This window comes from Solanum stenotomum, chromosome 10 (assembly GCF_019186545.1).
Source record: "Solanum stenotomum isolate F172 chromosome 10, ASM1918654v1, whole genome shotgun sequence".
Lineage (NCBI taxonomy): Eukaryota > Viridiplantae > Streptophyta > Magnoliopsida > Solanales > Solanaceae > Solanum > Solanum stenotomum.
Genome location: NC_064291.1, coordinates 31349929 through 31422017, shown reverse-complemented (window position 1 = coordinate 31422017; position 72089 = coordinate 31349929). Strand labels below are relative to the sequence as shown.

The following is a 72089-nucleotide window of genomic DNA, read 5'->3' as shown; positions in this document are numbered from 1 at the left end:
AACACATACTGAAGGCTTTTATGATCTGTGAACACATCTACATGAACACCATACAATTAGTGTCTCCAAATTTTGAGTACAAACACCACTGTTACAAGCTCGAGGACATGAGTTGGATAGTTCTTCTCACACACCTTAAGTTGTCTAGAAGCATAGGCTATAACCTTACCTCGCTGCATTAACACATAGCCTCGCCCGACCCTGGATGCATCACAATAAACCATATATCCATCTGAACCCTCTGGTAGAGTCAAAACAGGAGCTGTAGTCAACCTAGTTTTCAACTCTGTGAAGCTTTTCTCACAATTATCTAACCACTGAAATTTGACCATCTTTTGAGTCAACCTAGTCAATGGTGAGGTTATGGATGAAAATCCTTCCACGAACCTTCTGTAATAACCCGCTAGACCTAAGAAACTTCTAATATTTGTAGAAGAGGTAGGTCTGCGCCATTGTTTCACTACCTCTATTTTGTGGGAATCCACCTGCATTTCTTTGTTGGATACTATATGCCCATGGAAAGCAACTGATTGTAACTAAAACTTGCACTTGTTAAATTTTGCGAATAACTGGCGATCTTTGAGAGTTTGCAGAACAACACTCAAATGACTCGCATGTTCTTCCACATTCCTAGAGTAAATGAGGATATCATCAACAAAGACAATAACGAATAAGTCCAACTACTGTTTGAACACGCTGTTCATCAAATCCATGAAAGCTGCAGGAGCATTGGTTAGTCCAAATGACATAACTACAAATTCATAATGACTATACCGAGTTCTAAAGGCTGTCTTCGAAATGTCACTATCTTTGACCTTAAGCTGATGATAACTTGATCTGAGGTCTATCTTTGAGAAATGACTAGCACCCTGAAGTTGGTCAAACAAGTCATCAATCCTGAGGATGGGATACTTATTCTTGATTGTGACCTTGTTCAACTTCCTATAGTCAATGCATATCCTGAGTGAACCATCTTTCTTCATCACAAACAACACTGGTGCACCCTATGGCGAAATACTAGGTCTGATGAAGCCTTTCTCTAGAAGGTCTTTCAACTGCTCTTTCAATTCCTTAAGATCAGCTGGAGCCATTCAGTAAGGAGAGATAAATATAGGCTGGGTATCTAGATGGAGATCAATCCCAAAGTTGATTTTCTTTTCGAGAGGAACTCTGGGAAGATTTTCTGGAAACACTTGTGGAAACTCATTAACCACTGGAACTGACTTAAGAGTTGGGGTTTCAGAGCTTGAATCCTTAACCCAAACTAGATGATAGAGACAACCCTTAGAGATCATTTTTCTGTCCTTAAGGTAAGAAATGAATCGACCCATAGGCGCTAAGCTACTACCCTTCCATTCTAAGATTGGTTCGTCTGGAAACTGAAAACGAACAATCCTAGTTCTACAATCGACTGAGGCATAACAAGAATGTAACCAATCCATGTCTAGAATTACATCAAAGTCTACCATTTCTAAATCTACAAGATCTGTTGAAGTGACTTTTTGAGAGACTGTGACAGGGCAATTTATGTATATTCATCTAGCCATAACTGGGTCACCGACTGGAGTAGAGACTGAGAAAGGTTCTGAGAGAGGTTCTGGACTAACATCAAACTTAACTGTTATAAAAGGAGTTACAAAGGAAAGAGTAGCCCCAGGATCTAACAAAGCATAAATATAGAGATCAAAGACTCGTAACGTACCAGTGACTGCATCAGGAGAATCTTTCTGATCCTGGCGAGCATAGAGCCTGTTTTGGCATTATCCACTACCTGTACCAAAAGAGGTACCCTGCTGAGTCGGGCAACCTGTTGATGCTGCTAAAGTTGTTGACTGAGCTCTACCATTATTACCTCTTTGACCCTGTTTAGAAGGACAATCCCTCAACCTGTGACCAGACTAACCACACCCGAAACATCATTCCTTCCTTAGAAGGCACTCACCCGGATGGTTCTTACCACACTTAGGGCAAGTCGAGTAGGTTTTGGTACCTAAACACTTCCCTTAGACTTAGAGACCGATGCCCTACTTTTCTGATCTTGTCTGAACTTGGAGGATGGAACACTAGCTGATGAAGGTGCTAGAGTTGAAAATTTTTGCTAACCCTGCGAGCGATTTCCACCACCAGATTTCTGTTGAGTATAGTCATAGTTTCTGGTCCTAGCCTTCTTGTTCTCCTTGGTCTGTTCCCTAAGCTTATCACCCTCAACCTGCTGAGCGTGAGTCATAAGCCTAGAGAGGCTCATATCTCCCAGCAACATAGCATTCCTACATTTTTTCTTCATCAAGTCTGACACTCCATATAGAAACTTATTCATCTGGGCCCTAGAATCAGCAAGCATGTGAAGAGCATACCTAGAGTGTTGGGTAAACTTAAGCCCATACTCTTGGGAATGTCATGCTACCTTGCCTTAAGATCATAATTTCCTAAGCTTTTGCCTCCTTTAGCTCTCTTGCGAAAAACCTGTCCAGAAAGGTCTCTCTAAAGTAATCCCAAGAGATAGGAGTTGCATATGTACCCCTACTCTCCTTCCACTGAGTATACCAGATATAAGCTATATCCTTAAGCTGGTAAGATGCTAACTCAACCCGATCATTCCCAGTTACCTGCATCACTTCTAAGGTCTTTTTGACCTCATCGATGAAGTTTTGGGGATCTTCTCCAACCTGCGATCCTAAGAACTCTGGCAGATTCATCCTAACAAAGTCTCGCACTCTGGCTGCAGCTGACCCAACATTAGCATTTACCAGAACTGGAGCCCGCTGATTATTCTAGTTGGCCACACTCAGAGCCAACATCTGAATGGCGTTCCAGAATTCTACATTCGAAACTTATTGATATGGGACTGGAGGAACTGCGTTTGAGTTCCTGGCATTCGCATTCCTGGCGTTAGCTCTACGATGAGGCATGATTACTAAAACATAGAACGTCGAGTTAGAATGGAATTAGATCATACCTTACGCACGATAAGAGTAACAAGAAAATGAAGAATTTGCTAATACTCTTCGTAGCCTCTCTCTCATTAGATGTGGTGCACTTCACACCCATGAAAAGGACTCTACTTAGTGCAGCCTTTTAGACATCCTAGGACACTTAAACCTAGTGCTCTGATACCAAGTTTGTCACACCTCGAGCAACCCTCGAGAAGCGGACACGGGACCTAGGATCACAAGTGACCCCAAGCTAACTCTGCTGGCATAATCATGAGCATACTAAAGATAAACTGAGAAATAAAACTATTGCGGAAGCTAATAATAGGTAAATCTGAAATGATGGGGAATACCCATATACTAAAACTGAATATCAAATCTAAGAGATTAATACAAAAGAAACATCAAACTCAAATACTAAGTTGAATCTGACTATGTCTGAATATAGCCTCTAACAGACTAGAAGTGTTGGGACATGCCCTAACTAAGTCTAGCAAAACTGAAACAAAACTATGAAAACTGAAAGATAACATGACTATTGTCCTCGAAAAATGAGGACTTACCACTGATGCTGCTAAAAGGGAGATCAGGAACCGATCTAAGCATGATCTTGATGTTGAGAACCTGAACTTACATCACGAGAAGATGTATCGTAGAGTATGCATCAATACTTGAAAGGTACTGAGAATGCAGGATAGAGTAAAACTGAAATAAGCACATAACTGAACAAGCAATAAAGCAAGAGCATAATCTGAACATGATATAGATACTGAATACTGAGCTAAATGATCGTCGTGACCAAATTTATAACATGCTGAGACTGAATACTGATTGTACTGAAATATGGTCAATGCAATGGAGTCTGACTTGACTGTGGGAGCTACTAATAATCGATAATAAAACCACATGAGCTAAATGTGGAGTCCGATGTATACTCCCCATCGAGAGGACCAAATACACCCGGCCAAAGGTGTAGAGGCATGCTAGCGTGATCACTAAAATGATGCCCACAAAGGGAACTTACAACCTACGTGGCTCGTAGTTCTGGGACTATATGGATGACTGACCCTAATCCAACTCGGTATTATGCTACTCCCAATAGATTAAATGATTAACACATTATGACTGAATTTCTGTAATATAGTAGATAGCTCAAAATTGACATGCAAACTGAGAATTCACAATAATAGACTGATAATGACACATTCAAGACTAAGGCATGTATATATGAAATACTTAAATATCTGACCTAGTATATGTAATTCAAGAACTAAAGAACTACCAAGCTAGGGTTCTGAAATTCATGCAAGAAACAAAGTAATAACATGATAATCTGATTTGGAACATATAAATAACTAATTCATTATAATCTGCTGAAGTTCTAGAAACCCTAGGTTAAGTTAATAATAGGGAATCAAGAATCTGACTGAATTCTAGGGACCTAATGGGTGAATGGAACCCACTAGTAAAATCCCACATACCTGGTGACGAATTCCACGGAGAAAGCTCTCAATTTCGGGGATGGAACTGATGGAACCTTGATGCATTCTTGAACTAAGGTTGCTCGGCCTTTTCTCCTCTTTTGCTTCTAATTTTCTAAGTTTTGATGAAAGATCTGACTTGGGTAAGTTTTAGTTATGTTTCTAGGCTAAAACTAATCAAACCCACATAGTTTAGGGCTAAAACGACTTAGTTTAGAGGTCCAACTAAATAGGAAAAGACTAAAAGACCCCCTGACTTAAAGCTACAGACGGGCTGACCACGGCCCCTTTCACAGACCGTTTAAGGGACTATGGACCGTGAAGGCACTCATGGTCTTCACTTGGTCCTATGGTTTGGAAGGCTTGGTTCACAAGCCACTACCAAGCCCGTGTGGAGTACCACAGACCGTGAAGGTCCCCGTGGTCCTCACTTGGGCTGAGGTCTGAGAGGCCTACTGCTTAGGCCTCACAGACGCCCCCACAACCCATGTGAAGGACCACGGACCGTGAAGGTCCCCGTGGTCTTCACTTAGGCGTAGGGGTCTAAGGGACTGGCTAGGGAGGCTACTGGTTCTGTACGACGGACACCACCACGGTCCGTGAAGGCGTCTGTGGTCTGACATCTGGGTTTGGTGTAGTTTAACTCCAGACCACGGGCAGGTCTATGGACCGTGGACCCTATCACGGTCCGTGAACCCTGTTGTGGTTCACTTCTTCGAGGTGTTACACAAACAAAAACTAAAAGAAAATAGATTCAACTATGACTAACAAGAACAAAATTCAAATTCACCAAAAGAATCTTAAACAACACCACTCCCCGGCAGTGGCGCCATTTTGATTAATAACGTTTCAAAAACACTTCATCCAATTTTAAGCGTCAACAATCGTTAATCAGTATATAACCCAACTAAATGAATTGGGGTTGAATCCCACAGGGAGCGGTACGTGTTTAAGATTCAATAGGGAACTACGAACATGTTCAAATCAATCATAGGAATAAAAATGTACGAATAAAAACATCATTCAAATCAGAGGGTAACGCGAATGTCAAATGGGGGGTTTTAGTTTGAAATTATCAACTATAAACAACAATAAACAATACGAAATAACAATAATGAGACAGATTCTTGGGATGTGATTCGATTATTGGCTAATATAGACAAATGAGTAATTGCAACTATTGGAAAATAGCTAAATATTAGTGAGTAAGCTAGACTATAGAGGAGGTAAACGTTCTCTCGAATAGTTTACCACGAATCAAGTCGATTTCTCTCGAACATCAACAAGCATACAAAATAAGAACAACCTACACTATAGTCCATTCACTCTCTCAAGATGAATGTGTCGAAAAGGGTTTATGATTCACTCTCTTGAGTTGAACCCATGACAACCCAATACCCACAGACCATTAATCAATAATCTTAGTTTTAAAACCTCTCTCTCGAGCAAACCAAAAACACAAGGGTAAAACTGCATTTGCAACTACCATTCTTAAATTAAACCACAATTAGTGATTGAACTCCCTTCTAAATAGCATTTAAACTAACAATTAGCAATACCCATAAACTAAATCAGCCCATAATCACACCCCAAGAAATAGGGTTTTAGCTAGCATTATTAAAAGATAAAAATTGTTACCAAATTGAGTTTCCATCAACTAGGTAAGATTGATTTCGTCTTTACAATGGTCCAAGTTGAAGAATCTCAAAGTGAAAAACTTTAATTCTTCAAATCTAAGGAAAACTAGAGAAAACTTGTCTCGCAGTTCCAAAGTTGATAAAATTTGTTCTAAAGAGTAATTGATCCTAAAATAAATGTTCAAAAATGTGTTTATAGTCGCCAAAAATGTGCAGCGAAGAGTCTCTCAGTGAAGTTAGTTGGGCTCGCCGAATCACTCGGCGATCTACCCTTTGGTCAGTTCTATCACCTCTCTACTTTTGCCTTCAGCATCCTCAAGGTCTGTAACTTTGGGCGATCCAACACTGCATCGCGGAACCACTCGGCGATCCGCCGATTGCTCCTTTCTCTCGCCAACTTGGTTCTTTTCTTAGGGCTTGGCACACTGGAACTTTAGGCGGTCAAGTAGCCATTCGACAACTCGCCAATTGGACTTGGCGATCACCAAACTTGCTTTTCTTCATTCTTTTAGCTTGCTTCGTTCCTTTTTGCAAATCAGTGTCCTTGCTTTGTTCCTCAATCCATATACCTGTCAAGGGATTTACATTAGTTATTGGCACAAAATAAGCATTTGAGGACACTAAATCTATATAAATAAAGCTCTAAATGAGTCCAAATCTCGGACTCATCATACTTGAAAACATTAGTCAAGGCTTTAGGAACTCATTGGGAAAAATCATTTCAAAAAAAAGGCTTAAAAGTAATTAAAATCTCTAATTTCGTTAAGAACTTGATTTCCTGAAAACCCTCATCATTCACCAATCAAAATCTCATATTTTGATGTTAAAACCCATAAATAACCAAAGGAAAATGAAGATTTAGGATTATAGAAGCTTACCCAAATGATTTTGTACAAGTAAACGTTTCGAAAATTGTCACCAAGGGTTCCCCAAGCTCAAAAATGGAAAATGGGGCTTAAACCCCAAAAATCGCACGTCAAAACCCCCTCTAATGTCGCTTAAGTAACCATAGATTCGCTTAAGTGAACCCTTCAAAAAGTGCGGCTCGCACAAAAGTGTAGCCCTCTATGATTTTGCGAAACTAACTTAAGCGAATAGGCTCTCGCTTCTGTGCAGGTTGAAAAAGTGACCGGCCTTCACAAAAGCGAGGTCTGCAAACACAACTAACTCTCAAACATCGAAAGGACCCTCGAGATTTGTTTGGAATTCCATGCACACAAACCACATATTCAAATCAATTATACTCAATGTTTAGAACCCAATGGAACCGTCAAAATGTGAATTTGAGGTCTCCTTGACCAGACATCTGTGAAAACCACAAGAAACTAATTCAATGCCTAAAGAGGCTAAATTAAACTTAGGACCTCTCAAAAATCAACTAAGACTTTACCTAGGCATAAAATCATCCCCCAAATCCAACGGAACTCTCAAAATTTTGATCTGAGCATCCAAAATCTGAACGTTGACTAAAGTAAATCCATAGGCTAAAATTCCACAATTTCACAACTCAAGAACTTTAATCATAAAAAAGACTTGGAATCTGAAACCAATAATTCTCACTACTTAGATTTTACATTCTGAGACAGATGGAACTAACGGAATTCCATTATGACACTCGAAACTCCAAAAAATGTCTAGAACCTCTTTCTTAACAACTTTCCCTTTCAAACTCAAAACTTACCAAATTTGCAGCTTTTTAACTCAAAGTTCAATACTAAATTTTCAAAATTCAATCATAGAAGACTTGGGGTAAATATCGGGAGGCCAAAAATGGTAAATTCACAAACATTCCAAAAATGACAAATTGGGTCATTTAATTATCCACCACTAAAAACAATGTTCATCCTCGAACATAAAGAAAAGGAAAGTACCTAGAGCTTCGAAAATCTGAGGATATCTGGCACACATATTAGACTCTTTTTCCCAAGTCACCTAACCGACTGAACAATGCTTCCACTACACCTTCAGTAAATCAATCTCTTTGGTCCTAAACTTCTAAACCAGCCCTCCTCAAATTATAAGTCTGGACCCAACTCAACTGAATCAAGGGAAAGTACATGGGACTCATCCGATTTGTACTTCCAAAGCATGGAAACATGAAACACGGGATGCACAACTAACAAGCTAGGTGGAAAGGCCAACTTATAGGCCACCTCTCTCATACGACTAAAAATCTTAAAGGGTTCAATGAATCTAATACAAAGCTTTCCCTTCTTTCCAAACCTCATCACACCCTTCATAAATAACACTAAAAGTCAAACATGATCTCCCTCCATAAACACTACAGCTCGAACTGTCCAATCTACATAACTTTTTTTCTGACTCTGGGTTGTCAACAATATACTCTTGGTCATATGAACCTGCTCAATAGCATCTCTAAGAAAGTTTGTATCTAATGAATCCAACTCAGCTGAATCGAACCATTCGATAGGAGATCTATATCGTCAGCCAAACAACGTCTCAACCATCTGCATACTAGAATGATAATTGTTGTTGTAGGCAAACTGTACTAAGGGTAAATATTGATCCTATCTAGACCCAAAATCGATCACACAAGCTCAGAGCATGTCCTCCAACACCTTATCATCTGCTTGGACTGACCATTTGTCTGAGGGTGAAAATTTGTACTCATATCTAACCAAGTACCCAAACCATGTTGCAATACCTTCCAGAAATGGGAAGTCAAATAGGAACTTCAGTCAGAGACAATAGAAATCGGGACTCTATGTACTCACATAATCGATATAAAGCTCGGCTAACTTCTTTGTCATATACTTCACCTAAACTGGGATGAAATAGGTTGACTTGGTCAACATATCAAAAACTACCCAAATGTAATGATAACCACCCACAGTGGTAGGTAGTCCACAATAAAGTCCATAGTGATCTGCCTCTACTTCCAAGTAGCAATAGGCATCCTCTGAGATATACCTCCAGGATGTTGGTGCTCACACTTGACTTGTGGGCAAGTCAGACACCTAAAAAAAAATTTGTAACATCCCTCTTCATACCACACCACCAATAGTGTTGTCTCATATCATGATACATCTTTATCGCATCCGTATGGATGGAATATTGGGAAAAATGGACCTCCTCAAGAATTAGACTAATCAACTCACCCACCTTGTGCACGCAATTTCTGCCTCCAATCTGCAAGACATCATCAGAATCAAGGATATTCTCCTTGGCTTCCCCTCTAATCATGTTGTCTCTAATGAGACATAGCTTCTCTTCATCAAACGGACGCTCACAAATCTGCTCAACTAAGGAAGAACGAGCCTCAATAAAAGCAATCAAACCACCTGTCTTCTACGAAATCTATAATCGAACGAGACTACTGGCTAACCTCTAAACATATATAGTCAATGGTCTATCCTCCACAGTAATAGCAACAAGACTTCCCAAGCTAGAAGTCTTCATATTCAGAGTTTCGGCCACCACATTGGTCTTATCTGAATGATACAAGATAATTATGTCATATTCCTTCAGTAGCTCAAGCCATCTACGCTGCCTCAAATTAATATACCTCTGACTGAAGATATACTAAAGACTCTGATGGTCCATGAAAACCTCAAAATGAACCATATACAGATAATATCACCATAGCTTAAGCATAAATACTATTGTTGCCAACTTTAAGTCATGGGTATGGTAATTCCTCTCATGGGTCTTCAATTGTCTAAAGGCATAATCAATCACCTTGCATTTCTGCATAATAACACCACCTAGTCTGACTCCAGAAGAATCATAGTACATGGTGAAGTCCACACCATTCTCAGTGAAGTCAAAACAAGAGTTGATGTCAACAAGGTCTTGAGCTTTTGAAAGCTCCCTCACACTCATCAGACCACTGGAAACTCACACTCTGCCGAGTCACTCTAGTCAAAGGAGATGCAATGGTAGAGAAGCTCTGAACAATTCATCAGTAATAGCCCGCAAGTTCCACAAAATTCTCGATCTTAGTAACCGATGTAGGTCTGGTCCAACCCCTCATTGCCTCAATCTTGGCTGGATCTACCCAAATACCCTACTTGGACACCACGTGTCCCGAAAATGCCACAAAATCAAGCCAAAACTCATACTTGAGAACTTGGCATAAAGTTTCTTTTCCCTCAATCTCTCTAGTACAATCCTCAAATGATGATCGTGATCCTCCTCAGTCTTGGAGTGTAACGCCTCAAAGAAAATCAAAACTAAGATTGAACAAGAGAGAAGGGAAAACCACGGAAGGGTCCACGTTCTATGAAGAGGACCACGACCCGTCACCTTGCTCGTAGTTGTGCACCCAGCAAAAGGTGAAAGACCACGGACCACTAAACGGTCCGTAGAGCTCCACGCGGGCCGTGAAGTGGCCCGTGAGAGGGACACAGAACCACCATGGCTACTGTGAAGTACCACGGACCACTAGACGGTCCATAGAGCTTAACACGATCCATGAAGTGGCTCGTGAAAGAGGCTTGATAGACTTTAAGGTTTGGGTCAACTTCAAATGATCATATCTTTCACCACAAAAAGATTTAGGTGGCCCACAACCTATCAAATTAAAGGTCTTTGGGTCCTGTTTTCAATGCCACCAAGTTTGCCTAATTTCGAGGCCAGAGTAAGAATTTATGCTCGTTTTAGTGAAGCTCTATCAGGCAGAGCATCTTCACGACCCACTTGACGGGCCATGGTGCTCATGACGGACCGTGAAGCCTGTCTTGAAGTCAATTCGTCACCTTTAAGTGAGGTTTCACCCCCAAAGTCACTGGTTAAGAACCATAGACGTCTAAACGGTCCGTGGAGCTCCACACGGACTGTAAAGTTGTCCGTGAAGGAGACCTGACAGACTTAGAGTTTAGGTAAACTTCAAACGGCCATATCTTTTAGTACAAATTGATTTAGGTGGCCCACAACCTATCAAATTAAAGATCTCTGAGTCCTTTTTCAAACATCACCGAGTTCTTCTAATTCCAAGCTACGAGTAAAAAGTTATGCTCATTTTAGTAAAGCCCAATCGGGCAAGGCATCTTCACGAGCTGCTAGAACGGGCCATCATGATCATGACGGCCCGTGAAGCCCCTCTTGAAGTCAGTTCTGCAGCATTTAAGTCAGGGTCGCATCGGTCTTTTCCCCGATGTGTTTGGTACTTAACCTACATCGTTTGATGCTTAAACTACGTCGTTTTACTCAGTCTAAGCTTAGAAAACTAGTCACAAACTACTTAAAACTCTCATTCTCCTAAAATCACCTAACTTAGAACGAAAAGAAGAGAAAAGAGGTGATAGTTTTCCAAGAACATGCAGAGGTCTTCTTCAAGTTCAACCCCAAAATCCAAAGGATTTCTCCGTATATTTCGTCACCATGTATATGGGATTTCACTAGTGGATTTCTTTCATCCACTAGGTCCCTATAATTTAGTCAGTTCCTTGATTCCACATAACTTGTTTAGGCCTAGGGTTTGTAAAATCTTAGGAATTGTGGTGATTTGAGCTGCTATAGTATCCATAGTCTAAATAACATGTTTTCTTAGAAACGTTGCTTAATTCCTTGTATAAAACTCAGAACCCTAGTTTGTGTAAATTCTCTTAGTTCATGAATTATACTTTCTAGATCAGTTAAATAGAAAATCATGCTCCAGATTTCAAATGTCACATTCTCAGTATATAAATGTTGCATTCTCAGTTAGCATGTCAGTATGTTGAGCTATTTAGTATTTAGTGCATTTTAACTTTATATGTATTTAGTTGGGAGGAGACTTAGCATCGAGTTGGACTAGGGTTTAGCGTACCCTCATAGTCCCAGAACTACGTGTCCGCGTGGGATTATAAGTCCTCTTTGTTAGGCATCAGTATTAGTGATCACGCCACAGTCATGCCTTTATACCCCTAGCAAGGTATATTGGGTCCTCTTAGTGGGGCGTATACATCGGACTCCACGTTTAGCTCACGTGATTTATGTCAGTTAATAGTAGCTCCCACAGTCAAACTCTCATTGCATTGACCATGTTTTCAGCATTCACATCAGTATACAGTTGAGCATATTGGTTACATGATTAGTACTTGGTCATTGCATTTAGTTTAGCTTTTAGTTATATTTCAGTGCAGTCTTTTTCTAAATTCAAAATTATATTATTCAGTTATATCATTGTTTAGCTTAGCATATTTATATCATGCATGCTCAGTACTTAGAAAGTATTGATGCATACTTTGCACTACATCGTTTCATGATATAGGTTCAGGCACTCGGCATCTAAATCACGCTTAGATCGATTCTCGATTCGACTTCAGCAGCTTCAGTGGTGAGTCCTTATACTTCGAGGACAATAGACATGCTTTCCATTTTAGTCTTTATATTAAGTTTTCAGTTTTTGTTTGAGTTAGTTAGGGGCATATCCTAGCAACTAAACTCAATTAGAGGCTTTTTAGACATAGTATAGTAGATTCAAGTTGAGTTGTTAAGTGGTTGTTTCAGTTATCATTAAACTACTATTATTTATATATATTCAAACTAGTTTGGTTCTTTCCCCTTTTCAAATATCTACCATTTTTAGCTTCCACGTAGTACATTTCTAACTTAGTTATTTTCAGTATGATTTATATATGCTAGACTCAGGGTTATCTTGGGGTCACTCGTGATCCTAGGTCATGTGTTACGTCTAAGGGGTAGCCTCGGGGTGTGACATGGAGTACATCAAGATACCATTAATGAACATTATCACAAAGGAATCTAGATAAGGTCAGAAACTCTATAAATGTTGCAGGGGTGCTAGTCAAACTAAAAGACATTACAAGAAACTCATAGTGCCCATAAGGGGTCTTGAAGGCTATCTTAGGGATATCTGAAGCCCTAATCTTCAGATGATGATCATAAGCAGACCTTAAATCAATCTTAGTAAACAAAGATGCACCCTAAAACTGATCAAACAAGTTATAAACAGGAGGAAGAGGATGTTTATTCTTAACAGTCACTTTGTTCAACTATTGATAATCAATACATGTCCTCATGGATCCATCTTTTTTCCTCACAAACAACACATGAGCACCCCATGGAGATACACTAGGGTGAATAAACCCCTCACTCAACAAATCTTGGAAATGGTCCTTCAATTCATTCAATTCCGTTGGAGTTATACGATAAGAAGTAATAGAGATAGACTTTGTGCCCGACTCCAAGTAAATGACAAAATCAATATCCCCATCGAGATGAACACCTGGAAGATCCGTAGAAAAGACATCTACAAACTCTTGAACCACAAGCACAGAATCCATGGGAGATAGCTCAACGCTAGTATCCTGAATGAAAGTCAAGTAGGACAAACACCCTCTATCAATCAATCTCTGGGCTCTAATGAAGGATATAACTTTTTTAGGGTAATAACCACTAGCACCCGTCCACTCAATTCTCAAGACACCAAACATCGCTAAGGTCACAGTCTTAGCATAACAATCAAGAATAGCATGATAAAGAGAGAGTCAATCCATACCCAAGAAAATGTCAAAGTCTACCATCCACAAAAGGACAAAGTCTACCCAAGTATCAAACCCGGCCAAAGAAACAAGACGGATTGATACACTCGACCCACCACTAAGGATTCACCCACTGGTCTAGAAACATGAATAGGCACAGGCATACAATCAAACAGCATATCAAACCCAACGGCATAATAGGTAGACACATATGACAAAGTAGATCTCAAATCAAACAATACAAATGCATGTCGACAGCAAACAGGGATGATACATGTGATCACAACATCAGAAGTCTCAGCCTCAAGCCTTTTTGGGAAATCATAACACTGGCCCTCACGGCTTCCTGCAGTCTGAGTAGAACCTCTACCTCCATCCTACATAGCTGGATCACCTCTACCAGAAGTCATGTCAACTCTTCCTCGACCCCTGGTCGGAGGCACTGAATCTCTAGCTCGAGCAGCTGAATAAGAACGCTAAGGTTCTAAATGAGTCTAAAGAGGAAACTGTCGCATCAGATTACCTAAATCCCCACAAGTAAAGAAACATCTCGGCACCAATAATTATTGCTCTAAACCAGACGAACTATTATGGCCACCTCAGCCAGAACCATAAGACTCTCAAGTTGACTGCCCAGTCTCAACTGTTGGCATAGAAACATGAACCGATCCATGGGGCAGAAAAGAACTACTACCTCTATGTGAACCTCTGCCTCTAGATAAAGGACCAGAACCACATAACTTACCAGAAGAATAGGCTCTCTTGGGCTCCCCAAACTCCTCTAAAACCATCAACTTTACCTCCTTAGCAGTGCTCACAATAGACTGTAAGGAAGCCTCTCTATCTGGCTGCTCTGAACACATAAGATCTTACAGAGAAAGTCAACCTTCTCATAAACCTGTGAACTATATCTGCCTCATTCGGAACAATAGTCATAGCATGCCTAGAAAGCTCACAGAAACGGGCTTCATTCTCGGTTACAGATAAACTACCCTAAGTCAAGCTCTCAAACCTTAATCGACTCTCCTCAGTCACGCTCCAAGGAATGAAGCGATTATGGAAGGCACTAAAGAACATATCTCACTCTATCGGAGGAGATCCAAGTGGTCCAGACCTCACAAAAGTCCTCCACCACTCTCTGGTGCGACTAGAAAGCTAGAGTGCAACAAACTGAACACCATGAGTGTTCGCCATACTCACTGCCTCAAGTATCTCTCATGGCACAAAAGTCAAGAACTCATGAGCATCCTCTCTCTTACCACACTAAAACTCGATGGTTTCATCTTCTGAAACCTTTCATAACACTGTTGACCAACCACTTTCAAAATAACCTCAGGAGTAATCAGTGCACCAATAGCTGGTGCAGGAACCATTGGTGGTTGGCCACCTAAATGTGAATACTCTGAGTCTGTTGTTGACCTAGCATTTACGCCTTGCCTTCGTCTAGCAACCCTGTGTCATACCTCTCGCACCACCTTGAGAGAAGTTCTCCAATACACCTAACATCCTCAACAAAGTCTCCTGAAACAAAGAAGCTCCAAACTTGGGAGGAATCTGGTCCTCAACAAATTCAACGTGTGGCTCAGAAAAAGCCTTTCTAGCCCTACATGTGGATGGTACTGGTCCACGGGCATGACCTCTAACCGGTACTACTCCACGAACAAGACCTCTAGCTCGGGACCTACCTCTACCCGTTTCTAGGGTCTCAACAACAGTCTATGGGACTGCCTCCATTCTACCACAGGAAACAGAAGCTCTGGTCCTCGGCATTTGCCAAAACAACATGTGGAAACTCAGTACTAGCGAAAGTAAGCATGGAGGATAAGGAAGGATGAATAAAACAAAGTTCCCTAACAATTTTTGTAGCCTCTTGAAGATAAGTATACCCGTCTCCATACATATCCTCAAGAATCTACTTAGACTTGGCTCGTACACACGCGAGACATATAAACCTGGGGTTTTGATACCATTTGTCACAACCCAAAAATGGGTGTGATGGCACTTGTCTATTCCCATCAAGACAAGTCAGCCTCAACTAAACGAGAATGAAAGAAATATGTAAATATAGAGAACAAGACAAAGGCAGGAAACTTATTCGTTCTAAACAATATCCCAAAACCTAGTTGTCACGTGTACAAGCTACTAATGAAAAATACAGAATTCGAAAGAAAAATACAAGTCTTAAATGTCTTTGCTTTTAAAATAGAACAAAGAATAATAATAAGAAAATGGGACCTGCCGGGATGAGAAATAGCTACCTCTCAAATCCTTCAATGAGCCTCGAATGTCAAGAGAAAAAGAAGAAGATCACACGAGTCCGGGCTTAGAACCTACACAAGTGTAGAAGCAAGGGGTGAGTACAAAGAACACGGTACCCAGTAAGCAACCTAATAAACAAGGCATCTATATAGAAACTGAATACCCCTTACACTCCAACCGAACCTCCTCAAACTACAACTTACGTAGAAATCAGCCCAACTTAGAAATTCAACAATACACAGCTCATAAGGCCTAATATCCGCAGTTCAATAGTCGCAAATCATCAGTCAAACAAATCAAGTAAGTCAATCTCAAAGTCAAGTATTTCAGCCATACACAACAAGTATATCAATCACAATTAACAAGCAAATCATGCAAACACATTCAAGGCATCAAGTCAAAATAATCAATTTCTTATCAGAACTATTTCTCATCAGCACAATATCACTAGCCAGAACCATTTTCCAACGGCTTTATATCAAATCACTAGCCATAATCATTTCACATCAGTCTTACAAACACTTTCTAGAAATGACCTCAGCGTAATCACACTCGCCGACAAAGACCTCGCCATCATAATTCATCATATGTCTCATCACGGGGTTCCACAATCAATGCACACAAGTAATATCACACCACACGGAAGAGACAATGAATCATACATTTCAAGTCCACATTCATTCTTTCAAGCATTTCATCAATCAATCAACAAGGGTCATGATAACGCTCAAATCACTCTCCAAAACTAATTAAAAGAGTGAGCAATCATTGTCAATAAAAACCCAACAAAGAGTTGGGGTCGAATCCCACCGGGAATGATGTGTTGTTAAGAATCTATTAAATAATTAACAAGTAATTCATTCGCTTTAAGTTGAAATAAAAAAATAGGTTGAGAAGTACACCGACATCAATAACAACAATTCTAAAACTCAATTATCAAAATGGAAATAATTGATGATTCACAAAACTAAAGGTTTCTTGGGATGTGGGGATTAGTTATTGATTTTGCTTGGGGTATTTTACAATTTCTCAATGTAGCTAATTAGTCAAAAATAGGTTAAGTCATCATCAATTATGTTAATCTTCTTTCGATCTCAAAACATCCTTGCATAGATTCTCCTTTCAGTCTCATCTATATGTCATTTTTAAACAACTCAATACCTTACTATATTCTCTCTTTCAAGAATAGGGCAAAAAGATCTGACCCATAACCTCTCTTTCAAGCAAGCCATAGACATCAAACCTATATTGCTAGTATTGAACTAATTACCCACTCAAATTAATCTCTTCCGAGCATTAACCGGAGATCAGAGCTAGAACTAAGTTGGCCACCTCAATTCATGAATTAATCACCCGATAATCAGTCAAATTTGTAATTAATAGTCATGAACACAGAAATTCAACAAACCTACTAAGTTAAATCAACACCCAACCCCATAATCACACCCCAAGAGTTTGGGATTTTAGCCACACATTATGAAGTGTAAATAAATTAGATCTTGTATGAGAGTAGCCATGGGTAGCATGAACTTGAATGTTTAATAGCAGAACCACTTCAAACCCCACTTCAATTTCCCAAATTCAAGTTTATATCTCAAAGATTCAACAATTAAAAGTGTTTTGGCTCAATGGCAAATATTTATCTCTCTAGAAAATTCAGAGTGTTTCGCTCAATTTTTTCAGACGTTTTTTCTCTCTCCTCTGGGCTATTTATAGTTTTCCAAAATTTTACTCAAAAAGTAGTTTTGTGTCGTTTTCAATGAAATTAGCTTAGTTCGTCCACTGCATTCGGCAAATTGCCCTTCTTCCTTTGGCTCGCCCTTTTCATACTCCAAGCTTCAGGTGTTTGAGTTTCACTAGGCGATCCTATTAGAGTTCGCTTTTGTGAATTTAGTTAATCGTCGAACTTTACCCCAATATCGCTCTTTTAGCAGCCATCTTATTTGTCGGCACTGACAAATTTGGTGATATCTGCTTATTTTTCCTTGTGTCTTTGGGCGAATCGCCCTTCTCGTATCCCATCGTTGACTAACCTTGAGGTATGACTTGATACACTATCAACTTAGGCGACGCCATGCTCATTTGGGATTAAATTATAGTGCTACTTAATTTGTTGTTTAATTGGCAAGTCCGGGATACTTGTCCCGAGTTTAATAATGAGTATCGTGAAAAGTTATATCTTCCTTTGGGTGGTACAGTAATCCTAGAATAAGTTATTCTAAGATAAAATAAGTAAATGACAAAAATATTCCTTTAAACCTTTTTTATACATCACTTTTTCATATTCATGCAGCTAATTTTTTAAAACAAATAAATTATTTTTAAAATTTATTATTAAATACAACAAACCAAAACTCAAAAAAAAAAAAATTAGCATAACTTATCGCATTTAACTGGTGCATCAACTTATCTCTTAGGGGTAGTTTGGTAGAGTGTATTAGGAAGAAAAACAATACATGTATTAGTCTTGTGTATTACTAGTACCTTGTTTGATATTCTTTTTCAACCTATGTATTGTGAATTAAGGTGTGTATTGCTAATACCATGAATTTTTAGGTATTAGCAATGCAATGGTTTTAATGCATGCATTAATATGATAAAAGACTCAATTGTCCCTCAAAACCTTTTTTACATATTTTCCATCATAAAAGTAAAGGGTATCTTTGTAAATAATTTTTTTAATGCAATACATACTATATTTAATGAATCAAACCAAAAAATGCATTAAAATAATCTATATATAACTAATACAAGCATGACTAATATATGCATTGCTAATACAAACATTAATTACTAATACACTATATTTAGCATTATTCTTAATTTTTTATACACTCTACAAACGACCCCTTGGTAACTAATGTCACAATAACTTGAATTCAAACAAAGGTTCTAAAATAATAAATTGTAGTCATTGGTCTCTGTGGTTTCAAAAAGAAGTTGAAGGATAGCGCAAAGTAGCGCTGTTGAGGATGAGTAACACCATCGCCGTCGATTGTTGGCTTCTCAGTTCCGGCGTTTCCTCCTTTACATCCACTTCCAAGTTGTACTTTCCGGCCAATTTTTCTCGAACAGCACACTTTGGTAGCAACACAATTCGAGCTTCCGCCACCACAAACGGTTCAAGTAAGCAATTAATCTTTAATTTCATGAAATATTAGTGAAGCTTCCAAGGATTTTATTATCTGAAATGTGTTGATACTTGTTAATTTGACATAGGTCTTTTGTTTTCGAATTGCAGGTGAAGGTGTTATTTACAAAGCGTTATCATGTGGAAGGAGAGCCTTACTATCTATGATTACCTTGCCTCTTGTTATGCCGTGTGAAACTATTAACAATAGTGTTGGTGCCATTGCTGCTGAGTACGTTCAAATGCATTGCTTTCAGAAATTTGTTTAGAGGTTTACTGCCCTTTCGGATTTCACTTTCTTGTAAAATGAATCCATTGAAGAGATCCAAATAGTGGTGTTAATTGTCAAGAAATCTGATAGACAAAGATAAGTAAAATTTGCAAATAAGTATATTGGTTAACATGTAGGTGTTGAAGACCATGTTCGTCATTCAAAAGTTGAAGTTTTAAGTCCAGCACAATTCACATGTATTAATTATTTTATTTATGGATGATTCCTATGTGCAAGTTCGATTTGAGAGTTCTCTCAAGTTGGGTTTTAGTAAACACACTTCTTTCTAGTGATTCTATATTTCTATGCTCCAGTTAGATTATAAATTCTAAGAGAACATATGAGAGAATTTGAGTTTGAAAGAGGAAGGATTCTGCTCACATAAGGTGAATTTAGTTTATCATACTTCCACCAGTAGCATCAACCATTTTAGGAGTGATTTTTTTTCCAAAATTCATGATTACTGATTTCCTTATTGAAGGCACTTCACCAAATGTTCTTGAAGCATATAGTTTGGTGGTAGAAAGTTGAAATATGAAACATTTTGAGAGTCATCCGTATGTGAAGATAGGTAGTTGCTGCTTGGACTGAAAAAAAAGGCATAGATTGATAAGCTTGATCACCTTTTTTGGTTTTATGTTAGCAGTGACAAGTTGGTAATAGTAAGATGAATGTGAGCAAGTAGGTTCAGTTAATGTTGACCCTCTTTGATTTCACTTTCACAATTAGGATCTCAACAAAATATGCTTGACAATGTAATTTTTTGTTTCAAGTTATTTCTTTTAAGAAATGTAATTACTCCATGTATTCCTAAAAGGGGCACTAACTTTCTTTTTGTTCTTGGCAGTGAGAGCTTTCGGTTAAGGGAAGAGATCAGGAAGGTATTATCCAAGGGCAAAGCTGCTGGTGTACTTCGCCTTGTATTCCACGATGCAGGAACTTTTGAAATTGATGAGAAAATTGGTAATACTTTGAAACACTTATTCCTTCCCCNCCCCCCCCCCCCCCCCCCCCCCCTACTTGCATAAAAAAAAAAGAGGAAGAAAACAGAAGAACACTAGTCCAAACATTAGCAGCTTTCAATTACAAACTTTGTAAGCTATCACATTTTCTTAGAATCTAAAGAGCTGGCCTAAAAGAGTTATAACATCATAAAATGCAGATGGAAATGCTTCTAACACTATTAACCTGCAAAACCTGTATATATCTTATTTTGTATTTATCCAAAAATAAAATAAATTTGTGCAGTATACAAATGTACTTGAAAGAAGAAATTGTTTGTCTTCCATTCCTGAATACATGATATCAACCTCAATTGTTCTTATATTAGGGGGTATGAATGGCTCTATAGTATATGAACTCGACAGACCCGAAAACAAAGGCCTTAAGAAATCTCTAAAGGTGAGCGATTTTATTACGTATAAGCTTTTGTTTTGTCACTCCATCATTTGTTTTGTTTTAACCATACTTGGGAACAGTCTGCAGATATTCTCATTTTAAATTTTAGTTGTTTACCATTTCCAAAGACTGATGAACTCTCATATGGACTTCAACCAGCTAACATCTCGGTCCATGCATTGTTCTATAGATTCTGGACAAAGCGAAGAGTCAAATTGATCTTGTGCAATCAGGTAAACTGTCTCAGTCAATAAACTGCTGTTAGTTCACCTATCATTTTTGTTCCAGCATAACTTTTTTAATCATTGGCTTTGTTCTCAGTCTCATGGGCTGATATAATAGCTTTGGCTGGAGCTGAAGCTGTTTCATTATGTGGTGGACCTAGTATCCCCATTCAGTTGGGAAGAATTGATTCAATGTGAGGCTTATCTTTTAGTTTATGATAATAGTTATGTTTTGCTAATATAAGATGTAGGTCCTGTAAATGTGGAGAGAAATTTGATTGCATCTATCTTTTTATTTATGCTGTGTAGAAATGGGGATGCAAAGATTTAATAATTAGGCTCATCTGAATCTCTTAAATTTAGCAATTGACAAGTAACTTACAATCTTAATTTAAGCCCTTTGTGGATAGTTCCTTCTCATTCAAATTGATGTGGTTTTTCCATCTAAGCACCAGTTGCCCGAAACTTACCATGAGGAAACCCCTAATGCATGAAGAAACCATATTTCAATTGATTGTCGTAATTTTTATGCCTTATCTACATTCTCATAGTTGATTTTGACTTTGTAGGGTGCCGGATCCTGAAGGAAAACTTCCTGAAGAATCACTAGATGCCACTAGCTTGAAGCAATGTTTTGAAAGGAAAGGCTTCTCGTGAGTCTAATGACCATACTAAAATCTACTTGTTATTTTTATTTCATCTTCTGCTCTCTTTATACTCCATGTTATACCATTCAATTAGCATTCTCATATTGTTGTGATGCCATTCATGTAATTTGACTAGGTTTATTTTTGCCAGTTGCTGTTAGCAAACAAATAGATAATCTTGTTTGTACTCTTCTGCCTTGCTTTAGTGGATAACAAAAGACGTTTAAGGGTTTCCCCCTTCAATAGCTTCTTCAGATAAAGTAATGAGTCTTGCAATTCATAAAAACTTTTGCATCTTTCTTGGCATTTCTAGGGTGTTCCTTCACTTGCAACATTCTGTATTAATTTCCACTGATGTTGGGTAAGCAGAGGTAGATCCTGGATTTGGAAGTTTTGGGTGCCTATGCAGCGTTAAGCTTTATCGATGTTTAAAAAGCAATAAGTATAATTTATCATCAATTATGTAAACATAGAAGAGCCTTGGCTCATTGGTCTGTTTGAGTTTTATTTGTGATCAAGGGCTGTATTTCTCGACTGTACCAATTTTTTTAACAATATAGGCTCACTATATTTGTCAAAAAAACTGATCAAGCTGGGCTTCGAACCGTTGCACCCCTATAATCTTCTAACCAACATTCCAGGAAGCACCATTTGTCAGATTTGTGTGCTTTTTGATTAGAATATGTGTAGTCCTCGATGCAGCACACTAAATTAGTTTTAAAAAGTGCACCAGGCTGGGTTCTAACTCGCATCTCACGGGTAGAAAAACCTGACTCTCCAACACTGGCAACATGTGCCCTATTGTTACTCCGAGTGCCAAGATTAGTAATTATATACATTTTCTCACACATATATACAGAGTTTTAACCAAGATGTTAGGGTGTCATGGCACCCCCACCCTTCTACATAGATCCACCCCCTGTGGGATATACATAAAACTGTTGCTTTCAGGTTAAGCACTTTGCCAATGAACTGGCTTTGTAGCATTAGTAATCCTTTTAAGTAATATTGAATGCAGTATAGACAAACATGGTGATAAATAACATATTTTGTCACTGTAGCTTGTGTGGATAAATAAGATTTGGTAATTCACATGGAGTAAACTTAGTTCTGTTCTCTTGTTTTCTGTGGAAGTGAACGACCATTAGTTCTGCTCTATTTCGTGAAGCATGTGAAGTACTTCTGTATTTCTTCCGTTTCATATGCATCTTGTTTCTCTTTCTCCGGTGTTATAATCTTAGACAATTCTAACATATTCTTACACTTTCCGAGAGCTGATTTTGGATTTTCTTTATGATTGTTTCCTTATCCTTCTGAGTTTCTAATGCATGAGTATGAGATTCATAGTTTAGCCCCTCCCATTTGCACAATGCATACAAATAATACTTATACAACATGTATATCAAGAACGTGGCTTTGTTAGACAATTCAATTTAATGTACGCTGTGCTAACATTTGATGAAACAACTGTATACACTAATTCACATTTTCCTGTACCAATACGAATATAGCATATAGGTTATGGTGAATTGTTAACCTCCATGACATACACAATGTTTCTAAATCATGCATAAGGAGCATATTGCACAGCCAGTCTTTAGGAGTAACCATTTTAAACCTTAGACCTGTTGGTGTTATTCTAGGCAATATTCAGAAACTCATCTGAAATGATGGTTTTAGAGGAAGAAAAGGAGATTTACTATTTGATCGGTATCCTTCAAAACTGGTTTATCTTAAATGTATTCAAAATTTTCAATAGCTGGTCTTTCCCCATATATCTTTTTCTTTTTGAGGCAATCTATATTCAATATGCCACTATAGTGTCAGTCGTATGATATTTTGTGAGTGAATGCATGATCATGGCCAAAAGAGCAGATTTAATTGCTCCATAATCTTTCCCCTGCCTCGAGGTTATGGAATTTCAGCTTAGCTGAACAAAATTCCATAACTCATGATTTTTTGCCTCCTCTATTAGCCGCATCAGTTCGGTACTTTGGGTTTGAGAATTCATTGACTGACAGTTTAAAAACCCAAAAAGCCACTTCTCAGCTTGGTATTTAGCAACTATTGAAATATTTGGCTTTTGATAATCATGGTCAGTTGTCAGAGGTCTGAGCAGTCCAGGCTCTAACTCTAAAATTATGCAGTACAACCTCTTGCTCACCTATTCTTGGAAAGAAAAAGCTAGATCTGTTGATTATCGATGTTAAGATATCCTGCGTAATCTCCATGGATTGTTCATTTTGTTGGCAGAACTCAGGAACTTGTTGCCTTGTCTGGCGCGCATACTCTGGGAAGTAAAGGGTTTGGGAATCCAACCGTCTTTGATAATGAATACTTCAAGATACTCATGGAGAAGCCATGGTTGTCCTCAGGTGACAAATGGCATTCATATGATATTAAATGGTTGTGTATATATATTTAATTCATTGAAACAAATAGCAAGCACACCGAATCATCAGAACCTATGAAGCAATGATGTTCATATCTTTCTGAAATGGAAATCCGTGTACCTACTTGCCTAGAGTTTAGATGATTGTTGCAGAAAACTGTCAAGCAAGACTAGGCTCAGGATAGTCTGAGCTGCAAATTGTTTATGCTTCAGTATTTATCTGGAATGATGACACTCTTTCTGATAATAGAAGACCCCTGTTTCCAGAAATTTATTCATATGATAATGGGAATAATAAAGCGTAATTTCCTTTTTTTAATGTCTTCAACCATATTGTAGTATTTTATTTCTCTTTCATCTGTACAGGCGGCATGACTAGTATGGTTGGACTTCCCTCTGATAGGGCACTTGTTGAAGACGATGAATGTGTAGGGTATGGTTTTCTTTGACCTTATGCTATTTAGATTCCTTTATTATGGTTTGGGACAATTACTTCTCCAATTTTATCCTGACAAAAGTTAATGAAGTAAACATACACCTCCGCTAGCGGAAAGGCAGAATTTTCAATTCACTAATCTATTTTCAGTTCACAAGTTATAGAGCCATCGCTCTCAGGATTGACCTTTTGTCTAGTAATGAATTCTTTCTTGAACAGATGGATATCAAAGTATGCTGAGGACCAGAGTTTATTTTTTGATGATTTCAAGAATGCCTATACCAAACTTGTTGACACTGGTGCAACTTGGATGAAAGCATTGTAGTCCTTGAAATTAATCAGCAATACCTTGTCATAGCTGGTAACTTGTTTTGGTATATACAAGACTTGACCCAGCAACAAATGCACTCAAATGTTACTTTCTGATTACACAGGCAGTCTTAACGGAAAATTTGCAGCTGAAGTTCAGTAAATGAACTGAATACGGTTAGAAGTCATGTTTTTTATGAAAAGGCTTAGCTCTATCTACCATCGATGTTCCAACAACTTGGTCCTACTCATTGATCTACAACAGTTTGTGCAATCCAGTACCTACCCTACTCGCATAAGAAACGTTATGTTGTTACACTCTGATCTAAATAAATGTATGATAGGAAAAAGGAAGGGAAATGCATATAAAAGTATACTGCAGCTTCATTTAGGTGTTCTTATCACTTAAATAGTCTCATGTTTTGACATTTGTTGTGATTGATTCATCAGAGAAAAGTGATCACCCTAATATATGAATTTGTGTTTTTTAGAATCTGGGGATCTTATTGATATGTAAATTTGGCTTCTTTTTTTATTTTTAGAATCTGGGGATCTCTATTTTGATTCAAACTGGCATAGTGCCTTTGTAAGAACCTGATGCCCCGCCACTCCAGTAATTACGAAATGACTTTACTGTGTGGGCCAGGTGTATTGTGATTTGTAATTTGATACCATCAAATCAATTATACAAGTAGTTGTTCGGAGCCTGCATTGGAGCCCCAATTAAATTTGGATTGCGCACAGATAAACATTGTTATTTTCTGTTTGTTGGAGTTAGTTTCTCAACTTGACAGAATGCCAAATATGCACGATAAAATGTGAAGAATGTTCCCCAATTAACATTATATTACCTTGAATTTGTTTTAACTCGTAAAATATTGGAGTATATCTTCTTAATCTCTTTGGTAGAGAGATCGACTATTCCGCAAAAATAAATAAATTTGATAAAGGAAAACAAAAAAAAATATAATGTTAACACGTGTTGTTAACATTGAAACAAACAAACGATTAACATGCAGCAGCTTAAGCTATAGCCTTAATTCATTTCCAGGGAAGATTAATCCCTTAATCTAGATCAATCTCAATTAATCATTTTTTTTTACTGAAGAAATGGAAAAAACAAACAAAACAAGAAGGTAATTGTATATAATTATAATTTGCATGGGAAATGCGATGGGTTCTTCAAAAGCATCCTATACACAGATTCTTGTAGCATCTTCAATTGGATTAATTCTTGCTGCTGCTGTGCATTATCGTCTCAAGAAAATCCGTGATCAAAAAATTGTTCCTCGTACTAAAGTTACTAATACTGGTCAGATCCTTAGGTTTGAGAGTTTTTCTCATTATGTAGGTAATTTTCATCTTCTTTTATCTGTATGTGTTGTCGTTGTTGTTGCTATACAATATACCTATATGATCATTAATGGATATATTTATGCAGCTAGACAAATGGGATTTAGTGACAAGAGGGAATGTCCACATTTGTGCAAATTATCAGCTGAGTACATAAGGAAATCAGAAGGATGTGAAGAAGATATATACAACTTCTTTTCTAATGAACCAGATGCTGATTCTCTATTCATTAAGTTAGTTGAAGAATTTGAGAGATGTATCCTTAGTTACTTTGCATTTCATTGGACCCATGCTTCTCATATGATCAGTCAGGTCTGTTTAACAACATCCATGATCTTTAATTTCAGCATATAGTATATATATATATATATATATATATATATATATATATATATATATATATATATATATATATCTCAAGTCCTCTCTTGTTACATCATCTTTCAGATTTTGAGTGCTGATCATGCAGAGCCAAAAAAGAAGCTCAAAAACATTGTCATGGCTGCTACAAGGTATTACCACAATTATATATATCCAATTATCACTACACCAAAAATGAATTGTAGCACGCAATTATTAATTAATGACAATAGCTTATTTGTCGCTAAATATGTTTTTTTTAAGGAAATTACTAGTGATTATCACATTTTAAAACTCTTTGTAAATGTTGCTATAGGGTATAGCGACATTGAATCTAATGGCAATTAACTAATGTTGGTAAAGACGTTTTGCAATCCTTGTTAAAGTGAATATTTATTGTTGCTTAAAGATGTTTTTGTTGTAGTGTATTAGGATTATATTATATTTACTAATTTAAAAGAGGATTAAAATGATGCGAAGGGAACAAAGATTTGAAAGGGTGACAAAGAATCTGAAGGTTGCAAGAGTATTTACGACGTTAGTTGAGGAGATGAAAGCAATAGGGCTAGTTTCAGTAGATGATTCAGAGTGCACTGATGTGATGGTTCCAATGGCTCACAAAGATAGAAGTCCAGTCCTACTCTTTATGGGTGGTGGTATGGGAGCTGGTAAAAGCACTGTGCTCAAGGATATCCTCAAGGAGTAAGTATAATTCATTATAGATGTACTCGACTAATTGCTCGTTAACTAATGATCTCTCTTAATTTGTAGACCATTTTGGGCAGGAGCAGCAGCTAATGCAGTCGTAATAGAAGCAGACGCTTTCAAAGAATCAGATGTGATTTACAAAGCCCTTAGTTCCAGGGGACATCACAATGACATGCTTCAAACAGCTGAATTGGTACATCAGTCGTCAACTGATGCAGCATCATCGCTTCTTGTAACAGCACTTAATGAAGGGAGGGATGTCATAATGGATGGTACACTGTCATGGATACCCTTTGTGGTGCAAACTATAACCATGGCAAGAAATGTACACCGAAGACGTTACCGTATGGGTGTTGGATACAAAGTGGAGGATGATGGATCTGTAACTGAGAGCTATTGGGAACAGTTGAATGAAGAACAAGAGGCCACTGATGGAAATAGAAAGAGGAGACCTTATAGAATAGAATTGGTTGGAGTTGTTTGTGATGCTTATTTAGCTGTCATTAGAGGAATAAGGTAACACATTTAATTCTTTCCAGTTCTAGTCTATGTTTCTTGAACTCTTCGAAAGTGTAAACGGGTGGGTGCGTGTCAGATTCTTCAAAAGTAGTGTATTTTTGGAGAATCCGACACACGTGCGGCATCGAAAGTGAAGAGTCCGCACAACTTAGGTTCTGGTATATATGGTGTAATTAATTTCTACTTGTTTTTCACAGGAGAGCTATCATGTGTAGAAGAGCAGTAAGGGTGAATTCACAACTGAAATCACACAAGAGATTTGCAAGTGCATTCCATACATACTGTCACATAGTAGACAGTGCAAGATTGTACTCTACTAATGCATTGGAGGGCCCTCCTAAGGTACAATACAACCAAACAACTTCCTACAAAATATTTTCTGCTTTTTTATTTCTTTCATTTGTCTCAACATTCTTATAATTTTCCTACCATATGGCTTGTTAATATAATACTAAATGGGATACTCCCTGTTAAGAATATTATTAAGTAATAAAATTGTGTTTTCTCTAATAGCTTAAACTTTTAGATGAGATAGTCACACACTTCAACGTGATATCAGAGCAAGCAAATGTCTTTAAGATCGAATCTCACTACCACTCATATCAAATAGAATTTCCACGTACTTGGTCTTGAAATCGAATATCACCGCCATCCATATAAAAAAAGAATTTCCACATGCTTGACTCATGAAAAAAATGAGGGGGCGTGTTAAGATTTTAGATGAGATGGTCACACACTTCAACACTCCCTTCATTCGTGACACTATTTCCTTATTAGTGTGTTTCAAAAAGAACATATATATTTGAAAACATCTCAACTATAAGCTTCTCATTTTATCCTTAAAGGAGAAGATTTTATAGCTACCTAAATATTATGGCATGTTTAAGACCATGAGTAATTTCAAAAGTCTTATAGCGCAACAAATTAAATGCTATATATCACTACAACAAACGTCTTGCCGAGTCAAACTGTGTCACATAAATTGATAGTAGTTGCTAACTCGTATAAATTGTAAATTTTGATGTGGTTTATTGGAACAGATGATAGGGTGGAAGGAGAAAGAAAGGACATTATTAGTTGATCCAGATGAGATAAATGTACTGCAAATGGTTGGAAGGTTGAATGATGGAGCAAACTCCATCTATGAACTTTACAAGAATCCTCACCCAGCATTTCAAGCAGGCTCTGTTTGGAAAGATATTGTCTTGTCGCCTTCGAGGCTCAACATTCAGAAAGAACTCAAGTATTCTATTCAGAAAGTTGAAAGGATGAGAAGCTAGTTGAGTTACTTCCTACTAGTTCTGATAAAACCGCAGATACATTAGTATTCCCACTATTCCAATTTATGTAACACCATTTGGATTACGAGAATCAAACATTTTAATTTTGATAGTGAATTTTGGCATGTAATTGTAAGGTTTTAGAAAATAAAACTTATATATATGTATAATGAAACTATGCAAAAGGAACAACAAGTGTCCGATTTTCTGTTCTATATTAGTATATCCATGAAACTGCAACAAGATAATGCAGCTAATTCTACCATCACGCATGCTGTACTTGAAATCCAGGATGAGTGTTACCAAATGCATTTTCTTTGTTTATTTTCAACTCATTTATAGCATTGATATATATACAAATAAAACATTCTCAATCAACTCCAACCTTTGTCATGGCGAATATGGCAAAAAAATTTCCTAGATAATTTTAATATACAGAAAAACTAAAAGGTATGAAACCATTGCACATGTTTGTCAATCATCTACAACAGCCCTTACATGAACGACTATGTTTATGCTTCTTGCAAATGCTATCTTGGACCTGAGAGCCGAACAGCCGAAAGATAAGCATCGCTGTTGCAGTCTGATGGTGCAGAGGTGCCGGATGAAGTACCCTCGCCACTTAGTGATTTCAAATAACTTGAAAAAAGTCGTGACCCCATTTGAGAAGCAGTTGGCGGTGAAGGGACATGGGAGATCCCTTCCAGCATTTGCACAACCTTAGCCATGGATGGCCTGAGAGACATGTCATCCTGTATACACCACAGAGCAACTTTAATTGCTATGGAGACCCTTTCATCCTCTTCTTCAACTTTCAAGTTCCTATCGATAAGGTCTTCCAATTTCCCCTCTTCCATCATCCTAAAGGCGTATGAGGGAAAATGGGATTTCTCTGAACTTTGTGAAGGATCATAATTCTTCCTACCTCCAATTATCTCAAGCAAAACCATTCCATAACTAAAAACGTCACTTTTCTCTGATATGGCATAATTTGTGATCCATTCTGGTGCGAGATATCCTCTTGTACCCCTCATGGTTGTGAAAACATGGCTCTGCTCTCTGGTCATCAGCTTAGCGAGGCCAAAATCTGAGACCTTGGCAAGGAAATGATCATCAAGAAGTACATTTTCAGGTTTGATATCACAATGCACAATTTTTACATCACAGTCCTCGTGGAGGTAAGCTAGGCCTTTTGCTGTGCCAAGTGCAATATTAAATCGTGTATCCCAGTCTAGCAAGAATTCCTTGTTCTTCTTGAAAAGCCATTTCTCTAAAGATCCATTTCCCATGTACTCATAAGCCAGAAGCCTGTGTGTTCCTTCAGCACAAAAACCTCTCAGTCTCACCAAATGAAGATGATGGATGCTGCCTATAATACTAACTTCTGCTCGAAATTCTTTCTTTCCCTGGCCAATGCCTTCCAATTTCTTCACAGCAAGTCTAGTCCCATCTGGAAGGACCCCTTGGTAAACTGAACCAAACCCTCCTTGCCCAAGTTTTATTGAGAAGTTATTAGTTGCATTCTGAAGTTCTTTGTAACTAAAACGAATCGGCATCCCTGATAGGCCCTCCAAGAAATTGTCTTCTTCTGAACTCCCCTTTGCAGAATCAGGCATCTTGTTGTTCTTTCTCCTCTGATATCTGATACCTCCATAAATTAGGCCAAGAATGACAATAGCCGAAGAAATGACGATACCAAAGACAATAGGTAATCGTCCCTTCCCACCTCCACCTCCACCACCGCTATCCCCATTCCCCTGGCTAGCTGATACTTTAATGTATGACTTGAAACCAGCTCCATTAACCGAACCTTGTAAACTTCCTATTTGATCAAACATAAAACAATTCCCTGAAGTGCTATCAAAGAACATAGCAGCACATGAGCAATTGCCAACGCAAGAAGCTTTGCAACCATTTAAATCAGTTTTAGCAGATGGAGAAACAAAACCAAGTGCAAAATAACCAAGACTATCCCCAGCATCTACAAGCTCCACATCTTTATTGCAAAACGAAGCAGTCTCAGGTTTGCAAGATGGAAGGGCTGATGGGCACTGACACTTGTTGCCACTATAACAAATGAAATATGGATCACAAGAGTCTGGTCTGCTGCATTCATCTTGTGGAATTCTTGTCCCCGAGTCAAGCTTCGATTCATCTTGAAGAATGCTAAAAGTAATGGAACCATCTTCTCCAAGAACAGCCAACCGAGTCGCATTTGGATATTTATCATCAGGGAAAATGAACTGCCAGAGCAACACTCTCTTCTCACCATAAATTTTCCAAGCATTTCCATCAAGAATTGCTGAAGTGACACCTCCTCCAACTTGATTGATAGTCCTTCTATCATCTTTCCCCATAGCCCAATAAGGCTGTGGAGGCTGAAAACTTGCAGAAAGAACCATATCCCCAGACTTAAATTCAAGTGAATAACTCAAATTATTGTTGTTAGGAGTGCTTACAAGCTTCATTCCTTGAGTGAAATTCTGGCCTGACAGAAGAGTATCAACAGGATGTGTGAAGCTTTCCCAAATAACGCTACCATCTTTCCCAACCAAAATTAGATTCCCCGAATCCTTCAATTCCATGGCGGAAACTCCTTTATCAGCCGTATTCGTAGACCAAATTGTTGATTTCCCACTTTGCAAATTGGCATTTCCAGTATCATCAAAAACAAAATTATCATTATTTCGAACAGGGGAATCTCTGTTAGCTGACCAAACGATGGTAGAGCTACTTACATGGATGACAACAAGAAGGAACAAGGTAACATCATTAGTAGGGTTAAATCCAAATGCAAATTTGGAGCTATTGGAAACAAGAATTAATCCATCGTTGTCTATCCAAGTCATTTGAGAGCCTTGAAACCCCAGATTCAGTCTGCCTTTATTCTGAACACTAGCTATACAAGTCTCAGGCAGAAATAGGAAGATCATTACTAAATAAAGGGAAATCCAAGACTCCATTACCCAATTTGGAACAAGAACAATCTGGAAAATATCCACCAAAACCTCAGATTCAAAAGGGGAAAAGTTGAATGAGAATTATGATAAGAAAGAAGGCAGGGAACTCATAAATGACATTGTCTATCACATTCACATGGGGTATGAAATTATGGTCCAAGAATCAAAAAACGTGAAAGTGAACAAGGACCCACAAGAGCAGAAGAAGCAATAAGAACTCATTCAAGTCAAAGCTCTGAAAAAATTCATTTGAATGAAACAACCAGAGAGGAAGACAGTCTACACAGGAAGACAGCACGTATGCAAGAAGAGTGATGAACAGAAGAAGTAACAAAATTGCATTTGTTTGGTGCAAACGCAGGTTTTGTGTGGCTTTTTGCTGATATGAGATAAGAGAGAGAGAGAGAGGGAGAATACAAGAGGGAAGAAAGGCAATGAATCTGTTTTGTGCTTATGTCAGAGAAATGGAGAGATCTGAGAAATGGGTAGAAATTGCAGCGCAACTACTACTCTCGCGTTCCATTTTATATGTCATATCTTTCTATAAATAGTTGAATCACAATACTTATTTTTTTATAAAATTTATGCATAAATTATCATATTTTATTTATTATACCCTTGATAAAATAGATAATTAATTTTATCATTTATTATTAAAGTTGACTTAAGAAAATATTAAATAAAGATAGAAGGATAAAGTTATATCATTTGTTAATGCAAGTGCAAAATAAAAATGTGACATATAAAATGAGACGGGAAAGTATTACCTATGCCTATAAAATATAAAGGGAAATTAAACTCATCATCATTTGCTTTAAATACATACAACTGGGGGTGTACAAAAATCGAACCGAAAACCGAATCAAACCTCAAATTTAGTCAAATCGAGAATAAAAATCCTACTAGTGGTTGGTTTGACTTGGTTTGATATTGGAAATAAAAACCCAACTATATTTGGGTTAGTTTGGTTTTAACTAAAAAAAAATAACCTGACATTATATATATAATTTTAAAATTTTATTTTATACATAAAAATATTTACTTTGATATCATTTTTAAATATTTCTTGTACTTTTTCATAGTTTTTATCTTTTAATATATTATTATTTCAAGTTTGAAACTTAAAATTCTAAATGGTTCAACAAAATTAAATTAATACTAAAGGAAAAAAAATAATCAATTCAACACTAAGAATGACAATAATATTGAATATTTGTTCTATGATTTTACATTAGTTTATTCAAATTACATAATCTAATTTTATTTCCTTTAATATTTAGTCATGTAACTAATACTTATTAAACTTATTTTAGCATGATTTAGTACTTTTAAATTATGATCATTTTCATTATGACTTGTTAATTTGCAATATTTGTTTTACGCGATTTCATTATTATTATTTTTTGTTGGATATTTTAGTATCTTTACTCATATAATATTTTGTGTTATTTTCTTAAGAAACACATTAGATAGTTGTATTTTGTTAGAACTAAAGAAATATTTGAAGTACAAGTAAATTATATGTTTGTATGAATATTTTTCCGAAAAAACCCGAAAATCCGAAAAACTCGAAAAAATCCAAAGTTAAAAAACCCGAGTTTTATTGGTTTGGTTTGGTGTATAGATTTAAAAATCCGGCACAAATGATTTGGTTTGATATTTGAAAACCCGAACCAACCCAGCCATGTACACCCCTACATACAACTATGTAACCATTTTATTGTGGCACTTGCATACATTAGTAATGCATAGGTATATTTCACTATGACCAATCTGAGTTGTGATGGACTGGCCAACAAGGAGGTCTCGGGTTTGAGTTCGAATTCTCCTAGATATGGAGTTACCTTTGTTAGGAAGCAATTTATCCTCAATGTGGGACCTTTTGGTGTAAATACAAATTTAATCGGGCTTCAATGTGAGTACTTGACACCGAGTGGAAAATCAAAAAAATATATATTTCACTATGATGTATTTATTTTACTTCTACATAACATTTTTCTACTGTTAATATCTTAGATCGTCACTCAACTTTCAATAGTTCACTTAGAAAGTCACTCAATTTTGTTTTATAACTCAAAAGTCACTCAACTATTAGTATTTTACTTAGTAAGTCACCCAACTACTAATATTTCACTTGGGACATCATTCAATTAATTTAAATAATTTTATTTTAAACTATTTTTTAAAGAAATAATAAGATATCTATTTTAATTATCTTATTGATCCGCTCCAATTATTTAAGTAATAACTTTTTGAATAAAACATACGGTAGCAATTGACCCAAAAAGAATAACCTTTTCCGTTCTAGTAATTGTATAACTGGAATTAAATATATATTAAAAAAAGTTGGAATTGATAAGAAGTAATTAAAAAAAACGGACGGTAGCAACCTTCTACTATTTTTTTTTAATAATAAAAAAAAGGTAAAAACAAAAACTATATTTCAACAAACTCAATAAAATGATTAAAATAAGCATCTTATTATTATTATTTTTAAAAGAATAGTTTTATTATTATTATTTTTTGTAATTTTATAAAATTTAATGAAAAATTATTTAAAGTGACTAAGTGACTTTCGAAGTGAAATATCAATAGTTGGGTGACTTTTTAAGTGACACATCAATAGTTGAGTGAGTTTTGAGTTATAAAATAAAGTTAAGTCACTTTCTAAGAGAACAACTCAAAGTTGAGTGACTTTCTAAGTGAATTATTCAAAGTTGAATGATCATCTGAGATATAAACTCCAATTTTCTACCTATAATAATAATAATAATCACATATTCACATTTATTATCATAAAAAACATACTCTTTATAAAATTATCCCTCTATAACAACTATATTCAAATATTGTATAATAATATTCTGTAAAATATATATTATGTTTAAATTAAATATTAAAATTATTTACGATAATCATTATTAATGGCATGCACATGATAAATTACAAATACAAATATTTATATATTCGAATGTTAGAAACACACCTAAAATTATTTACTCATTTTTTGAGATTTATATCTAAACTATTGAAAAATGTAAGTTTCAAGACTAACCTATCATTTATTAGCTTTGAGTTTGAAATTTCAACCTTGTCAAGCCAGCCTTTGGTAAAAAATATTTGTAGTAGTATATGACTTGCTTCATACGCAAATGAATTTTATGCCTTAAGTCATTTTTGAAATAGCTGCACTTAAAAAAAAATGAATTTTGATCATGATTTAAATAGTGGTCCCAAAATTGATAATTGTATGCTTTCCCCCCTTTAATTCATATAACATAATCTTCATTAAAGAAGAAAATGTTCCGTATCATGATTTTTTCAAATTTGAAACTCTAATCAAAATATATAAATACTATACTCATTTCATCACAACTTCAAGTATATCAACGAGACTATATCCACCAGTAAAAAGATTGCTTGCGAGTGATTATATTTACTAATTCTAACATGTTACTTATTTTATTTTTTTGAATTATCAATATATATCTTATGTAAGCATTTTATTTATTAAGATTTAAAGTCATAAATAAAACATATATTTAACACATGAAGTTGAATAAATTCAGAGGCATTCTCAAGCTGTCAATACATACATTAAAAAAAAATAAAAAATTGTTTACTCCTTAGTTGGTAGGACCAGTGTCACAGTCTGTTACAGATGGATAGTAGTAATTTGTAGGACTAATTAATGGAATAGTTTAATAGATAATATTCAACTGGAAATCTAAAAATTAATGCTGAGTTGCTGACTAGTGGTTTGGAGGTTGGGATAATTAAATGTAGAGGATTGAAATGTGACCAAATTAACTTTTAAAGAGTCAACAAAGACTAAAAAATAAAAGGAGGATACTTCCTTAGTTGTTCTTTACTCCGTCCCTAATTACTTGTCAACTTTTTCTTTTATAATTGTCTTTAATTACTTGTCCATTTTGACAAATCAAGAAATGACAAATTCTTTTTACCTATTATACCCTCAATTAAATGACTAATTATTTTGAAAAATGTAGAACTTTTCATCCACTTCATAATTAATAGGAGTAAAATGATAAACTCACTATGTCATTAATCATTTTCTTAATAGGTGTGTCAATTTAAAAGTAGACAAGTAATTAGGGACTGAGGGAGTACTTGTTTTATTTATATTAAAAATATATTTTATTTATTTATTTTGACAATTTGTAGTCATTTTCCTATAATCTTTACTCTCTCTTTTTTACCCTCCCTAGGAGCTCCCACCCCTTTTTGCTCTATTGGTAACTCGAACTCACAACTTTCAGATTGGAAGTGAGAGGTGTTTACCATCCGAGCAACTCCCTCACGTCCTTTTACTATCTTATAGTTTTCAAATATATCATTTTTTATTTTGGAAACAAAATTATTTTTTTAAAATTTCATCATATGGCCTAACACTCACTAAATTTTAATTATAAAAGTATTTTTTATTTAATATAATTCAACTTAACTTCAAAGATTAATAACCCTCAAAAAAACAAAATGTAACAACTAATTTAGGACAAAGAAAACATCTTATTTCATTGTAACCTTTATTATTAACTAACTATATAAAGTATTAGCAATTAAACTTAAATTTTCAAAACATTATTAAAATGGAACGGAGGAAGTACTTGCAATTTGAGTTCTTGGATTTCCCTCCAAATGTCCCACAGTCCCACTCTTGTAGTTTGTTATTTGGGAATTGTTTTGACAAGAAAATAATATACCTACACCCGTTATTCACAAAAGATCATAGTAATTAACCATAGCAAAATGATTTATTTAAATAAAAGTATATGGAGTATTAGTTAATCATAATTAAATAATATAAGTGTGTGAAAAAACATCACATATTCACCGATTTGATATAAATATCAATCACGAATAATTTATTCTTCATATAGTGATTTAAACTTTTCTGAAGATAACGAGTAATTTAATTTATTATAGTTATTGTTTTCCTCTAGTTATGAGTAGCTAAACTTATGACTAGAGTTATGAAGCTTAGAATATGGATGATGATAATGAATGTTTTATAATAAAATATCCATTTATCAAGGGGTGATTATTGTGTATTAAGTCCCTTTCACACTTAACGTTTTCTTTAAAAATGATTGACAACCATTACTAAAAAACTTGCTTGTATTTTGACCCATTTGATCATAGAAATTCAAATTAGGAAAAAGGTTCATTAATTGGAATTTGGTGCTACCAACCACCATCTAATAACTTGAGATCAAGAGAAAATGGTTAACTAGAGACTTTTGATGGATGAACGACACCCAAGTGTTTGAGAAGGATTTAGGGTGATATTCTCGTAATTGGGCCGAAAGTCTTTAGGAGTGTCATGACCCGAGTCTAGATCCTAGGTGTGATTGGCACCCAAGACCATGAATGATCCCAAGCGGACCCTTGGTACTGACATGCTACTAATGAACTAATCATACATATTCTTGAGAGTCGAGCGGAAGTTGAAACATAATTACCTTGTTCTTCCAGGTATGTAAGACTATCACAGTATTGGACTAGTTCGTCCTCACGCCCTACATCTACTTTCAAATAAGTAAAAGAGAAATCTAGGATTCTACCCCTAGATTGAGTATTCTTAAGATAAGTTGATTTTGAGTTCTTGAGTTCATGTTTCTTTTAAAAATTTTATTCCTAATTATTGAGTTTCTATATTTTTATTGAGATCCTTGAGTTGATTTATTCATGTCTATAATTCAGCATGAACCCTAATTTGAGTTATCAATCTTAAGAAGATTTTCAAAGCCAACACTTGAGTTTTAAACTGAGTTTTGAGGAAGTAAGTATGAGAATGAGAAGAGTCGTATATATGAGTTCCATATGTTTATTTAGTCCCTTGAGTCGAGTCAATCATTCCCATAAATTCCACATAAACTCCATCAGTTGAGTATCTTTGAGAGGAGTAGTATCTTCAAGTTTTAAGTCTTGACTATTGCGTTCCTAATCCTTTTGAGATTATATTTCTAATCATGAGACTACTACATGTTACCCATGAAGGTCCTTGAGTTGAGTAGTTCATGTCCATAATTCCGCATGAACCCTATGAGTCGAGCAGTCCTAAGATGAGAGGTATCATTGAGTCCTTGAGTTGAGTACTTCATGCCCATAATTCCACATGAACCCTCTCAGTCGAACATTCTTGAAATGAGTAGCATCATTGACTCCTTAAGTTCTGGAGTTGTTGAGTACCAAGTATTGAGTTCTATGCATGGTTATTGAAAACCTTGAATTGAGTCGTTCACGTCCATAATTCGGCATGAACCCTATTTAAGAAGTCTTTTTTTACAAATTGTTTTAAAACTTGTTTTAAGGACTTGAGCACTGAGTTGAGGAAGAGTAGAGCTGAATTCATTTTCTTTAAAATGATATATGGGAACTAAGTATTCCCAAGAGTAAATGTTTTTACATTTAAGATGAGAGGAAACTAAGATTTCCAAAAGAGTTTTCATGAGCAGTTCTGAGTACCATCTCTTTTAAGAGAAGTATTTTTTAGTAATAATCTCAAAACACAGAAAGAGTTATATTTTTGAAAAACATATGAGCTATAGTATATTTTGGGAGTAGTATTGAACACCGATAAGCCCCCATAAACCATGTAGCCAACATGGGTAGAAATGGTTATACTTTTTAGATGATTCCTTAGTGCTTTTTAGCATAGGCTAGTGGATCCACTTAGTGAGTAGGTTCTATACCCCGGCAAAGTATAGGACTGCCCTAGCAGCATGAGGCAAGACGTTGTATCATCACATAGCTCATAGTGATGGTTGTCGGTTAGAGAAACTCCCACAAAGATATTTTGTATTCTTATATACATAGAGTTTACTTTGTACTTTCATATACAAGCATATTTTATCTTGTATCATTGCATACAAACTGAGTTACTATTGCATTTTTCAATACATTGAGTTGCTTTCTAATGTTTTAAAAGTTTTCCATATATTGCATCTGTATTGTTGGTTTATATTGAGTTGAGTATCTAGAGTTGAGTACCCAGAATCGAGTATCTTATTATTAAGTCAAGCCTTATTTCACTGAGTTGAATATCTTATCATTGAGTTAACCCTATTTTCTCTGAGTTGAATTGAACTATGTTTCTTTGAGTTGAGTGAGTTGAGAAGAGGTAAGTATGTTTCTGTTCCACCAGTTCAAGCTTATGTTTATGCTTTAGAATTACCCTTACATGCTCGTACATTTCATGTACTGAGCCATTTGGCATGCATCGTTTCATAATGCAGATACAGGTATTCAGGATCATCAATATGCGTTTCGTTGAGGTCATGAGATGTTCTAGTCAGCATTCTTATATTTCGGAGGACTTCACATTTATCTTACAGCTAGTAGTTTGAGATGTCGCGGGTCTTGTCTTGATATTCTTCTGTAATATTAGAGGCTTCACAGATAGATAGTAAAGTTTGAGAAGTTTGTTTCATTTATTTTGTTAAATGTTTTAAAGACTTGAGTTGCCTATTTCTGGTGAGTTGAATGTACTATTTTATTCAGTTTTTAAGTTTTTTATGCTTGAGTTAGTCTTCCGCTTGTAGTCAGCCAAGATGAGGATTCACTTGGGGATCAGCAATGATTCTCGAGTGTCTGTCACGTCCAGTGTGTAGGCTTGGGTTGTGACACTCTTCCTCAACACGATCTTGGAGTGGGGGAGGGGTTTCTGGCCTTGTCCCAGCCGCTGCTTGAGCTCCACCTCTTGCAGGTGTTGTCCTCCCTCTGCCCCTACCCCTATCTCTTTCTTGCCTCGGCATCGGCCTCCAACCACTGGTTCTGCTGCTGAAATTGATATTGTGACCCCATTGTGCCTAGTATTAACCATATATAGACAGAAAAATGAAAGAGGTTAGATACCAATATGAATCTCTATGTACCAATTGAAATTAGGATATAGCACGAAAAAGAAGGAATTGGGGAAATTTTCTTAAGTCATGTAGTCTCTTGAAAAAAAAGTGCAAATGTCTCTGTACCGTTCCACAAGACTTTACTAGATTTGTTTTGGTATGACAAGATTAAGGAACCTAGGGCTCTGATCTCAACTTTTTCACGGCCCAATCCATCGTAAGTAACACCCACACAGACCCTCGGTAAGAGAATCATAGTGTACTAGTATGATCATCGGCTAGTTCCAATATATGAAATATGAATAGGCAACCACAATTCATTAAGCAAATAATACACATTTACAAACAAGTACAACATAGCCTGGACTCCCAGTCTTTACCCTGTATGGATATGCATAACAACATTAATCATCACAACACAAAAAACAGTCCAGTTCTCATGATACCCACAGATACAAACTATTAGTGTATCAATGTAATACCTGTTCAGATGTTAGTGTACCGACATGGTACCCATTCCAGATGTCAGTGTACCAATGTGGTACCAATTTAAGATGTTAGTGCACCGACATGGTACCCGTACCAACAACAATATGTACTGACATAACACCTGATCCCAATCATCAACACAACATAATCACAACCGCAATGACTCAGAATCACACATGTTCATTCATGTAACACATTCATTGCATGCAATTGACAACATCTTTCATTACATATCATATCTTTTTTGATTTCCTTAATCATATATCATGCATGCATTATGACACAGTTAACAAGCACATATACAATAATAAATGAACAATGGCCTATTTAAACCTAGATTATTACCGAATTCTAAACCCCGGGCTATCCCATGTTCATTCTACCCAACAAGGGTCTTTTCCACCATTAATTCAAGTTAAAACCCTTTCCAAGAGTAACACCCTAAATTCTAAGGCTTACGAATCAAAACACAAGTTGGGGAAGTAATTAACTTACCTTTACCAAAAAACTTGGTGGAAAAACTAAAAAAAGCTTTCCTAAATCATCCATCCTTTTTCCAAGAACGAAGCTGCAGAAATAAGAGGTTTTGAGACTTTTTTTTTTGCATTAAAACCAGACTAACCTCGTTATAGCGGAGATTAATTCATCTAGCTATAGCGGCGTGACACCCACTATAACACCTTGCACATAGACATGTAAATGAATTTAATCGTATTATTAAATGATATTAAGGGTCGATTTTGATTGTTCAAAACCGAGAGATGTATTTAATTTGTGAAGTAGGGTGGAAAAAGAAATAATTTTCTCCCAAATAATATTACAATTGACAAAAATAATATATGAAACCTTTAACATGTTTTATTACACAATGGTTATATGAAACTTCCTTAACCTTATATGATGTCGAATGATTTATACTATTTCACGATGTCCTATAATATGCATCAATATTTTATTTTTCTTTATTTTTTTTAAAATAATATTAATTTATAGTTTTTTCCCTACCAACTTTTTCCTTTTAATTAAAAATTTGGAAAATTTTGGATCATGTTATATTCTCTGTATCATTCTGATTTTATCGTATGTCCTTAAAAGGGACATTTCCCTACTAACTAGAGACCCTAGTTTATTGTTTTGTTTCTTTAAAGGAATTATTGAAATGTATGCATCCACCAGTGAGTTATAGTACCAGGTCAACCTTATAGTATAAATGCAGTAAGAGATGAAACAATAGGCAATGGGAATAAAGAGTTTTTACGTGGAAACCGCCTTGCTCAAGGGAGTAAAACCACTACTTGTCACACATGATTTTTAACTACTTCCATTAAACACAAGCAAATAGTGAAACAGACTCCAAATACAACAATGAGATTAACCTCTTAATATCACGTTAAGTAATACCCCTATTACTTACTGAGCCAAAACAATGCATTCATTGCCCACTATATTAACTATCTCTAATTATTATAGACTTCAAAACGTAAGACCCACAGTTAACTCTAACAATGTTCTTACAACAATACACACAAAAGACTTTGATACGTTTCTCATACAAATGAAACGAATCCTACAATTTAAGCACAATACAAGCACTCTAAATGACTACACTTCAAGATTACGTTTGTCCCTTCTATCAGGTCTCTTAGAGTGCGTGTTCTTTTGTTCTTAAGTTCTTGAGAAGATCTTTGCTCTCTTTTGAATGAATGAATTTTGTTGTTTGTTATCTTGCATATATCAAGCACCAACAAAGTTATTGACTACTGAACAAAACAACCTTGTCCATTTCCATTGGTGAAGTACGCTGCCATTTTCACCAACCACCTGAGAAGACAGCTTTACAGATGTACAACATTACAAACCTGGACGAGAGCACTCTTCCAGGAACCCGGTCCCTGCGTTTATGAGTATCATCAAAACATCTAGAATCCATCGCCTTCTTTATTAATTATGATGAATTTGCAGGCAATAATTCACTACTAAAAAAATTGTAAAAAGAGACTTAAGAAAGAGACCTCATGAGGTCTCTTTTCTGAAAAAAGAGACCTAAAAAGAGACCTCAACGGTTGGTCACTATAATGTAGGTGGCTATTTTGTAGAGACCTCATGAGGTCGCCAAATAGAGACCTCACGAGGTCACCAATAAATTTTCCAATTTTTTTAAAAAAGAGACCTCATTAGGTCGCAATTTCATAATTTACATTTGTTTTATTTTTAATAAAGGTGGCCTCATGAGGTCACTATTATATTATTTATTTTTATTTGATATTTAAAAAAAGAGACCTCACGAGGCCGCTTTATCTCATAGCCTAAAAAATGAAATTGCCAAAAAGAGACCTCGTGAAGTCTCTTTACTGCATTTCTAAAAAATAAATTGTAGAAAAGAGACCTCATGAGGTCTCTCTACAACATTTCTAAAAACTAAAATGCAGAAAACAGACCTCATGAGGTCTCTTTTATGAAATTTATGGAAAATAAAATGCAAAAAAGAGACCTCATGAGGTCTCTTTTTCTGGAAAAAAACTGGCAACTTGTAACTATTTTTGCAGCTGCTCATCACCTGTCATATTAATTCAATACCTTTCTAATTAGCTAAATCAAGCTCAAAGAGCTTCCAACAATCAACTGATACAATACATTTACTAAATATTCTCTTATCAACTCAATATGCAACTCATCTTCCACGTAATTTGAAATTAAACGAAAAATCATAAAATTCATAAATTATATAATAGGATTTCAATGTTATCATGCATTCACAAAACAAATAAGTCCCATAAAAAAGTCATAAAGTAAAGAACTTAGATTATCTATTACGACTCTAAACTTCACTAATGCAGTAGTGTGTTTGCCACATGATCCTCATCTTCTTCATCACTACTAGACTCATTTGTCATATTTCTTTGTTGACCATACACTAGATATCGAGTAGGTTGAGACTAAGAGGGTCGAGGAGGGAAAGTGACATCATTGGAACAAGGGGGAATCCCTCCTGAAGCAAGTAATGCATCTAATTGAGCCTTAAGACCCGCATACTCTATGTCCCTCCGCCTTTCCCTATCCCGTGAGTCTTCGACTTGGCTAGATAGCTCAGCTATCTTTTGCTCCATAGCCAAATTTTTCTTCATCGATTCATCATCATAGGAACTACTTAGGCCTTCAAACTCAGAATGATATTCACGAAAGGTCTGTTGCGGCATGTCATAGGTATACCCATATCTACTCGGCGCACCAATCAAGTCTAGCCACACTCTCTCAGCCTGTTCTTGGGTAAGTGGCATACCTCGATTTTCTTCTAGTTGAGTTTGTGATAAATCTTCCAAAGCTTGAAGATATCGATTCTAAATTGAATGGTGTTATTATGAGAATATAAATTTAGAAAATAAGTAACTATTAGTTTAAATTAGAGGCTTACATAGGTCAATTCAGCTTGCGGCTCAACCCACACGTCTGGATCTTCGAGATTCTTCTTCTTTCTTATGTGTGTTGCCTTGAATGCCTCAGCCTGAGTTACCGAAAGATCACAAAAAATTGAATTTGTTAAACACTAAATTATGTAATAATTTACTGAAAATCAAATTGTAACAATCCTAGTAGGGACTGCTTAACGAGGCCTTGTGTAAATGAATAAATGTATCTTTGGTGACTACAAAAGCATACTTCTCTCAACAGTTTGTCCCAAATAATGTCCACTTCCCTAAATAAATCTAAATAGAATACATCATTAAAAAAATACTAGTAAGGCGACACTATTACAGAAGGGTCAAGGACCTTTCTGGGCACAATGGTTTCTTAACTTTCCTCTCCTCATTACTGCACAATGGTTTATATCTATAGACTATAATATATATATATATATATATAAAAAAAAAAAACTTTCCTCATCTCATTACTACAACCAATAAAATAATAGGTAGATCCATATGTCATCTTAGTTTCTCATAAACAAAGAACAAGTCATCTTAATTGTCAATTATCAGCAAAAACATCTAATCCACACATTTTTCAATTTAAAAACAACTAAAATACATACAACGACATAAACCAAAATGATATTAGTTCTAAGTTTGCATCAGAATTCACAACATGATTATTTTAGATTGAGATATAAGGTATAGTAATCTCAAAATACAATACAAATCTTCATAATAGATTTTATTTCTATATTCTTAGATATTACTACCCATGTATATTCATGCCTTATCCCCACTCGATCAAAATTATTCCTATTATACATCAAACTACGATCCATCAACACACAAAATTTGAAAATTTTAAACACAAAATTAAGTCATCTTCCCAGTTAGTAGTATTAAGGGGATTCTTGCATTTGAGGCAGCAGCTTCAGCTAGCATGATGATGATATTGATGCAGCCAATAGGCACTATTAAGGGTCAAGGACATTTCTCGGTACAATGGTTTCTTAACTTTTCTCTCCTCATTATTGCACGATGGTTTATATCTATAGACTATAGTGTGTGTGTATATATATATATATATATAACTTTTCTCTTCTCAGTTAAAAAATAACTAAAATACCTACAGAGACATGAACCAAAATGATATTAGTTCTAAATTTAAATAAGAAGAATTCAAGACATGATTATTAGGAGTTATTTAGAGTGAGATTTAAGGTATAATAGTCTCAAAATATAATAGGAAATCTTCATAACCGATTTTATTTCTTTATTCTTAGATATTACTACCCATGTATCTTCTTCTAAATTATATGATACAAAACTTGCTAGCATTCATGTTAATCATCATGAGAAGTAAAAAAAAGACATTAAGATAGAACAAGAGTAAAACCCAAAGTTAATTATATGTTCATGAAGTGAAAAGAGAATCACATATTCTACTTAATGCTTGCAGTAAATTGAAAGAGAGAGTCTGCATTGATGGATGCTTGCGATAAATAAACAATATAGTTACAACTTTGTTTAAAGATTGAAAGATTCACCTTTATTTGTAGAGAAAGAAATCGACACCGAGAATTTGAATCGACGATGAAAGCTTTAGCTTCAAACCGAGTGAGTTTTGAAGGTGAAAACTAAAAGTTCAAATTGATGAGAGGCTTGACGACAACCAGAGGCTACACATCTGTAAAGCTATGGGGAAGAAACAAGTTAGGGTTTTTTGTAGCTTTTAGGTGAAGAGCAGGAAAGGAGATGAACTAAATTAAAAATGCCTCTTATTTTAATTTAATAAAAATAAGAGACCTCATGAGGTCTCTTATTTTAAAATATTATTTAACAAAATTGACTAATAAAATGAGACCTCACGAGGTATCTAAATCTAAATTAATATTTTTTATTTTAACAAATAGCGACCTCGTGAGGTCGCATATTTTATACAAAGACATAGTATAAAATAAAAAAAAATAAAATAAGTCACTTATATTATTAATTAGGCATATTTTTTTATAAAATTGACCTTATGAGGTCTCTCCTCTTAAAAAAAAATTAAAAAAAGTTATTGATGCAAATAGCGACCTCATGAGGTCTCTTTTTAGCGACCTATTTTTTGAGGTCTCTTTTTTTAGGTCTCCTTTTACAATTTTTTTAGTAGTGATTTCTGGTGTAGAAGAAACTAACAAATAAATTTAAATATTTATTTGAAAAATAATTAAATTTATTTATTTATTATCAAAAAACAAAGTTTACTCATAAAATGAATACATAGAGAATATTATTTTAATATTGGACTCCTAAGTTTCCAAATAAATTAAGTACAAAAGACTTTACTAGGTAATTTCCTAAAGAAGCGACTCCTTAGAATAATGTTGTTGTAAGTTTACTACTTAAATCCGAGAAGACATGGTAATAGGATCATAACTGATTTGCAATTCTACCTAATCATATAATTTCTAATTGTTTTATGATGGGACACATAATTATGTTAGATTTTACTCAAAAGAATACGATATAATAGTTATCTTATTTGACGTAGAATGAGCACAATAGAGTATTTGCTAGAGGAGACAATGCATCTAAGTCATTGTGTTAATCAAAGATGTTAGAAGCCCTTTTCAATTATATTATAAGTAAAACAAAGCATGAGACTCTCATACGGGTGTACAAAATCAAATCAAAAACTGAACCAAACTACAAATTAAGTCAAATCAAAAAAAATATTCAACTAATGATTTCGTTTGACTTGGTTTGATTTTGGAAACAAAAACCCAACTATACTTGGGTTGGTTTGATTTTAACTAAAATTCAACCTGAGACCAAACCAACCCGACATTACATATATAATTTTTAAAATTTATTTTATACATTAAAGTATTTACTTTGATATAATTTCTAAATATTGCTTATACTTTTTCATAATTTGAATCTTTTTACATATTATTTCAAGTTTTTAAGACTTAAAATTTTGAATGATCCAATAAAGATTATCGTCTGTAGATATTACTAACTCTAATAAAGCTCAAATCAAAATCAAATCAATATTAATGCTAACAAAAAAAAAAAAATTTCAACACTAAGAATGACAATAATATTGAATATTTGTTTTTTAGTTTTACATTGGTTTAGACATTTAAAATACATAACCTAGTTTTTTTCAAAAAAACTCAATAATGTAATTAATACTTATTTTAGCATGATTTAGTTCTTTTAAGTTATGACCATTTTCATTATGACTTATTAATTTGCAATATTTATTTTATGTCATTTCATTATTATTTTTTATTGAATATTTTATTATCATCACCCATCTCATATTTTGTATTATTTTCTTAAGAAGCACCTTAAATAGTTCTATTTTGGTAGGACATAAAAAATATTTTGAACACAAATTAATCATATGTTTGTATGAATAGTTTACCAAAAATTTGAAAAAACTCGAAAATCCGAAAAACCACATGGTTGAAAAACCCGAATTTATTAGTTTGATTTAGGATATAGATTTAAAAATACAACATGAATAATTTGGTTTGATAATTGAAAAATCCGAACCAACTTGACCATGGATTCTTATTGCCGTTCCAAAAAATATAGTTTTTGTGTAACTATATTGCCAAAACACTAAAAAGTTACATGTACGCCAACGTTAGTATCCGGTCCCTTCAAAATTGAAACAAAAGTAACCCAAAATAAAATAAAATAAAAAATAAAACAGGTCGACTAGTGTTCGATCTGCTTTTGGATCTGAACCATTCATTTCATCACGATGCATCTTCTTCAATTAATTTACTACATTTTTTAATTATTTTTTTAATGTTAACATGGAAAGGATCACGGAATACATGGTCACCTTGATTCACACTTCAATATTATATTTTGTATTTAATATGTAGTGTTGTGCCATCGAGAAGGGATTTGCCCATGATTTGACACTTTTTATTAGTTTACTCAAATTATTACTTTCCCAATTGTTAGCTATTGTCTTTGTTTTTTCAATTTCTATTGGTCTAGAAGGACTTTTGGTGCCGACCTCGATACTTTCAGGCTCATTTCGAGTTATCTTGTAGATTTTGGCTTAAAATGAAACTTGGGTGTGAGACTCATTTTTTATCCAAACGATCTCCGTTTTTTGACATATCTGTTAAGTTTAGAATGTCAAATTTGTTGGGGGTAGCATAGTCCATTTGCGTTAACGGAGTTTCGAACAAATCTCGAATCCCGATAGGGGCATTTTGCCAATTTCTTGAAAATCAGTTTAATTTCCCAATTTGAGAACTGGATAAGATGATTGTTAAAGCTCTATCTGGGTTGATTTTTGCTGTGTTTGGGTTGTGAATTGCTAGAGATACATACTGGGACCTTTGGAGCAGTGTGGGGGACTCGTATTAGAGGTAAATTCTTACCACAGAGACCTTTCCTTCCCTCTTTAATGGTGAATTATGTTTCTTGGTTTTGCATGAACTATTTTAGCTTGTTTCCGATCTCAGATTGTGCCCATTTTTTGGGGAACAAGTTCCTTGAGCTAAATGAGACCAACCGACGGAGTCAATTTTATAATTCTCGGTGTGGGTCCCACAATGTCATTTGACTCATTTTTGGGCCCGTCTTTAATTATTACGATTTGGATGTCAAAACGTCTGTATTGAAGTTGTGATCATTCATTTGATAGTGTGGCATCCATCGGAGGCCATCAAAAAGGGAAAGCTCTGGTATAGTCGATTTAGAGAGCGCGCGGTCATATTTGAGGTAGGTTTTCATTTACCGATCCTTAGTTTGAGTTTGTGCAAGTGAATTCATGTTGATTAATTATTTTTGGGTTTGATTTATAGTTTGAATCATGTTTAGTAGTTAAAAGGCATGCCTTAGCCTTATTTTTGAATAGTTTCCGGAAATTGAGCATGCCTACTTTAGTTGCGTTAATTGTATCATGCCTCGTGGGTTTCGTTATTATTGATTGTATTGATTGTAGCTTGCTCTTGACCTTAGCTTAGTCTTAGGCTAGTGGTTGCCTTATACTTGCGATTTTGAGCCTTTATGCCTTAGAAATTTTCTGACATCGCTTAGGACGACATAGCCCCCTGTAGACTGATATAGTATACTTGGGTATGATATTATGAGTCCTTAGACAGGCGACAACTTAGGTCTTGTAACCATTCATCCATAACTTCCCTTTGTTTCATCCCCGGTGTGTTCTTTGATGATTTTGGGCTATGTTGGCTATATTGGATCGGGTCTTGGAATACTTCTAGTCTTAACTATTCTTATCTTTAGCACTTTTGTGTACTCATCAGACTTATCGTGATTTGCTTGGGTTATTTACTTTAAGTTGCACACGAGTGTGCCTTCTGGGTTTATGGGGACTCAGTTAGGTTATAGCTAGCTACTTTACATTTCAGTTTCATTCGTTTCCAGACTCGTGGGCTTTATAGTTAGTCTTACGTTATCTCTTCGCTCATATGACCTCTAGTTGTTGTTACTTTCTCACTTTTCATATTTTTTTACTATCCAAGATCAGTCGGCCTATGATGTCTACTGGGTACCTGTTGTGTTTGGTACTCATGTTACACTCTACATCTATTTTCTTGATGTAGATTCGAGCGCCAGTAGACAACATTGGTTAAGGCCAGTGGCGGAGATCTTTCGAGATAGAGAGTGAGTTGATGGTGACCTAGTTTGATTTATCTCCATTTGTATATAGTTTTTTACTGGTCTTTTGTATTAGAAATATGTCTTTACTTTTTGGTCCATTTTTGGAACTTGTACTTGTACAGTGGCTTTGTACTATCGTCTACTAACTTGTGGGATTAGATCGTATACTGTTGCTTTTGTATATATTTGTAATGACCCGAAAGGTCATTTTTTATTTTTTTGTAGAATTACTATTTTACCTCTCTCAATAGTTGCCTCGAGTCATTTCTGATCATGAAATTTGATTGAAAAGATGTGATTTTTGGAAGTTGAGTTTTTTTAAAGGCTTAAAGTGGTTGAAAATGGTTTTTGGTAACAATCCATGTTTTAGGTCATCAGAATGGAACTTTGGCAGTTTCACTGGTTCCAGAATGTGGAATTTGATCTAAGAGGGTCGTCGGTTTAAGATTTTGGAGTTGTTCTGTGGTTTGGAGGCCTTGAATTGGAAGTTTACGTTAATTTAGGCCTAGAGTTGACTTTGTTCAACATTTGAAGTTTAAACGATCATATTGGATTTCTGACAGTTTTATTGGATTCGGGGGATGATTTTAGGCTTAGGTGAGGTCTTGGTTGATTTTCGGAGGTTCCGAGAGTAGTTTGGTAGTTTGAGCATTAAGTTAGTTTGTTACGATTTTTATGGGTTTCGGGACAAGGAGACCTCAAATTCGTTTTTTGATGGTTCCTTGAGTCTAGAATATCGAGTTTAGTTGATTAGTATATTTGGTTTATGTGTGCGGGGTTTCGACTGAATTTCGAGGGTCCATTGGATGAATTGTTATGCCTTGTGTGTTACTGAGTTGCTGGTGTTTGGTGACCCCACATTCGCGGGGAGTTAAGAGTTCAGACCTTCACGTTCGTGGAGAAGCTCGCGCATTCGCGTAGGATTGGAGGTTTGGTCTCCTTGTTCGCGGAGGGGCTCTCGCATTTGCGAAAAATTATTATGCCCTTGGTCCGCGTTTGTAGATAGAGTCTGAGTTTGCGGATGAACCCGAGTAGTGAATTATTTTTAAAAATTGGGATTTCTTCTCATTTCTTTCCTTTTTGAATCCTAGAAGCTCGGTAGAGGTGATTTTGAAAAACTTTTTCAAGAAACTTCGATTGGATAACATATTTCAACTCCCCCTCTTTATTATTCATTAATTGTTGCAAGATTTCACCATCTAAATTGCTATTTTGGATTGAAACTTAGGGAGATTTTCAAGAACATGAGTTTTATGAAAAAAGGGTGATTTATTATTGATTTCAACTCCGTTTTAAATGATTTTCACTAGTGGTTTCCAAATTCTTTGGGTAACACAAGTTTGTATAAAAACCCTATTTTCATAATTGGGTTTTTTTGGGTCAATTTGTCCTATTTTTCAAAATGCTTGATATGAGTGTTGTTACTTTTGAAATTTTGTTGTGATTACTATTTGATTAGATTGTGTTGAATTGGAGGCGCGACGGAGAGGGAAAACTCAACTTTCAGAGTGATTATTTAATTGATTGATGCAAGTGGACTTCTTGACCTTTGTTAAGTATATAAAATCTTATTTTTCTTTATTGTTTGTGTCAGGAAGTAACGAGACTCAGTGATGAATTTGACTTGTTAATATTAAGTGATCCTAATGATGAAAAATGTAATAAAAAGGTAACTTGATGATATATTGATGCGTGATGTGATGTGAATGACTTTAAAAGTTATATTGAACCAAGATTGATGATGTATCACGATTATACTGTTGGGAATTGTGTATTGATATAGAAATTCTCATCTCTTCTTTCATATGTGAGAACATACTTATTTGCATTGGTTTTGAGGCACAATTATGATAAGTGTCATGTGGTTTGAGGAAGAATGATAAATCAAAGAAGATGTATCATTTCGAAGGGCGTGTTACCGCGACAAATATTATGATTTGAGGATCGCTCTATAGGCGCGACAGATGCATGGATTGATAAGTCCCTCATGAGTCTCAGGTTGAGAGATAACGGGTGTGTACCATTGGGATATACATGAATCACCCTATATGACATCGCACCATATTGCATTGCACTTCATTTGATTTTCATTGATTATGATTGTTGAGCTATTATTGTGATTATGAACTTGTGAAATATGTGAATGTTTGACTATTTGTGTTGAAGTTCAATTTATGATGTTCTATTCATGCTTTGTTGTATTTGAGTGAGGACTATTAGGTTGGGTTGATATTCTGTTGCATGTTGTAGTTATGGAGGTTCAGTTGGATGAGATTGGAGTACTTGTGTTCTATATTGCTTACTTTGTGTTTAGTGGTTTACTTGTTGAGTACTATGTTATTTGGTACTCATTCCCTTGTTTCTACACTTGAGTAGGTTACAAGCTCAAATCTTCGTGATTACTCCCTCTTCTCTTCTACTCTCGAGGCTTGTTGTGGAGAGTTAGTGAAGTAGTTGTTTGTCACTTCGGCGGATTCCTCTTGCTCTTTATTTATGATTTTGTTCTATTCTAGAAACAAAGACATCGAGACTTGTATTATCTTCAATTCTATTGTATTATATTACAGGCTTGTACACGTGACAACCAGATTTTGGGAGTTTATCTAAGTTGGTTTAGTTATCCGCATTATAATATTTTGTTAGATTTTCATTCTTGTTTTATTTCTATATTTATTGTTAATATTTGCATTTTCAACTGACTTGTTTTGGTGGGATAATGCAAGTGTCATCATACTCATTTTTGGATCGTGACAAGTATTATTGTTATTTCTCATTTTTGTTGTTTTCCTTTTATATTGCCTTAAATTCCTCATTGGTTATTGTTTCTACCCAATATGCCTGTTACTTGTCATTTCGGGATATGAGTTGACCTACCTACCAGTGGATTATGGTAGGTGCTATCATGACTCGAGTTTTCGGATCGTAACTTTAACCGGTCATCAACTTTCTTGGATTAATAACATCATCATAGATTAATAATATAAATACAACCATCAAATTCTTAATCACCAAGATATTAGTGCTCAATATCATAAATAATATGGATTTCTTAAGACATATTTTTTTTTCTTAGATGTTAGTTCCCTATTGGTTGATGATGCTTGTCCCTCTGTCAGCTTGAGTATGTAAAATCTACACGTCTTGCTAACATTTGGTTGTTTTCTTTCCTAATCATCTTTTCTACCAACTTGCAAGACTCTTAAATTAATTCGAGGCATGGTCATAGATAACTTGGTTGGAATTGGAGCTCCGAAATTTTTAAGTTACAAATGAGACATAGTGATTCCGTATACCTATGGGCTATGAGCCCATTCGCAACGTAAACCACAATATTACTAACGTTAATTTTATAACTTTTAATCCCGAAAATCGTCATTATACCGTCTATTAGAAAGGGAGACTTATATTCATCTAACTAAAATTTATTTATATCTGGATCTTTTGGAAAAAAATACTACATTTCTACCACTAAACACTAAATATTTGGTATATTGTGTATCCCTTTTTCATAAGATATGAAATGCTACTTATATTATTACAAAGCTCAAGACTAGTGAGGTTATAGCATTAATATGTCCACATGTATTTGATGTATAATATCAATAAATATTAACTACATCATGAGAAGTACTCATCGTTATTGAACATTTCGTAACCCTAGTCCCACGTTGATGTGATAATGTAACCATTTTGATTTTATCCAATCCTAATGATGCCTATTTTTATATACTATAGTTGTATTTGCAGAAATAATTTAGAGCAAAATTTAAATCTTGTGATGTATTGATGTAACATGTTTTTTTTGATGTTTTAAATCCCACTCAAATATCATTGTATTGTTATAACATTGATTATATCTCTCGTTTTGGGAAGTTTGAATAGTTAAATTCGTTACTCAATATTGTCATGTCTTACCTATTGCTTTGAATATGTCTTTAGGGGAAAATAAAATAATAACATCGCCTTCAAAAAGTTTGATCACTCGACATTTCTCAAAAAGCTATTGAAACATATCTACAATTAAATATAGGAGTATTAAAAAAAATTCTTTGAAATATAGGAGATGAATGAATTTTAAGCTCGTTCAAAGTCCAGTTTAAATAAAGTTTGGATGAGATTTGCAAAAGAAATCTGATAAAAAAAAAAATCACATATGGCACTTTGTTTTTCTCCACTATGCATATATAAGTCAAATCAAGTAAAAATACGATGAAAAATTTTCTGAAAAAGTTTGATGAAAAATCTAAAGTCATCCGTAGATTCAACTTTCAAATGACTCATATAGCGCACTAAATTAGTACACTATAGCAATTCATGTATCTTAACGATAGTTAAGGCCTGTGCCAGTTATGTAAGACATATTTTGCGCATTAATTTAATACGCTATAAGTGAAAAATATAGATAATAACATCATAAAATAGACAACTAAGTACTAACTATTTTCTTTTTGAACTGACAAATATTTGAAGAACATCTGAAACTTATGACAAAAATAACTATTTCCTATCTTTAACAATACTTGTCCAATATTGACTTTGCACACTTCTTAAGAAAATATAAATAAAATGACAATTTTACTATATCACCCTTTTGAATATAATAAATACAATGTCTTGAAAAATGTAATAGAAAAATAACTATAATTAATAATAAGAGTAAATTAGGAACTAAGTGTAAAATTATCCATTAATTTCATAAAGTAGACAAATATTGTTGAACAAATATTATTGACGGAGGAAGTAGTTAACAACTCTTTAAATAGTAAAATATGATGGTTTTTAAAACAATTTAAAGTACATAATTTTCTCCGCATGAAACAATTCGAAGCATGGGACCACAAAAGAAGAAGTCTATAATACGTATATTAGTGCAAATGCGCACACACTAATACATGGGATCACAAAAGGTGATGCCGAATGACTATTTCTTTATTTTAATTTTCTTGGGATTATTCAATAAGCACACTAATATAATATATATAGAATAATTAGCTTTCTAGAACTACTGATTAATATAATAAAGCAACTATTAAGACTTTATATTCTCGTATCTCGATAATCACAAAAGTTAGGCTAGTAGTCTGGAAATGAGAAAACAAGACAATTAATTTAACAATGGAGAGTCCTATGTTGTGTTAATTAAATAATACATAATGCAACCAACCAACATTAATTAACGTTATTCAAGATTAACATCATAGTGACAAGTGCATTCCGTCATTAATTGGATTAGTCATATAAAATCCAGCTATGTGAAAGTTGAGTTTTTTAAATCTTCAATTATAAAATATTACTTGCAAAATTTTAAATAATAATAATATATAGATATGTGATTTTCCAACAATTAATGGATATATCCATAAACTTATGTGTGCTATACGAAATTTTGACACGAATTGTAACAATTGCACATCACAAATGTTCGACACTAGTTTGCAAGAATCGTCAAGATAATCCGTACATGCTATAATCTATGTCATAGTATTTGTCCCTCAGACGAACACTGATCTGTGGTGAGCACAAAACCTTTGCCATAGCCTCTGCCCTTCAGGTGAATATTTTGTGTTGAGCACTTTGTGCACGCTGAGTAAACCCTTCACTGTGTAATAGAGATATAAATCATACTAGACAAGTCCAATGCGACATACTCGACTTAAAAGACATTCATCCAAACCAACTGAGCCATCTCGAAGGACCATCAAAATATTTAGCAGAGTGTAGTTTTGGCTTTTACTATCCCCTTTTTCAATTCTAAACAGGAAAAAAAAATATGATATGAATTTTTTTACGAACGAATTAATTAATCATTATTTTTAGTTACTCTGAAAATCTTAATTGCTTCATTGATATCACTTAAACAATTGACCATAAAGTAGTGATCTATTGCACTATTAATGTTTATGCAACACTTAAGGGAAGAAAACAAATATATTGATATTTAACTTAATACTCCCTCCATTTCATATTAAGTTAATTTTTGAGGCATTTTTCATTTTTCAAATGAACTTAATTGTTCAGTTTCAAGACTACTTTTAGAGTGTTCTTCCAATTTTACCCTTCATTAGTTAGTATTGGAATTAGTGATTAATTAATATTTAGTTATTTTAATCATAAATTTGACAATAATTAATAAGGATAAAAATGGAAAACTAAGTTCAATTTATGTCTTAATGTACTTTTCTTAAAGGGTGTGAACACCTCAAAAATTAACTTAATATGAAATGGAGGGAGTATATTGGTAAATGTTACTATCTCCTGACAATATATATATATATATATATAATCAATATCTATTTTTGCATACTTCGAATCAATAAGGGTATCTAGTTTAAAAATAACAACAAATGACTTTCTTATAACCAAAATGACTAATATATGAGATCCCAGCGAAAGGGCGGACGAGAGTACTGATTATGAGTTCATTCGAACTTAGAAGATTCCGCTCACTTATATATAGGGCAGAGTCAGATAGGGTCAAGGAATTTATCCGAATCTTGTTAGATAAAAAATCATAATATTAATATATAGTTGAAATTATTTTATGTATATATACTAGATGTTCATATATACGACCTTTTTAACTTGTCCCAAATTTCATTTTGACATTTCAACTTAATCTTGTTCCATTTTAACTATTCAATTCCATTTTTCATGCATCATTTGTTTTTACCCGGTATAAGTTTTCAACGCATGTTGGACAAATATTAAAAGTGCAAAAAAAAAATCATTCAATCTATATATATATATATATATATATATATATATATATATAAAATTAATAAAGTTGAATATAGAAGATGTGATGTGACACCTCTCTATAATCTCCATTTGCATTTATCTTTTTTCTTTTTTTTTTGAGATTTTTTTCTTATTTATTTAATTATAAAAATAAATTACTTAATTTATGATAATAAATATTTTATTAAATGAATGAACATTTACAACAAAGGCTCTTCACATACATACAAGGAGTAACTCACACCTCTCTAATTTCTACTCTTAATAATTTATATTTTTTAAAATCTTTTTCTGGACCTTCTTCTAATTATAACTTGACAATAATTTTTTCTTTATTATTTAATTTATTTATAAGAGATAATTACTCATGACTTATATAAGTATCTCTTATATAAAATTTTAATTTTAATCTATAGCTTAAAATATCATTTATTTATTTATTTTGAATTTTCCTTCAATTATTTCATTTTAAAAATTCAAATAAAGCATTAACGTTTTCAATAATTTTCCATTGCTGTTACATATTTATTTAATGATAATAAAAGAAGATAGAATTTTTTGAGTCTCTCACCTTATCATGCAATAATTATAGAAGCCCAAAAGTCTAATATGTGTTTTGCTTTGTACTATAAATCCCTCTTAATTTACAATGGATCTCAAAAATATAAGATTGTTTACTCTATTTTTGCATTGCTATATCAGAATTCTTGATACACAGGTTTGATTGATATATTATTAGTATGGTAAAATATTTTTAGTTTGTAAGTTCTTTAATTTTTTTATTATTGTCGATAAACTTTTGTTTTGATAAGATGTGATATTTTTTTTTTCATTAAAGATACTCCCTCTGTCCCTAATTACTTGTCCACTTTTGAATTTGCACACCTATTAAGAAAATAATTAATGACATAGTGAGTTTACCATTTTACCCCTATTAATTATGAAGTGGATGAAAAGTTCTATATTTTTCAAAATAATTAGTCATTTAATTGAGGATATAATAGGTAAAAAGAATTTGTCCTTTCTTGATTTGTCAAAATGGACAAGTAATTAGGGACAACTATAAAAGGAAAAGTGGACAAGTAATTAGGGACAGAGAAAGTATTAAACATAAATTCAATTGCATAAACTGATTAAATGCGATGATATCATATTATTAAGCACATACAAAAGAGGAGCTTTTTGGTGTTAAGGAAGAAGTAGATAACAAGTTATTCATGGTAAAAATAATTTACAATTACATTATTTAGACTACTATTTATATGAAATTGTCTGTAATCAAATTTATATAATGGTTTATTTTTAGTTATTTTTTTTTATCTTTATCTTCCTTTTATCGCTTTCATTTTCTTCATTTTAATTAACATATCTAATCAACCTTTTGTTGATTAAATAGTTAATTTTAACGGCAAAATGAAAAATAATTCTAATTTGATGTTGCAAAATATGACAAGTGTTTTGTGACAAATATTTTTAATAACGTTGATAACTAACATAAGATGGAGAGTATATATTTATCTTTTATCATGTCTAATTCAGATCTCCAAAATATTTATCATCTTCATTTATAGATATTTATCATATGGTTTTCTTTTAGTAGACATTTATTTTATTATGTTGTTTTCCTAAAATTTTACCGTGAAACCAATCTTTTATATCTGAAAATTTTGTTCCTAGCAATCTCGCATTATCTTGAGAAGACTGCACCTTTCTTCTTGAAAGGATGTCGTCTGATAGGGAAAAAATAGCTCAGTTCACGTTTGACGTTTTTATATTCATATAACTAAAAAAGTTAACAAACAATTAAACAATTAATAAAAAGATTAAAGTAGGAAAGATTATTGTTTAAATAATTGGTGCTTAAATAATTTATCCTATGATTTTTCTCGTATCTTGACATGTATATGTACGAATTTATTACTAACGAACAACAATGTCATCATCTCAAATCAACCGTAATTTATATGAGTACAAAAAAAATATTTCGATTTTTTTAAAGATTTTTTTTGAAGTAAAAAAATAACATTGTTCATCATTTTTTTTTTTAAAAAAAAAGGGTCAAGGAGGACCGCGCGAAATGCGGCCAAGTTTACTAGTTAATAATGCCACATAAATATTTGATATCATTCAAATAATTATAATTCTAAATTTTAATATGATATTTTTCTCCTGGATCCAACTCTTTATATATTATTTTAACATTTTATTTTGTCCTCTATAACGTAGAATATAATTGTTATTTCTAATTTTATATAAACGGAATAAATTATATAAATTAAAATAAAGAAAATATTATCTTTACCATAAAAAGAGTTAAATTTTAAAAAGGCAGATGAAGAAAATATATGAATAAATAAAGCAGATGAAGTATATAAATAGGGGGGAAGTTTGCTATGGATAAACATGTCAAATATTAATGTTAAAAAGAGTCTTTCACTTGCTTTAAAAGGTGGCTAATCTCACCAATCTATCCATTCAACATTTTATGTTTAAATTAATGATATATAAAAAATGAAAATGGAGTTGGAGGGTTAAAATGAAAGATGGAGTGCTAAAATAAAATTTGGGATAAGTTTAAGAGATTATGTATGTGTTTAACCATTTTTTATGTTCTTACTTCTTTATATATATTTTGAACATCTCAAGGAAAATTTTGACTCCACCGTTACCCATTATACGTTAAAATATATATTGTAAAACAAGTATAAATAATAAATATCAAATGCAGTAAATCAAACATGTTGATGTAGAGTATCAAACTCGAATTCATGAAATTCAAACAATAAATTCGTTTCTGGATCGATCTCTAATCATAGCTCATCCCAGTCACTTTAGAAGAGAACAATCTAGAAGAAGAGTCGCCTCCAGGTCATTTGAAACCACTTTAAGATTGTTTATATATTGACCATAACAAATTTAAAATTAAAAGGAAAAATGAGAAAGATAAAAATGAACGTTGATAAAAATTACTTAAAAAGAAAAAGCCATATTGCTTAATTGACACTCATGCAATTGCTTGACTTTCTCCGACACAAAATTCATAAACTACCTTAAAGTAAACAGTAGGTGGAAGTTGAAATTTTATTTAGTGCACTTTTGAACAATGTTGATCTCACAATAATTTCCAGCTCTGGGGGCAAACTCAATAATTTTGAGTGGATGGGTATAAATAAATGAAGTATACACTAATTTCAAAATGCAAATTAAAATCCAGTGTTAAAATGGTAAAGTCACTGTTAAACAATCACTATTTTTTCTCTGAAAAATGTTCAATATATATTTTCATAAATATTTTGATTGAAGTAATAAGTAAAGAAAAAATATCTAGTGGTTATCATTACATCAAAGTAATCTTTAGCGATAATTAATTAACGATAATAACTTAATTGTCGTTAAAATATGTATTTTTAGAGGCAATTAGCATTCTTTGTGAATGTTCCTAAAGCCTATGGCGACATTAGATTCAATTGCAATCAACTAATATTGGTAAAGACTTTAGCACCTTTTGTTAATGTATATATTTATTGCCGCTAAAAGCTTTTTCTGTTATAGTGTATTCCCAAGTGTTCAATGAGGACAAGTTTTCCGTCATGCATTTCTTAGTGAACTGATTCGGTGAAAATGAATTGAAATAGAAAAATCATGTTCTATAACATAAATTTGTTATTAATTCTTGATGAGAAAAACTTTGTTTCTAACAGTGAGTTAGTTGGGTTAAGTAGGAATTGATCATATATATAACAATGGAGTATATATCCATCTAACTTTTCTTTAAAAAATTAAACATTATCTCCTCCAGCATTGAACAAATGAGATCCTCCTTTGTTATGTATCCTATAAAATATTTGTTTTTTCCTTTCATATCAATTTCATTTACTAGTTTACACGGTATATTTATATTAGATGCTGTATATGTTACACTCCTTAAGTTGGTAAGAGTCTCTGATCACATGATGGCAGTTTTTTTTGATTCGGTGTTCGGTATCTCATAGGAGACTCTAAATTCGTATTGTGTAGGGCTTTATTTGGAAGAAAACACTTTCTATTAAAAAAATTTCATACCTAAAGTTTGAATTCGAGACATGTAATTCGAGAAGGAGTAGTCCCATCCACTGCACCATTTTTTTTGGTGATTGATGATGCTAGTTATTATTTTTAGAAGAAAATGCAAAGTAGTTTCATTGAGTTTACTAACCTTTCCATGCAACTTGCAAGTATTCCATTTGGGTATTAATCATAGTTCTTAAAGGGAAGATTTCTTGTACAAGCTACATTATAGTGTTATTTTTCTATAGTACCATTTTAAAAGAGGTGGGGACCTATTACTTAGTAAAGGGCGTAAAGGGCGTGAGGTGGGAACCTATTACTTAGTAAAGGGCGAGGCTTAAGCCATCAGACGTGGGGTGTAAGCCCTATGAATCTTTAAATTTTTAATTTACAATATATAGTATAATAAAATAATAACACAAAATTACAAAAATACATCAATAGTTTGAAATAATTACAAACATGATCAAGAAAACTCATAGAAAATAAAACTTCCAACATTATTATACAAATATAAATAATCTAATATCTTAATTTTTTAATAATAAAAGAATCATTATTTCTAAAAATATATTATTATCATAATATACAATTTATCCCCCCCCCCCCTCCCCCTCCTCAAAAAAAAAAACTTATTACTATTATAATAAAAACATCACTACATCATGAATACAAATAAAATTACTTTTAAATAGCTAAATAAAATATGAAAATTTTGAGGCATATGATAAAAATATGAAGACCAATGATAAGTGAAAAAATATAGTTTCACTATGTATTTTTGAAAGAAATGTTACGTAATAACTAATATATAATCATCCTCACAGTGTTAGCAAATAGTAAATATGTGACATTACAACTTGTTATTGAGTTACTTTGAATCTTCTTATTCTATAGATTAAAAACCATTAACTATCATTCATTTATTCAAGAATTATGAGGGTCAACAATGTTAAATAAAAAATTTAACACATGTGTAAGATCTATTAGGCGAGCCCCAAACGTTGGGCGTACAATGGGACGCTTAGGGCGTAAGTCTAGAGTTAAGCCTCACACTTGGGTCTCGAAGCGTTTTGCTAGAGCTCAGCTGTCACGACCCAGACCATCGTGATTGGTACCCACACTAACCCTCCGGTGGGAGAACCACTACTACAACCCAAACCAAGCAACTAAACCAAAAACTAAAGCATTTAAGGATACGGAAACAAGAATAATATCTAAAAACTGAAATTCCCATAAACTTCAACAAAAGATCTAACAACTAACATTGCGGAAAATACACCTAGAACCTGAAAGTCAATGTACCAAAACAAATAAAGTTCAACAAGTCTAAACAAGAAGGGATACAACCCCAAACTAATGCACTAATAACTAACTAGAAAAGTCTACGTCCGAAATGGTGGACATAGACGAAAGAGAACCTCTGACAGCCCGGAAGAATTGGCTCACCCTTGAATTCGAACGATCACTGATCTTCTAAGCAAGGTCTGCACAACATTACAAACATGCAACATACCGAACATATACAGTATCGATTATCAATGCTCACCAATATACATTTATAACAAGTCATTGGTCCTGATCTCATGGAATCCAAACCCAAACAGTTAGCATCCCGGAACGTGGTACCCGATCCAATGCTTATGCCGGAACGTGGCAACCGATCCCATAATTATGCCGGAACATGGCAATTGATCCCATAGTTATGCCGAAATGTGACAACCGATCCAAGTTAGTTATGCCGGAACGTGGCAACCGATCCATTCAACACACCACAATCACAATCACAAGTATATCCTCAAGATCATACATTTAAGTCATGATTTCATGGTAACTATCATTCATCTATCTCATTTACAAAAGAGTGATCAATAATGCAACATTCATATACATACATGTATCATAATGAAGCAAGAACAAACATACATCACACAATCATAGAATCACAACTATCACCTACCTCGAAACAAGCTTATAAACTTAAGAAACTTGAACCTTCCCTTTTCGAATTCATTCCGCTTGTTCTTGGTCTACAAACAATCAGTACAATACGGGAATCAATAAATAATCACTAATTACCCGGATTACTAACAATTCCATCAACCCTAGATCATACTCGTGATCCCAAGTACCTAAAAAAAGGGTTGTTTCCACCATAAAATTTATATCAAAACCCTCCCCCATCGATAATTACCCATTCTATTACATTCTACGGATCAAAATTAGATTCGGGGAGTTAAAATCTTACCTTTAGCCTCAAGAATGGAGGAAAACTATCAAGAACTCGTATGGGGTCGTCTCCTAGCTCTGAAAGTCAAAAAGTGCAGAATAAAGTCGTTTTGGGGTTTATTTACCACCTTAAGTGGCGCCGAACCCGCCACAACAACCCTCACCCCTCTGCAGCGGCAGAAATCCCACCCCAGCGGCTTGTACGGAACTAGTGAGCTATTTTAATAATTCCAAAACCCCCATTTCACAACACACCTTTAACCAACGACGCTCAGAAACTATCGTTCACGCTAAGATCAATTTCGGGAGTTCTACTCACCCAAATTCAAGTTCGTAAAGTCGTACGGATTCCTTAACGACTTATCTAACTACTCGTGTAATCAAAATCATAAATAAGTCACCCGATTGTTACCAGATTTCTCTACACCTTAATGACTTTGATTTTATCCAAATCTGGACTAGGTTGGGAAATCCCAAGTTACTACGATAAAGTTTTTCGACTCAAAATTTTTCTCCGTTGTCTTTTCTATAACGACGGAACCCGGTCGTTACAATAGATACCAATTTACCATCACTCATCCCCGAGTGACAAACTTAGGAAAAATAAGCTAAGGAAGGAATGAAGTAGTACCTGAATCAACGAACAATTAGGGATACTTGTCTCGCATGTCCCTCTCGATTTCCCAAGTGGCTTCCTCAACTGGACGATGCTTCCATTGAACTTTCACAGACTTAATCTCTTTGGTCCTCAGCTTACGCACATCACGATCAAGAATTGCAACTAGTTCCTCCTCATATTGGAGTTTTTTTTTCTAACACAATTGAGTCCCACTTAATGATATAATCCATGTCACCATGATACCTCTTCAACATGGACACATGAAATGCCGAATGAACTCCCGATAAATTAGGAGGTAAAGCCAATCTATACGCTACCGGTTCTACACATTTAAGAACCTCAAAGGGACCAATGTATCACGGACTTAGTTTGCCCTTCTTGCCAAATCTCATCACCCCTTTTAGAAAGGGGTGATACCTTAAGAAGAACATTCTTACCGGTTTGAAACGCCATGTCTCTCACCTTATGATCCACATACTTCTTCTGTCTACTCTGGGCTGCTAGAAACTTAGTTTGAATACTCCTCATCTTATCTTGAGCATCCTTCACTAAATCGACCCCTAATAGTTTCACATCTCCCGCCTCAAACCATCCTATGAGTGAACTACATCCCCTCCCATAGAGTGCCTCAAATGGTGCCATATCTATGCTGGAGTGATAACTATTATTATAGGAGAATTCACACAAATGTAGAAACTTATCCCAATGCCCTTCGAAGTCAATCACACACGCCTTCAACATGTCTTCTAACACTTGAATACTCATCTCTGGCTGCCCGTCTGTTTGTGGATGGAAGACTGTACTAAAAGTGAGTGCCTAGTTTTTCATATAATTTCCTCCAAAACTTGGATGTGAATTGGGTATCACGGTCTGAGATGATAGAAAGGGGCACCCCATGCAACCTTACTATCTCCTTCACATACACCTTAGCCAATTATTCAGCATTATAATCTATTTTTACCGGGATAAAATGGGCTGACTTAGTCAATCTATCAACCACTACCCAAATAGAATCAAACTTTCCCAAAATCTTGGGAAGACCAACCACAAAATCCATGGCTATCCTTTCCCACTTCCATTCCGGAATTGACATTCTTTGAAGCAAACCTACAGGCCTTTGGTGTTCATATTTCACTTGTTGACAATTCTGACATTTAGCCACAAACTCTGATATATCCTTCTTCATGCCCGACCACTAATAAATTCGCTTCAAATCCCGATACATCTTGGTCACATCTGGATGAATGGAATATCGAGAACCATGAGACTCTGCCAACAATTTCTGAATCAAGTCATTTACTCTAGGAACACAGATTCTTCCTTTAAAATTGAGCACACCTTCCGCATCAAGAGTGGTCTCTTGTTCCTTACCAATCACAGTCTTCTTTCTAAGCTCCTCTAAATTCTCATCCTCACACTGTTTGACCTTGATCTCCTCAAAGAATGTGACCCTTACTTCAATGCTAGCTAACACCCTACCTCTTTCTGAGATGCCCAACTGCATGAACTTAGACTCTAAGGTCAATCAAAGCCGTAGGTGGGTATTCAAATAAAGGGGAGCACCTTGCTATTATGAAAACGCCAGCTGTTACCATAGTAGCTGCATAAATCAAAGCGGATACTGGAGTGGGACTCTCCATAGCATCAGGTGACTAAGTATGCGATCCTATATGTGCAGATTTCCCAACAACACGAATAAAAAGTAAAATACAAATAAGAGTTATGGCATTCAATCCAGTTCCAGCGGAAGTCTAAGTAAGGTTGGTATAAAGTCTAATCAATCTCCTCCAACAGACAATAAAGGGCTCTGACCTGACCACAGTCAATCAGTCTATTGTTCTGGTTCTATATAGTCTAACCCTGAAAAGAGAAGACTCATCGTTTTTAGCCTGGTCCAGGTGTGGGAGATATTTACCATACAGTATAGTAGACCTGCCCTTCCGACAAGAGCAATTATGTCTTTTCCTAAAGCCCTTACTAAACCACCAGGAAGTAGTCTGCTTTGATATAACCTGGACTTTGCCTAGCTACCACGGAAAATTTCCTTAGCCAAAGGTCGCTTGGCTACACTCAAGCAAGCTAAACTACCCATACTTATCGCTTTTCGACTCAAAGCGTTTGCCACCACATTAGCCTTACCCGGATAGTATTGAATGGTCACATCATAATCCTTGAGTAACTCCATCCACCTTCTCTGTCTCAAATTCAGATCATTTTGAGTGAACACGTGCTGCAAACTACGATGATCGGTAAACACTTCACACTTAACACCATAGAGGTAATACCGCCAAATCTTAAGAGCAAACACTACCGCTGCCAACTCTAAATCATGCGTTGGATAATTTCTCTCATGCACCTTCAATTGACGCGAGACATAAGCTATAACATTCTTATCCTGCATCAACACAACACCTAAACCAGAATGTGAAACATCACAATAAACAATAAAATCTTTACCTTCCACTAGTAATGCTATGATAGGTGCGGTGGTCAAGAGAGTCTTGAGCTTTTGGAAGCTCTCCTCACATTTTTCAGTCCATTCAAATGGTATCTCCTTTTTGGTCAAATTAGTCAAGTGAGTGGCAGTAGAAGCAAAGTTCTTCACAAATCGACGATTGTAGCTAGAGAGCCCCACAAAACTCCTAACTTCCGTCATAGAGCTAGGCCGAATCCAATTCTTAACCGCCTTAATCTTTTGAGAATCTACCATTACCCCTTCTTTTGAGACCATATGTCCCAAAAATGCAACAGAAGTCAACCAAAATTCACACTTAGAAAATTTAGCATACAACCTTTGTTTCCCAGGAACACCCAAAACAATGCGAAGATGGTCGGCATGCTCTTCCTCACTTTTCGAATAGACCAAAATATCATCAATAAAGACTATGACGAAAGAATCAAGAAATGGCTTGAACACCCCATTCATTAAACTCATGAAAGCTGCAGGCGCATTGGTCAAACTAAAAGACATAACCAAAAACTCATAGTGCCCATAGCGAGTCCTAAATACCGTTTTGGGAACATCCTCAGGCCTAATTTCAATTGATGGTAGCCAGACCTTAGATCATTCTTAGAGAAAACTGATGCACCATGCAATTGATCAGAAAGATCATCTATTCGAGGCAAAGGATATTTGTTTCGAATAGTGACCCTATTCAATTGCCGGTAATCTATACATATTCTCATACTACCATCCTTTTTATTAACAAACAAAACTGGAGCACCCCATGGGGAAGCACTAGGACGAATAAATCCCTTATCAAGAAGCTCTTGGATTTGAGCCTTAAGCTCTCTTAATTCTGCCGGAGCCATGCGATATGGAGGGATAGAAATGGGACGAGTACCAGGTTCTAAATCAATGCAGAAGTCTATATCTCTATCCGGAGGCATACCAGGCAAGTCATTAGGAAACACCTCTCTAAATTCCGACACCACAAGAATAGACTCAATAAATGGAGTCTCAACCTCAACATACTTAATATAAGCCAAATGAGCCAAACAACCTTGCCCTATCAATTTCCTAGCCCGAATGGAGGATATGATCTTAGCTTGCTTAGGCTTGTACACCCCTTCCTACTCTAATTTTTCCCTTCCCAGAATTTCTAGAGTTATAAAATTAGTATTACAATTAAGCACAACATAATAAGGGTTAACCAAGTCATGCCTAAGATTATATCAAAATCAGTCATATCCAAAATCACCAAATCAGCCCAAGTCTGAAAATCCATAAACAAAATAGGGCAAACACGATAGACATGGGTGATTATGGCTCACTCTCCAACAGGGGTAGAAACATGGATAGGGGGATCAAGTATATCACAAATCATAACAAATTTTGAGACAAATCACATGGATACATATGAATAAGTAGAACCCGGATCAAATAACACATTAGTCATCCGGTCACAGACAAGAATAGTACCTATGATCATTGCGTTAGACGCCTCTGCCTCATTCTTAACCGGAAAGGCATAACACTGGGCCCTATCATCTTGACGAACCACTTCCTTACCTGGTTGCACGTTACCTCTGCCTGCATTACCATTTCCTCTGCCTCCACGACCTCGCTGATTACCTCCTCGCCTACCTTGTGGACGTCCTCTACCATTATTACCATTTTTCGTGGGTATCACCGCTCTGGTCTGCTGTTACGCGGAATCTAACACTCGTGGGTGGGGATAATCTCTCCTCATATGCCCAGGTTCACCACAATTGTAATTTGTACGATCAAAAGATGGCCTGCTACCCGTCGAAGGTGCGACTCCCTGGCTATCCTGACTCAAATTATGAGGTGGAGTTCCCGAGTAATTACCTATAGAGGCGGGCATATCAGACTGAATTGGCTTAGCTGCAAGCGTTGGCCTCCCTGAACCTCTAGAATAAGAACCTTGAAAGTTGCCTGAATTCTTGGCCCTTTTTGCCAATGCTTTTGCCTGACTGTCTCGCCTCACCCCCTCCACTTTCTTATCATAGTCTGTTACCTCATTAAAGCTTCTCCCTGCAGAGATCATATGAACGGATAATACCTGCAACTCAGAGTTTAGTCCCCTAATAAATAAACGGATCCTCTCATCCTCAAAAGTCACCAATTGAGTAGCATATCTAGACAAAGTATGAAACTTGGCCTTATAAGCAGCCACAGACATACCACCTTGCTCCAAAGCCATGAATTCATCCTTCTTACGATCTCTCAAAGTTCTAGGCACATACTTCTCTAGAAACAAAGCATGAAATTGGGTCCAACTAAGTGGAGGTAAAGTTAAAGATCTACATTCCATATAAGCTCTCTACCACTGTTTAGCCTCACCTTGAAGCTGAAAAGTCACGAACTCAACCCCATGCTGATGGACAATTCCCAACTTATGAAGCCTCTCATAGCAATCTAAGATAAACTCATAAGCATCCTCATTCTCAGAACCAATAAACACATGAGTTTTTAGCTTCAAAAACTTAGTCAACATTTCATGCTTATTACAGTCATAACAGAACCCAACAAAGGACGGAAGAAAGCATCATTACCTCCCGTTCCACCCATCTTAGGAGCAGTGCTAGCAACAAGGGGATTAGTAGGAGCTTGAGTTTCTTGAGCAGAAGGAAACACTCTAGGACCAACCAACCTTTTCAGGAATGACATGATATGTCGAGCTAACACTGGGTCTATGGGAGGAACATCGGTAGTCTCAGTCTGCACCTCTTCCTCTTGTCCAACCTCCTCAACATGTTCAACCTCAATATCCTCTTCTATCTCTTCATGATGCACATGAGGGGCCTCATTTTGGGGGAACATTTTCGACCAGTACTCCATCTCTAGCAGGCGCCACTCTTCCTCAACCTCTACCCCTAGCTCTTCCTCTACCCCTGCCTCAACTGCAACCTCTCGCTGCAGATTCCTCAACTGGAGAATTGACGGGAGCTACGGGCCTGACGCTGTTGAATCTAGTATTAACCATCTGCGGACAGAAGAGTGAAGGAGGTTAGATACAAATTTGAATCGTCAAATACCAATTGGAATCAAGTCATAACATGAAAGGAGACAAAGAGAAAACAGAGAGATTTGCTAAAGTCCTATTGCCTCTCGAAGAAAAGTAAAGGCGTCCTCGTACCGTTCCGCAAGACACTACTATACTCGTTTTAGTACATCGAGATCAACGAACCTAGGATCTGATACCAACTTTGTCATGACCCAGACCATCGTGATTGACACCCACACTAACCTTCCAGTGGGAGAACCACTATTACAACCCAAACCAAACAACTAAACCAAAAACTAAAGCATTTAAGGATACAAAAATAAGAATAATATCTAAAAACTGAAGTTCCCATAAACTTCAATAAAAGATCTAACAACTAACATTGCGGAAAATACACCTAGAACCTGAAAGTCAATGTACCAAAACAGCTAAAGTTCAACATGTCTAAACAAGAAGGGATACAACCCCAAACTAATGCACTAATAACTAACTAGAAAAGTCTAAGTCCGAAATGGTGGACATAGACGAAAGAGAACCCCTGGCAGCCCGAAAGAATTGGCTCACCCTTGAATTCGAACGATCACTGATCGTCTAAGCAAGGTCTGTAAAACATTACAAACATGCAACATACTGAACATATACAATATCGATTATTACATGCTCAACAATATACATTTATAACAAGTCATTGGTCCTCTCATGGAACCTAAACCCAAAGAGTTAGCATACCGGAACGTGGTACTCGATCCAATGCTTATGCCGAAATGTGGCAACCGATCCCATAATTATGTCGGAATGTGGCAACCGATCCAAGTTAGTTATGTCGGAACGTGGCAACCGATCCATTCAACACACCTTAATCACAATCATAATTATATCCTCAAGATCATACATTTAAGTCATGATTTCTTGGTAACCATCATTCATCTATCTCATTTACAAAAGAGTGATCAATAATGCAACATTCATATACATACATGTATCATAATGAAGCAAGAACAAACATACATCACACAATCATAGAATCACAACTATCACCTACCTCGAAACAAGCTTGAAACCCTAAGAAACTTGAACCTTCCCTTTTCGAATTCATTCCGCTTGTTCTTGGTCTACAAACAATCAATACAATACGAGAATCAATAAACAATCACTAATTACCTGGATTACTAACTATTCCATCAACCCTTGATCATACCCATGATCCCAAGTACCCAAAATAAGGCAGTTTCCACCATAGAATCTAGATCAAAACCCTCCCCCATCGATAGTAACCCATTCTATTACGTTCTACAGATCGAAAACGGATTTGGGGAATTAAAATCTTACCTTTAGCCTCAAGAACGGAGGAATACTGTCAAGAACTCGTATGGGTCGTCTCCTAGCTCTCAAAGTTGAAAAGTGCAGAATAAAGTCGTTTTGGGGTTTATTTATGACCTTAAGTCGCGTTGAACCCGCCACAACGGCCCTTACCCCGCTGCACCGGCCCTGTCCCGGTGGCAAAAATCCCGCCCTAGTGGCTTGCACGGAATTAGTGAGCTATTTTAACAATTCCAAGACCCCCATTTCACAACTCAACTTTAACTAACGACTCTCAGAAACTATCGTTCACGCTAAGATCGATTTCGGGAGTTCTACTCACCCGAATTCATTTCCGTAAAGTCGTATGGATTCCTTAACGACTTATTTAACTACTCATGTAATTAAAATCATAAATAAGTCACCCGATTGTTACCAGATTTCCCTACACCTTATTGACTCCGATTTCGTCCAAATCTGGACTAGGTTGGGAAATCCCAAGTTACTACGAAAAATTTTTCCGACCCAAAATTTTTCTCCGTTGGCTTTTCTATAACGACGGAACTCGATCGTTACACTAGCCCCAAGATGAGTCCCAATAGAGTCTTTTAGAACACTGTCCAGAAATTTTTAACTGGCTGAATAAATAAAAGGCCATTTTTTTTGTAAATAAGTTTGACGAATGGACATAAGGCATAATTATCCTTGAAAAATATACAAAATTCATACGCTAAAAATACATTTAGGTGGCAGGTTTAGTTTGAGATTAAAGACACTTGAATAATAACAGATGCCACGCATATATGCTATTTGTCAAACATTAAATAACATATGATTTTGTATGAATATACAAGTTGCATAGAATGGGTGGAGTATAGTTGGATTAAGTAAGAATTTGAAATATTATGTCCCCTTCTTTTATTCAACCAATTAGTTACCATCTTGGTGTTTATCTTAATACAATATATATAAAAAATAAAGATAAGGAAAACATAGAGTCAAAAAGCAAAAATTACCTTCTGTTAGTTATTTAATTTTTTTGATGTTGAATCTATGTATATATATTACTTATTATAAGATATAGTAGTAACAACTAAAAAACAAGGGGTTGAAAAGAGGAAAAATTAAGCACAAGTTGGGTTAAATATTCAAATATCATCATTCAAAAAACAAAGAAATTCATACCTTGTGAGTTGTGACTGAGATTTTGTGATGTGAGGTTTTCCATTTATAAATTGCATTAACTTATGTAAGTCCAATATCAAATTGAGAATCACAAGTAATTATCTATTGTTTTTTTAAACAATATGATGTTTAATTTTTTGTAAGATAATAGTGAAACTTGGTAGGATAATTAATTTGTCACTGGCAAATTTGGTAAGAGGTCTAATCATATCATCATAGTTATTAAAATTGAAAGTAGGTTTCATCTTATAAAGGGTCAAGATCTTCAAACTTTGATTTAAAATTAAACATCTACTCTAATTTTGAATAAATAACATCCTCCCATATTATCTTATGCAATATTTATTTTATTTTTGTCATTATCAATCTCATTTACTATTTTATATCATAAATTTTAAATGTATATGTGATAATATATAAATATATATTCCCCTCTAATTTTGCTTTAAAAATTAAATATCTCCTCCCAACTTTAAGCAAATGACATGCATCCTCAATGTTATCCTATACAATATTAATTTTATCCTTGTCATATCAATTTCATTTACTAGTCCAAATTTTATTTATTTAAATTACACTCTGTAAGTTGGTAAGAGGTCTAATCACGGGATGATAGTTATTACCTTGTCAAATTTATTGAGTTTACTAATCTTCAAATCCATGCAAGTATCCATGTTTTAAAATCATCTTTCTTAAAGTAATAATAAAGTAATTAATAAAGGGAGCGGTTTGACGTTAAGAAAATAATGTCAAGTATGATCCTTTAATATCCTTTGTAGAGAGAGCTAATCAAATTTAAACTTAAAACTACAAAGGGAAAATACATATAATACGTGTCTGGTTTTTATAGCAAGACTTCCAATTAACCATTCTTGAGGCTATAACAATGGTTATTTAGAGCTATATCAACCATTATTTGGAGCTAGAACAATAATTATTTGGAGCTAATAGCAACACCTATTGAGCCTATTGTAGGAGCTACTACAACAATTATTTGAATAGTTTATTACAATAATTATTTACTTCTAATGTATTGTAACGATTCTCCATCGTTAATAAAATATCTATGGTCAATGCATAAGAGTTTTCATATTTTTATTTCCTTTCAAAATAAATTTGAGTCGAGGTAGCAACTATTTTGTTTGTTGTAACATCTCAAACCTTCTGCCTAAGACTTGAACAATCCTAGATGTTTTTTTTAGTAACAAAATAAACCAAAAGTAGGACCAAACTGAGAGTTAGTAGCATAAACAAAGATGGATTTGTGAATGAGAAATATAAGTTTCCTATTTTCATAGGAATCAATGGAATTATTTCAAATTGATCAAGGGGACTGTGGACAATCA

The 72089-nt window shown here is 35.0% G+C and overlaps 3 protein-coding genes and 2 pseudogenes across 5 annotated transcripts; 2 read left to right on the top strand and 3 right to left on the bottom strand.

The window, feature by feature from the left end:
- Positions 1–18671: 18671 nt before the first annotated feature.
- Positions 18672–25040, top strand: LOC125878176 (putative L-ascorbate peroxidase 6). Of its 2 annotated transcripts, XM_049559365.1 has the most exons (11): positions 18672–18881; positions 18997–19117; positions 20004–20119; positions 20487–20557; positions 20745–20787; positions 20876–20972; positions 21348–21431; positions 23679–23800; positions 24184–24250; positions 24473–24614; positions 24688–25040. In XM_049559365.1, the coding sequence occupies exons 1-10, from the start codon at positions 18728–18730 to the stop codon at positions 24576–24578; spliced, it is 981 nt and encodes a 326-aa protein (XP_049415322.1). In that variant the 5' UTR covers positions 18672–18727; the 3' UTR covers positions 24579–24614; positions 24688–25040. The 2 variants fall into 2 exon arrangements, with proteins under 2 accessions (XP_049415322.1, XP_049415321.1); XM_049559364.1 differs by lacking the exon at positions 24688–25040 and having other exon boundaries at positions 24473–24667.
- A 668-nt stretch (positions 25041–25708) lies between these two features.
- LOC125878173 (calmodulin calcium-dependent NAD kinase-like) lies at positions 25709–28806 on the top strand. 2 transcript variants are annotated; one of them, XM_049559362.1, is made up of 7 exons: positions 25709–25909; positions 26004–26227; positions 26363–26427; positions 26756–26977; positions 27047–27499; positions 27700–27844; positions 28543–28806. In XM_049559362.1, exons 2-7 carry the CDS (start codon positions 26012–26014, stop codon positions 28780–28782), a joined length of 1341 nt encoding a protein of 446 aa, XP_049415319.1. In that variant the 5' UTR covers positions 25709–25909; positions 26004–26011; the 3' UTR covers positions 28783–28806. The 2 variants fall into 2 exon arrangements, with proteins under 2 accessions (XP_049415319.1, XP_049415318.1); XM_049559361.1 differs by having other exon boundaries at positions 25715–25913.
- A 273-nt stretch (positions 28807–29079) lies between these two features.
- On the bottom strand, positions 29080–32173 carry LOC125878172 (G-type lectin S-receptor-like serine/threonine-protein kinase SD2-5). The gene has a single exon (XM_049559360.1). The coding sequence runs from the start codon at positions 31743–31745 to the stop codon at positions 29313–29315; it is 2433 nt and encodes an 810-aa protein (XP_049415317.1). The 5' UTR covers positions 31746–32173; the 3' UTR covers positions 29080–29312.
- A 10754-nt stretch (positions 32174–42927) lies between these two features.
- Positions 42928–63316, bottom strand: LOC125842898 (uncharacterized; annotated as a pseudogene).
- Positions 63317–63659: 343 nt separating this feature from the next.
- LOC125878175 (uncharacterized) lies at positions 63660–69085 on the bottom strand (annotated as a pseudogene).
- Positions 69086–72089: the final 3004 nt, after the last annotated feature.

Bases quoted from the DNA above. Each gene is read 5' to 3' on its own strand.
- LOC125878173 (XM_049559361.1), top strand. From the start codon at position 25,724: ATGGGAAATGCGATGGGTTCTTCAAAAGCATCCTATACACAGATTCTT. The intron at 26,978-27,046 runs GTAAGTATAATT...CTTAATTTGTAG, and splicing joins CTCAAGGATATCCTCAAGGA to ACCATTTTGGGCAGGAGCAG. The intron at 27,845-28,542 runs GTACAATACAAC...TTATTGGAACAG, and splicing joins CATTGGAGGGCCCTCCTAAG to ATGATAGGGTGGAAGGAGAA.
- LOC125878176 (XM_049559365.1), top strand. From the start codon at position 18,728: ATGAGTAACACCATCGCCGTCGATTGTTGGCTTCTCAGTTCCGGCGTT. The intron at 19,118-20,003 runs GTACGTTCAAAT...TGTTCTTGGCAG, and splicing joins GTTGGTGCCATTGCTGCTGA to TGAGAGCTTTCGGTTAAGGG. The intron at 21,432-23,678 runs GTGAGTCTAATG...TTTTGTTGGCAG, and splicing joins TTTGAAAGGAAAGGCTTCTC to AACTCAGGAACTTGTTGCCT.
- LOC125878172 (XM_049559360.1), bottom strand. From the start codon at position 31,745: ATGGAGTCTTGGATTTCCCTTTATTTAGTAATGATCTTCCTATTTCTG.